Consider the following 72,089-nt stretch of genomic DNA (forward strand, 5'->3'; position numbering starts at 1 on the left):
AGAATTAACAAAAAGGTTTGTTTTGTTGAACGATATCACTAGATTTATTAATCATCGGCTATTGGCTGTCAATAAAAAAAGAAAAGAATAAATGCACGAATGAAGGATAGATGGATGGATGGATGGATGGATTGATGGATGGACGGACGGACGGGCGGACGGACGGATGGATGGATGTATCGATGGATGGATGGATGGATGGATGGAAGGATTGATGGATGGATAGAAGGTATGCATGTATAAGGTCATCTGATTATTAACAAGCCCGTGTACATAAACTGTAATATAATGTAAAAATCAATTAAAAAGAATGATTAAATGAATGAATGAATGCATGAATGCATGAATGAATGTGTGAATGAATGATGGATGGATGGATGGATGTAAGACATGCATGCATGAGGTCCTCTCCTGATTATTAACAATTCAGTGTACATAAACTGTAATAGAATATAAACCAATTAAAAAGAATGAATCAATGAATGCACGAATGAAGGATATATGGATGGAAGGATGGATGTATGGAGAGATAGAGGGCATACATGTGTGAGGTCCTCTCTTGCTTATTAAGAAGTCAGTGCGCATACCACCATAATACAATATAAATATCAATTAGAATGAATGAATGAATGAAGGATAGATGATTGATAGAAGGCACCGACCAGTGATCCTCTCCCAATATCTGTGTGATCCTTAACCATATGGCCGACGACATATAACCGTATATAAAATGTGTTGAGTGCGTCGTTAAATAAATATTACCTCATGTATGTGTGTATGTATTAATGCATGTATATACGCACGCACAAACACAACACACACACACACGCACACACACACACACACACACACACTAATGCATGCATGTATTTATGCATGTATGTATAGCTATAAACATACATTTTTATATATGCCTAAGAAAGTACATAAGAGTACATAAATTGTAATATAATATAAACATTAATTAAAAAGAATTAATGAATTAATGAATGCAAGAATGCATGAATGAATCAATCAATAAATGCAAGAATGAAGGACAGATGGATGGATGGATGGATGGGTGGATGGGTGGGTGTAAGACATGCATGGGTCTTCTCCTGATTATTAACAAGTCAGAGTACATACATTATAATATAATATAACATTAATTGAAAATAATGAATGAATGAATGCAAGAATGATCATAGATGGATGGATGGATGGACGGATGGACCGTACGGATGGATGGATGGATGGATGTAAGACATGCATGTATGAGGTTTTCTCCTGATTATTAACAATTCAGTGTACATAAACTGTAATAGAATATAAACCAATTAAAAAGAATGAATCAATGAATGTACGAATGAAGGATATATGGATGGAAGGATGGATGGATGGAGAGATAGAAGGCATGCATGTATGAGGTCATCTCTTGCTTATTAAGAAGTCAGTGCCCATAAACCATAATAGAATATAAACATCAATTAGAATGAATGAATGGATGAATGAATGAAGGATAGATGATGGATAGAAGGCATCCATAGATGTATGTGTATGTATGCATGTATGTATGCATGTACGTACGCACGCACACACACGCGCACTTATGTATGCATGTATTTGTACATGGATGTATAGCTATAAACATACATTTATACATATATCTAAGAAAATCAGAAGTGTTAATGAAGAGGAGAAAAGTCGCCAATATGTCTACCAATGGATGTTATTGTAAAGACGGGTATGGTAATTTCAACTACAAAACGTTCAGCGCGAGCTACTATTCCCTTTGAGGTTTCATTAAATATTCTATAGATATAGTCACCTTCTGACCACCAATTACCCCCGATAGTACATGTACCTATCGTCTGCAGGTCGTAAATAAGGAATAAACTACGACCCGAGATTCACTGAATCCACAAACTGCACACACACTTTTCGAAATCTTACGAGCAATTAATGTGTATTTGCTTTTAAATTATTATCAAAATTTGAATAAGTTTCATCTATCCAATAAATGGTATTCGGATGGTTTAATAAAGCGCCGTATTCTAGTTGGACTCTGTATTAAATGCATGGGTTTAGGTACAGGACTTTAGTGTGTTCTAATATGGCATTTCATTGTGGAGGTGTAAAAAGTTTATGAGAGTCACTTTCCTTTATAAGGTGCTAATCACCCTCCGATAAGTATCGTCTGCCTCTGGGTATCTCAGCAGACACACACACATACTCTCGTCTGTCAGCATCGCAAAATGAAGGTGAGTTCTACTGTTTGAATTTTCGGAATAACAATTTACTGTATGAAACGAATTGTTTGTATATTTGGCCTAATACTTTCATTAAGACTGTTTTTTCAAAATCACATTATAATTTAAATTTGGTCTTGAATTTAAAAATACTAGTATAATATATATGAAATGTTAATATCAAGTAGTTTGTAAGTTTGTAAATATAAACTGTATGCCTCAAACAAAGAATTAAGCGGTACTGCCCATTATTTGAATTCTTACTCGAATTTTCTCATTACAAAAGAATATGCTTCTTCCTCGAAAATTATTATTTAATTTCTTACTTAAATTCTCTTAATAAAAGAAATACAAAGTAAAGTTTGTTTTATTTAACGACGCCGCTAGAGCACATAGATTTTTTATCTTATCATCGGCTATTGGACGTCAAACATATGGTCATTCTGACACTGTTTTTAGAGGAAACCCGCTGTCGCCACATAGGCTACTCTTTTTACGACAGGCAGCAAGGGATCTTTTATTTGCGCTTCCCACAGGCAGGATAGCACAAACCATGGCCTTTGTTGAACCAGTTATGGATCACTGGTCGGTGCAAGTGGTTTACACCTACCCATTGAGCCTTGCGGAGCACTCACTCAGGGTTTGAAGTCGGTATCTCGATTAAAAATCCCATGCCTCGACTGGGATCCGAACCCAGTACCTACCAGCCTGTAGACCGATGGCCTGCCACGACGCCACCGAGGCCGGTAAAAAAAGAAATACAAAGACATTACTTGATATCTAACTCGACTTATTTTATTAAATAAACAGACAGAACCATTATTACTTTATTTCCAATTATTTGATTAAAAGAAATAAATAGGACCATCATTTGATTTCTTACTCTAATTCTCTTAGTCAAATAGATAGACAGGATTGCCGCCAAAATAGTAAAGTAAAGTTTGTTTTATTTAACGACGCCACTAGAGCACATTGATTTTTGATTTTATCATCGGCTATTGGACGTCAAACATATGGTCATTCTGACACTGTTTTTAGAGGAAACCCGCTGTCGCCACATAGGCTACTCTTTTACGACAGGCAGCAAGGGATCTATTCTATTAAGATAATTATTACAACTGATAAAATCAAAGCCCGTGGTATATATCGTGGTTTAGTGGGAAATTGCTGTAAACTAGCCATTCCAGCTACCGGCCCAGTGGTAATGCGCTCGCTTGATGCGCGTCGGTTTAGGATCGATCCCCGTTGGTTGCCCCATTGGGATATTTCTCATTGCAGCCAGTGCTCCACAACTGGTGTAAGAAAGACCGTGGCATGTATTATCCTGTCTGTGGGATGGTGCATATAAGAGATCCCTTGCTGCTAATCGAAAAGAGTAGCCCATGAAGTGGCGACAGCGGGTTTCCTCTCTATATCTGTGTGGTTCTTAACCATATGTCTGACGCCATATAACTGTAAATAAACTGTATTGAGTGTGTCGTTAAAGAAAGCAGTTCCTTCCTTCCAACTACCGGTAATGTAAAGTAGTCTCAAACACTGCATAGACATTTTTTAATGCTACTATTATAATAGGTAACACACCAAATAGCCGATGACTGCGTAGTTTTATGAGCCATCGTTAAACGTACATTCCTTTCTCCATCCCGTCCGTTTCGCGGGGTACGGTTAGCAGAAGCTACTGAATCATTCACCCCATAATATAAATTTTAAGGGATTCCTCACACATAAAAGTTTTAACTGTTTACAAACAGCTGGTGGTATTATCGCTGTTCTGAAAATCATTCTTGCGGTGAAAGGAATTGGAAGGCATATTTATTTAACGACACCTCAGCACATTTTAAAGCGACATACACTGGTTTTTAAAATTGCACGTTCTTCTAACAAGTAATTGTTAATGAGACAAGCTCTAGTTATATTTGATGGTATTTCCCTTTTTAAACATCACAGACTTTAGATTCTCTCTATTATAACCATATTCAACTGTGTGTTGCAGGTTTGTAAATTAATTAAACTTAGTGCTCATTTTTACGGGCTAAAACTGGGGATTGCGCCTTTAAACTACCACTATGTGGTATCTAGCAATAACATACTGGACAATAAAAGAAACGCATATATTAATTTCGTGGGTTTTTTTTAGAATTATTCAGTTTGAATACCGATTTTTTGTTTTGTTGTGTTTTGGGGTTTTTTTTTGTTGTTTGTTGGGTTGTTGTTTTTTTGTTGTTGTTTTTTTTGGGGGGAGGGGGCTTTTAAACACTGTTTGATGTCTTGTGAATATTGTAGGCCAATTTTGTCAGTCTATTTACCCAATGATATTTCATCATGAACAATAATATATATTAAAACATTCGCGGTGGGGTTTTTTTCTTGTTTGGTATATTATGGTTATATCAAAATATGGTAGACTACTCCTACCGACAGTGCAGTAAGACATATTTTATATGTAGTGTCCCATGAACAGGACAGTACATACCTTGACCCTTGATGTTCCAATCCATTAGGGACGATCAATTTGCTACCGATCGCACATCAGACGAGCGCTCTACCACTAAACCACAACCGCTCCTTGCTGCGGGTGAAGTTAAAGTTTGTTACATTTAACAACATCACTAGATCACATTGATTTACTAATATCAGCTATTACATCTCAAACATGTTCAATATATTTTCACATATAGTCTTAGAGGGGAAAACCGCTACATTTTTCCATTAGCAGCAAGGGATTTTTTATATGCACTGATATGATAGCATATACCAGTCGTGGTGCACTTGTTAAAACGATAATTATCCCAATAGGTCGACTGGGCTACGCTCCTGTTGCGGGGGAATGCCATCACCCAGTATCCATATATTCTATTAAGCGAATATTTGTTTGAAAATAAAAAACAAACAAACAAACACACACACACACACACACACACACACACACACACACACACACACACACAAAGAAGGAAAAAGAAGAAGAAAGAATGAATGAACAGTGACACGAAACATCAAAATATGTATTTACAAATCATTTCGACTAAGCACTATTGTTGTTCATATATAAATTACATTTCTTCCCCATTCAAGTAGCTTTAATAATTTTAAGTTAATATTTTCATGAATGAATATAATATTATCTCACTAGCATTATGGTAAATATGATTCTTCAATACGTTTAACATTAAGTTTTCCGTTAAAATCGCATATGTCATGAAATTAAGTAGGATGATTAAATATGCATTTTGGTTTTAGGTGATGTAGAGAAAAATGGCTCAAAAGTAAAATCCATTTATCTTAAATAATTAAAGTTTTAAGATAGTTTGTTTTAAATAATTCATTATTTAGTTTGTAAAGCAAAAAAAATAAAATAATAATAATAAAAAATTAATAATAATAATAATATTATTATTACAGAAAACAACGAAAACAAATAAAAATTATTTTCGTATTTATTTACACTAATAATTTAAAATATTATTTTTTATTCCATTTCAACATATTTTCGTGCTTATATCCAATTAAGGTTCAAGCACGCTGTCATGGGCACACGCCTCAACTATCTGAGCTGTCTGTCGAGGACAGTGGGTTAGTTGTTAGTAGTTAGTGGTCAGTGAGAGAGAAGAGGGATCTTACACCGGTACTGGCCTGGTAACCCTGTACCTACCAGCCTTATGTCCGATGGCTTAACCACGACTCTACCGAGGCCGGTATAAAAGCAACATTGCATCGTCCTTTCAAGTCTATTTATTACAATTATTATTACTATTACAAGCTCACAGGCATTATGTGTTCCTTAAAATATAAACCTTTTTTCAGGGTCTTTTCGCCATTGTCGCATTCGGTTGTGTCGCCATTGCTGCCAGCAGCTATCTAGTCGGTCATGTAGGTGACGGATATGGAAATGCCGGGGCCGCCTATGGTCACCATGGATACGGACGTAACTTGTACGGACAAGACAACGGACGCCGCGTGTATGGAGACCACAGCGCCCACGGAAGCGGGTACAACACCGAGGGCGGCCACTACGCCGACAGAGAGGGTCAGTATGCATCTGCCGCACATGGTGATCACACCAAGAAGAACGGCGGCGCTGCCCACTACGGCCACAACGCCGCCGCCGGCAACAACCACGCCAACGCCGCCGCCGGACACGGCAACTACGCTCACTACGCCGACGGGGCCCAGGCTGCGTACGGCCGCAACGACGCTGCTGCGAAATCCGCCGCCAACTCCAAATACAACAAGAACAATTACTACAAGAAGGGTGACCTCTACAGCGACAACGTCAAGTATGGCTTCAACAAGAAATACAACAAGCACGCCACCGACAACGGCGACTACCTCATCAACGAGCACAACGATTACCGCAACCTGGACGACTACAGAGATCACCAGGACGCCGCCAACTTGAAATACGGCGACCACGCTCACCGCAGACACAACAACAACTACGCCCATGCCCGAAAGGGAAACAAATACGGAAATGCCGCTTCCCAGAGCCACGTCATTGGAGGTAAATACGGCGCCAACTCCGCCCACCAGGCTAAGTCGGGAGCAGCAAACCGCGCTTACGATTCCAAGTATGGCCACAACGCTGGAAGCACGAAGTACCACGACCAGGCCCATAATGCCCACGCCAACAAATACGATGATTTCGCTGTTCGTGACGCTGCCCTCAGCAGGAAATCGGCTGCCAAGGCTGCCGCCCAAAATGCCCATGATTACGCTCGCCTCCACGGTGGACAAGGATACGGCGCCGGAGGCTACAAGCCCTATGGAAAAGGGTACGGATACGGAGGTCACGGTGCTGCCTATGGCGGTTACGGAAAGGCTGCCTCGCAGTACGGATCTGCTGCCAACCACGACGCACACAAAGCCGGACGTTATGGACTGAAGACCAATGATTATCTCAACAACAAAGCCGGCGCTGCTTACCACGAGAACCAGTACAACAACGGACACGCCGACAACTACTACAAAACCAACCACGGTGCTGGCCACAGGAACGGTTATCATCACGGAGCCGCAGCAGGCGCTGTCAACGGCAAGGGATACGGACAGAAAGCATCCGACGCAGCTTCTGCTTATGCAGCTGCCGCCGCTAATCACGATCTCTACAAGGGCAAGCACAGTGCCAACAACCTGAAACGCGTTTACCACGACAAGGCCAGCAACCACAAACTCTACAAGACCTTCCACCACTCCAACAACGTCGGAGGCAACAACTACGAAAATCTCCACTACAACAGGAACAAGTACAATGACAAGTACGGAAGCAACGCACACCATCAGAATGGAGCTGCCAAGCAGTCCCATCACAATTTCTACCAGAACAAGCACCATGCCCAGGCCCACCACAACGCAGCTACTGCCCAGAACCTCGCCAAGAAAGCCTACAAGCACAACAACCACCATCAGAGCCAATATGGTGACGCTGCAAACATGCACTACTATCATGACAACAACAACGATGCCGCCAAACACTACAACCACGACAACGCCAACGCCAAACATCACAACTCTGCATACAAGAACGCTGCAGCAAACCACGGACTCAACGATTATGCTGTCCACCACTATGGCAAGAACGCCGGTGCCTTCAGTGATGCCGGATCCCATGCAGTCCATCACGCTAACGCTCACGGACCCGCTCTAGGACTTGGAGTTGGACATGGTTTTGGTCTCGCTGGTGTCGGACACGGTGTTGGATTTGCAGGCATTGGACATGGTATTGGACTCGTCGGTCATGGACTTGGACATGGTATTGGAGCTGGACGTGGTGTTGGATTTGCCGGTGTTGGTCATGGTGTCGGACTTCTTGGTGCTGGACGTGGTCTTGGATATGCTGGAGTTGGACACGGACTCATAGGTGCAGGACGTGGTCTTGGATATGCTGGGATTGGACACGGTGTTGCTGGACATGGTCTTGGATACGGTCGCCTTGGACACGGACTTGCTGGACACGGAGTTGGACTCGTTGGAGCTAGACACGGTTTTGGATTTGCTGGACTTGGTCATGGAGTCGTTGGTGCTGGACGTGGTCTTGGATTCGGCGGGGTCGGACATGGTGTTGGACTCGTAGGTGCTGGTCATGGTCTGGGACACGCTGGACTTGGATATGGATACAACGGGTATGCTGGAGGACGAGGATACAATGGATATGGAGGACGACCTGCTTATTATTAGAACATATTTTGCTTTGAAAATTAGGGTTTTTTTTGTCAAATGTTTCATAAAAAGTATTTTATCAAGCGTATGAAAACTAAGGATTCACAATAAATTCTAAAACATTATAAGCCAAGTTATAAATATATATTTGAACAAGAACCATACCAATCAAATTGTTTGATAAAATGTATTATCTCGCCTTCATGTAAAATTCTTTAATCTCATTGGTTGTTTGCCGTTGGACAAATCCCTTATCCCCCTGTGGGCGGAGCCAAATTCTCTTATACCCCGTCTGTAATTTCCCAACAGTTTCCAGCCGCCCCAGTTAATGCTAAAGCAATAATTAGATTATAAATAACATTGATAATCAATCAAGTATACATCATTAATTTAATTTTTACTATAAAATACACTATTTCAATACTTTTAAAAGCTGCAATGTTGAACTCGGCCACCTAATTACGGTCGTGGTGTTATTGTATTAATGCGCGATTAGCAACAGTTGTTTTTTATTTTTAATATTTAAAATTTTTTTACTACATACATTTCTGATAAAAAAAAGTTGTTTTTTTTTTTTTAAATTATTAATATCTGTTTCAGACAATTTCATATTACAAACATTTGAAGTTAAAAACTCGTTTATCGATGGAACTATTTTTCGTCACTTGCAAGTGATTTCGTTCGCGTCCGCGTGTTACGGCTCCGTTAATAAATTGTTAACAATTATTGTCTGGCGTTAATTTGATTATTTGGCTATATGGTTTAACATGTCGGCAAGATAAATTCGTTGTAGAAGCATCTCTCGGGGTATATGGCTTTTTATGTACCCTCTGTGTGCTCTTTTACCCCCTCGCCTTCGGCTCGGGGTAAAAGAACACACAGAGGGTACATAAAAAGCCATATACCCCTCGTGATGCTTCTACAACTTATATTAATTCATATTATTTTATTCACACCGAAATAATTACCTTTTGATTTACATAACTTTAAGTTTGCATTATGATTTTGGAAAAAAAAACGAACAGTATAAGTTGTGTTTTGAATGTTAAAGTTATTATTTTGAAATATATGTTATAGAACCTCATGAAGAACGCTTGCATATGTGAATATTCTTTGTATATAAAAATGGAATAAAAATGGAAATTTTATTTTTGTTTTTAGAGTGTTTGTTTACTTTTAAAAAATCTGTATATTTAGCATACTAATTTCAGGCACTAAGAAGTATTTCATTAGCAAATACGGTTTTAAATATACTTATATCAACACGGACATAGAGATGTAAAAGCAACCCAGTATAGCAGTGAATAAAATGGTTGCTTCATAAAACCTTATACCAAGAACTGGTCTCACACTGTTCATTCTCAAACTTTAGAACTTTGTTACCAGCAAAGTGATAGGAAACTGATTTCACCATCGGCTTCAACTGTTTGATTTCGCTGTTTATATCAGTCTAGCAAAACAGTTCAGATCTTACTTTTCCTCTGTAGTGTCTGCAACAGAAGCATACGGATCACTTTCCATTGATCAATTGACCAAACAGAAATAAACGAAACAGCTGATATATATATATATAATCTGTACAGAGAAAAACTGACACAAAGTTCAAGTTTGTTTTGCTTAAGGACACCACTAGAGCATTGACTGATTAAGCATCAGCTGCTGGGTGTCAACTATTCGACATTTCTGACACATAGTCATTAGAGGAAACAAGGGGTCTTTTGTTTTATGCACTTTCATACATACAGGACAGCACATATTACGACCTTTGATATGCCAGTCGTAGGATAGTCATTGGGACGGGCCCACCGGGGTGGTTCGACACAAACGCATCAGGCGAATGCTTTACCGACTGAGCTAGATCCCGCCCCAGAAAGCTACAGGAATCTTTGAATTGTCTAAAGCAATGTTACTCCTGTTTCAGTGTAACTGCTTGGGTACTGCTTTTTGTGGGGCCACGATTTTCATACTTAAATGTTGCAAACTTGAAAACTGATCATGTCGGACTCGGGCAAAATACATGTAACCATTTTGCATCATCGTTTACAATGTTTAAGTGCTGCCCATTGGTATATACAGTCAAACCTGTCCTAGCAGCCACCTGTATTCAGCGGTCACCTGCCTTCAGCGGCCATGTTTTCCCTCCCAAACGATTTATAACGTAAATGCACCTGTAATAAGCGGTCACCTGTCTAACGCGGCCAGCGGCCACCCAAATTGGATCCCAAATCGCTAAAATACCTGTATTAAGCGGCCACAGTAAATGTTTACTATTATATAAAAGGGATATTCAACAACAGCGATTAGGTGCAGCAAATAACCGATCTTCACACGTTCAGGAATACTAGCACCCATTCAGTCCCGACATCTCTATTGTGTATCAACTCAGAAAGTATGCCTATGGAAAGCATCTAAATGCCTCTGGGCAGGCTACGCTTGACATCTGTAGATTCACTTACTATGACAATACACCGCATGAAGTAGATATTAAATAATTAAATGGAAAGAGAAAATAAACTGGTTGAGAACGGTTAATTTAATACATTCCAGTTGCAGTTTTTGCTAAAGGAGGCGACATGTCAAAACTTTATTTATAGTAAACTGTGAAGCACACATCCATTAATTAGCAGTAATGACGATAAGACAAGAAACAATAACATATGTTTTAACGACTATATGTGGCAACCTGTAATCAGCGGCCACCTGTCTTAAGCGGCCACTTTTATCTACTCTCTTGTGTGGCCGCTTAAGACAGGTTTGACTGTAATGTGATTTTGATTTCAACACAGTGCCATCACCCTGCTGAAACAGTATTTGAAATAAACTTATCAAGAAGTTAGAAAGTGGTTTGAATCATTAAAATATACTCAAAAAAATTAATTAAGCGCCACTAGATTTCTTAAAAATTATTTACTGGTGTCATATTAGTTTAGGAAGCTTTGATCATAGATGACTTCTAAACAGTGTTTCAGTAAAATTCGACCTCTGATGCACGACACAGTCTTGCATGTTTGAAAAGAAAGAAAGAAATGTTTTATTTAACGACGAACTCAACACATTTTATTTACGGTTATATGGCGTCAGACATATGGTTAAGGACCACACAGATTTTGTGAGGAAACCCGCTGTCACCACTTCATGGGCTACTCTTTCCCATTAGCAGCAAGGGATCTTTTATTTTCTCTTCCCACAGGCAGGATAGCACAAACCATGGACTTTGTTGAACCAGTTATGGATCACTGGTCGGTGCAAGTGGTTTACACCTACCCATTGAGCCTTGCGGAGGACTCACTCAGGGTTTGGAGTCGGTATCTGGATTAAAAATTCCATGCCTCGACTGGGATCCGAACCCAGTACCTACCAGCCTGTTGACCGATGGCCTAACCACGACACCACCGAGGCCGGTTGCATGTTTGAAAAGTACCTTATTGCGCGGTCGGCTAGGGTCCATTGCACATTGTGTCGTAACGATACTTAACATCGTGTTCCTCTAAATTGTTGCTTAAATCATTAAGATTAAGAACATGCCACAACGTCAACACATTACAAAGGAAAAAAACTTTTCTTTTCTCGAGGTTTTTTTTTTTTTTTTTTTTTTTTCAGCATATTTAACCGAAAGTGCCATAGGTCACTAGGAAAGAATGAATGAATGTTTAACGACACCCCAGCACGAAAAATACATCGGCTATTGGGTGTCAAACTATGATAAAAGCAAAACAACACTAGGAAAGATACAGAATGCGTGTTTGACACACTGTAAGATTGTGTAATCACAGTAATGTGTCTGGCATATAGCCTTATTTGGTTTAAGTATGAGAAATGAAAGCAAAATAATATTTGTTTAGCGACACCTCGGCATATTTTTAACCTTCGGCTATTGTTGTGTCTAACATGGTTATTTCAGCACTGTCGAAAGAAAGGGAAGGAAATCAGTTGCCGCCGCCACATAGGTTACTCTGATTGTGAAAGAAGCATGGAATATTTTATAGGAACGTTCTATACACAGGACAGTACATACCACGGCTTTTGATGTATACCAGTCATGTGACAGTAAAACAATCCAACAAAAATCCGAAATACAAATACAAAAAACCCAACAACATTCCATTGAAAGTGATCGATCCTGCGACTCGACGCACCACGATCTAACACAGTGATAAAGTTCGTTTTGTTTAACGACACCACTAGATCACATTGATTAATTAATCATCGCCTATTGTATGTAAAACATTTGGTAATTTTAAACAGTATGTGAAACATCCCATAGACAGGATAGCACATACTACGGCATTTGGTATACTTGTCGTTGAACAAGAAATAGCCCAATGGGCCCACCAACGGGAAACGATCCCGGACCGGCCAAGCATCAGGCGAGCGCTAAAACCACTGGGATTCGTTTTGCCCAACCGGATCTACGAATGCGAAACACAGAAGATGAGAACCTGCAGGTGCTTCCACACAGTTCATACTTTACAAACGACATTACAAAGACGCACAGACATTCAAATTCGAATACATTTTCTGTCAGAAATGAAACATTATAAAACTACCAAAATAATTTGATTGACCTTTCGCAGCAAAACCGAAAGCATCATATTATTTCACCACCTGTATATCAATCAATCAATCAGTTGTTTTATTCAAAGTAGTTTAGGTCTCCGGTCCATATTACAATCAATGCATTACATTTCAGTATATAGTGCATATATATAAAATATAAAACAGAAACATAAATATTCTCATACAAAATTTCGTCATTTTAGTGTATTTAGCAAAGCTGCCAACGTATATCATTATTTTCTTATTTATTTTTAATTTTATTATTTGGAAAAAAACCCCACTAAACTCCACAACTTCCATATTGCAGTATAAGGTCAAAAATGGTTTCGTTGACAGTATAATCAAAATATTCTTTAAAAATTTCATCAAATTGTGATCCAATTTAAAATAGATATAATTTTGGTTGGCAACAATGCATTTATTTCACATATCAAATTTAGTCCCCATTCGAATTCCGTCCCAAATCACTTCCGCACTCTTTATAATCACACTGCACAAGCACACACTTTAATACTACTGCATATGTATCAACTAACCTAGCTTCGATCGATCAAAATAGAAAATGAGGGTGGAAAAAGGTATTTAAAAATCTCCCTTGTACAGTGCCGGTAATTCTATTATTGCATACAGGAACCATATCCAAAGGTTATAATATAATATATTAAAACCTTTATAAACGAAGAGACCAGATTTGACATATGGATAATGACTGTTTCTGCATGAATTTTGTCTATATTTGGTTACAAGTCACATGACTGTCACTCTTAAAGTGGGGGGTGATGTATGGACGGATGTTTGTGTCAGATCCACAATTGTTATTGAATTTCAACATTAGTAGATTTTTAATGTTTGTAGAAGAAAGCTTTTTTTTAATCTTTTTTTAGCCACTTATAAAAGTTGTTAGCACAAGAAAATACTTTTCCTATATTTATGAATATTTATTGTCTACTGGAAAAGCTGTTAAGCGTGGCATTACTGTTTACAAAGCATGTAAAAAAAAAATCAAATTCAAAACCAAACTCTAGAGAATACAAAAGCAAGGGGAACTTTCCAATCTCGAACACAATGGTGCTAGTCGACAACCAATGTTCACCAAAACCATGTAGGGCTATATATGCTCATAATTCATTTACATTTGCTTCGTTGACAATCTGCTATGTTGTTGTTCCCTCAATTTTATGCTGGATGTGGTCTTCCATACATTCCACGTTTCTGACGTTCACATGGGACGGATTTCGATGATGTTAAAAAAAATTATACATGTATTAACTTCCTGGTGGGAATTTTACATTTGTTGACAAAAAAGGTAAGTAATTATTTTTTTAATTATCATTTAACTTTGTATTGGACCAGGTAAAACAATGATGCCGTTAAATTTATCGGGTTGTTGGACTGAACATGCGAAGTAGCGTTTTCCTGTTAATGGGAAGGAATTTGATAGGTCCAGGATACATGTATTTAAAAAAAAAAAAATCGTTACCCATTAGTTACACCGTTCTTTTTTTTTAAAGCTAGAAATGAAAAGTTGCATATATTTTGCAGCTTCACCACATACTAGTCCAAACAAATAACACAGTTACAATTTTAAGAAACAATTCAAATAATTTATTAACGCCAATTCATCATCATTTTCACAAAGACACATGTATATTAACTGCATATGAAAAAACTGCTGATAACATATTATATAATTTTATATTAACATCATATGTATCTGCATATGTTTAAGCTAGAAATGTTTAATTTCATCCAATACTTTACAAGATCATTTCCAGAGGCCGAACCAAATGAAACCAAACACGACTGGAAGTTTTATTCAACATATTTCAATGTTAACAAATTACTCCATCAACAGCTTGTTATATTCAAAATTGAATAAACGAGACTCAGGTTTTTTGTGGGTTTTTTAATCTGTAAATATTAAACAATTTGACAACGCCTTTAAGGCTATTTTATGTCACCTTGTGACAAGTTGTCAACGGGCATTATTTTACAAAATCGCAAAACTTTCCAAACCAGGCGTTGTGTTTCGCATCTAACATTAGGACAGTTATTGCCGTGTGCATAAATGCATTTAACTGCAACAAATCTGCAAAAAATGTTATATATGTAAAGCCACACTTCAATCATTTTGCAATTGGTTTTATATTGTCACAACAAGCAGCAGCCGATGCGGGGGTTTTGTCAGGGAGGGCACGCAACGCTTAAAAGTTGCACTTACAGTATTCAAAAGTACACTAACAATTATTATAGATCTATAACGGTTATATTACACAGAAATATCAAGAAGACCATTGTAAAAATCAAACCCAAACAATGACTGCCTAACATTCTATTTTTCGGGGCATTTCGAATTTTTGGGAACGGGGGCAGGCCGCACTTCTAACACCCTTTCCTTCGATCCACAGTTGCCGTCACTCGACGGCAGTTGTTATGGTCAAATTGATATACTAAACTGAATTAAACTGAACTGAATGTAACTGACTGAATTATTAAGACTTATTGTATGGACTTATTAATATGCATTGGCGTAATCGAGGTTGGAGGCACAGGTGATCATGGCCCTCTTCAATCACCCCATTACCATAGTTTGACACCCAATAGCAAATGTATTTTTCGTGCTGGGGTGTCGTTAAATATTCATTCATTCATTCATTCATTCATTCATTCATTCTTCAATCACATATTATTTTCCAACTACCTTATATCAGGTGATTAAAATAGTTCATCTGAATAGCTGGAAAAGTATGCAAAAAGTTTGTTTAAAGTGTGTTTTGTTTAACGACACCATTAGAGCTCATTGATTACTTAATCATCGGCTATTGGATGTCAAACATTTGGTAATTCTGACACGTACATGTTTCCAAATGCAGCAAGGGATCTTTTCTATGCACCATCCCGCAGACAGGATAGCACATACCACGGCCTTTGACCGACCGCATATCAAGCGAGCGGTTTACCACTGGGTTACGTCCCGCTCCCGAAAAGCACGCAATGCAGAACAGTTCATTGTGTATTGATAGTAACATTTAATTTTTTTAATATATGTCTAACATTTAAAATGACATGGGATACAAAACGTCGTGTAAACTCCTGGCTGTGACAAAGCTTACGCACCTCCGCCTCCAATTTCAATGTCTCCGATAAGCAAACAATCCAGCAAACAATTAGGACTAATCACTTACCTCTACGGATATGTCCACTCAACATTTGTAGAAGATAATATTAGATTCATGCACCGCTACCTTGCATTTAAAAATAAATCTGTTTATAAATGTCATACAGCGATTCTTCTCGGACATAACTTAAGTTAAACTATATTCAAAAGATTGTACGTAACATCGCTTTGGCATCAATAACCATATTAAATAACGTCAACGCATTGTTGACGTCATGACAAATAAAAGGAATGTTTTCATGATAACGTGTCCGGCAATTTTCGTTACTTAACGGAAGGAAACACAATTGAAATGCGCGCCTCAAGATCTCAGCACCTCAGCAACCCCACCCCTGGAAACACGCCTGATAGGTTATAAAGGTGGCGCGGGAGTCAATACTCTAATTCGTTTGTGTGAAAAGGGAGCCGATGAATTAGCATATACATTTATAATAAATAATGTTAAATCTTATATTAAAAGTTGTTTTATTCCCATACCAACTAAAAACACAAACATATTTTACTGAAATCAGAAAATGTATGTGTAAATAAAAACGGTTCTCAAAAAATGTCCATCAAATTATATAGATTAATTTGAGTTGGGTTTTAATCTTAATGTTTTAATATGAATTTCAACTATTCATTATAGAGTTGCATGGCAATTAATAGGTTCCCTGTTCACGCAAACGGACTATATATATATATACAGCAATAATCCGTTGTCTGTCGTCACGAGCGTAGAGGGGGCGGGTGGGGGGTAACTGCCCCCTGCTCCCTGTGCTGGAGAAAATCGTCAAATTCGGGCAAAAACGATAGAGATATTCGGGCAAAATTAGCTAACCTGAAACATTTTTACAATGTATTTCCACGATTCTAACCATAGTTTTAGTTGTAATCCATGTAAAAATGTGTAGTGATTCGTATACAATCCTATATAACTGTTTGGCAGTAAAGCTGAGATTCCTTTTGTCCGGTTGCGTTTGCGGCTCCGTTTGCGGTGCGGTGCGGTTTAATTAAGCCAGCTTGTGATTCCATTAGTGCGGTCCGTTTGCGTTTAGTTATCCGAAACCGCATGCGCTTATTTCAATCGCTCCGTGGGGCGATTCATCCGTTTGGCCGTGCGGTAATTTTAGGGGAATCCCATGTGTAATTTTCCCACACGTGTAGATTAGCACCAAAAGGCTGTATAAACGCTGTATAAACTTTGTCGTCAAACGGATTCACTCAAAACGTATTGTAAACGCAACCGCGATTGAAATAAGCGCATGCGGTTTCGGATAACTAAACGCAAACGGACCGCACTAATGGAATCACTCTCACCTGGAACAAGCTGGCTTGATAAACCGCACCGCACCGCACCGCAAACGGAGCCGCAAACGCAACCGGACAAAAGGAATCTCAGCTATACCAATATGAATAAATGTAGTTATCCAGATTCCTGGCATTTTTGTTTAAATCGGAGAAAGCCAGTCTCCCTCCCCCCCCCCCCCCCCCCCCCCCCCACACACACACACTCAAACCCCCCTACAATAATGAGAGCCCGTACGCCTGTCTGTCGTCGGCAGGATTGGAGATACAAACACTTTAAAATAAAATGCGGGTGCGACGTTATTATGCACATATAGCTGGTTGACCAGTAGTTTTGAAGACAATCCAAATTTATATATTATCTGGTCAAACATTATTAGGTTACTTTGTAGGTCAGTCGACCATGTAGGACATTTAAGTGCCAATCGATTTGATCCGAAGTGGCAATAAAATGTAAATAAATAAATATTAATTTTTAAGGTGTATCATATTTCTTTGACATGGAAAAGCAACAAAAAACAACAAACAAACAAACAACATCAAACAGACAAAACAGTTTAAAAATAAATAAATATGTCTAAAATGAATCCAAATTAGTACACGTCATGTTTCCCATGTAATAAAATTTTACAAAATAAAAGTAATTTTCTCCAACTCAAGACTAATTCATTTCATAAACCACATATCTCCCTTTACACAACAAAGAAGTTTGTTTTGTTCAACGACACCACTAGAGTACATTGTGTTATTAATTATCGGCTTTTGGATATCAAACATCTGGTAATTTTGACATTTATTGTCTTAGAGAAGAAACCTGCTACATTTTTTTTCATTAGTAGCAAGGGATTTTTATATGCACCATCTCACATATAGGATAGCACATACCACGGCTTTTGATATACTAGTCGTGGTGCACTGGCTGGAACGAAAAATAGCCCAATGGACCCACCGAAGGGGATCGATCCCAAACCGACCGTGCATAAAGCGAGCTCTTTACCACTGGGCTACGTCCCTAATCCCTTCAAACAACGTATTAATGATATACCATAATATACAACATCATATATAATACGCGGTTTCCTTGAAAATTCTGTGAGTACCAGTGACTTAAAATATTTACATCATATAAGAATGGACTTTAATTTAGTGACATGGAATATACTATTACACTTAACCATCGAGTCGTTAAAACTCGCTCTGGGTAAGACCCGGTGCCAAGATGCGAACCATGTACCTATCAACCTTAAGTTCGATGGCTTAACCGCTACTTCAATGAATGAAATGTTTTAGTTTACGACGCACTCAACACATTTTATTTACGGTTATATGGCGTCAGACATATGGTTAAAGACCACATAGATATTGAGAGAGGAAACCCGCTGTCGCCACTTTATGGGCTACTCTTTTCGATTAGCAGCAAGGGATCTTTTATATGCACCACCCCCCCCCCCCACATACACACACACACACACAGACAGGGAGTACATACCATGGCCTTAGATATACCAGTCATGGTGCACTGGCTGGAACGAGAGCTACTCCAATGACGTCGGATAATGGTTTTGTTGTTCAGATATATGCTGAAATGTCAAGTCAAGACACAACAAATCATATTATGTATGTAGCAACGGAGAAGGTGCACGTGCATAAAATGATGTAGGTGTTGTCTAGACAGGAGTGAGTGACATTCATTCGGGTCATAATCTCAAGGGGGGAAAACTCGTTTTGAGTTGGGGGTGGTGGCGGTTCGACCCCCGAAACACCCTGTCTGCACACGCGACTGACGTTTTCATCAGCTGCATATGGTCTAAACATATTTTGTTTAACGACACCACTAGAGAACATTGATTTATTGGTCATCGGCTATTGGATATCAAACATTTGGTAATTTTGACATATAGTCTTATACACGAAACCAGCTACATTTGTTTTAATTAGTAGCAAGATATTTTTTATATCCACCAACACACATACAACACAGTACATACCATGACCTTTAATATACCAGTCATGATCATGATGCTCTGGGTGGAACGATATATAGCTTAATGGGCCCACCGACGAGGATCGATCCCAGACCCAATGCTCATCACGCGAATGCTTTAATACCGATCTAAGAAACTAGAGAAGAGCATCAATTGAGGCCTATAGCCACATATATTAAATGACATATGACATATGAGATATGACATTCACTTAGGTTGGGGGCGGGACGTAGCCCAGCGGTAAAGCGTTCGCCTGATGCGCTGTCAGTCTATGATCGATCCACGTCTGTTGGCCCAATTAAGATATTTCTCGTTCCAGTCGATGCACCTCGACTGGTGTTACAGACGCCGTGGTATCTACTATTATGTCTGTGGGATGTTGCATATAATAGACATCAGTTGCTGCTAATCTGGAAGAGAAACTTAATTATAGTGTGCTGAGGGTGTCGTTAAATAAAACATCCCTTTATTCCTTAAATCCGAAACTATGACACCACATATACAGTCCATCAGGGGAAGGGTCTAGCACAGTCGGTAGAGCGCTCGACTGGGGTGCTTGGGTCGAAATATCGAATCCTCTCGGTGAACCAATTCTCAGATTGTATATTTTTTCTTGTCCCTACCAGTGCCCCAAAAGTGGTATATCAAAGGTCGTGGTATATGCTGTCCTGTCTGTATGAAAGTGAACACAAAAGAATGAATGAATGAATGTTTAACGACACCCCAGCACGAAAAATACATTGGCTATTGGGTGTCAAACTATGGTAATGCAAATAAATAAAGTGATGATCAACATCAATATACAAATTCAAGACAAACAAAAACAGTGTAAAGAACTGTGCAAAAACACAAATATCACAGAATGTTACGGATACTGAATTCTACTCAAAACGTCAATTTTGTGCTGTATTGGCCATTCTCAACGAGAATATTACACCCCTGCACCACGATGAGGTTACAGCACACGCAGGGGAAACACAAAAGATCCCTTGCTGCTAATGAAAACATGTAGCAGCTTTCCTCTGATGACATTGTGTCACAATGACCAAATGTTTGACATCCAGTAGACTATGATTAATTAATCAATGTTCTCTAGTGGTATCGTTAAACAAAACACTAACTTTTACAGGGTAGAATTTCACGCCATATGATTACTATAAATACTAATATGCACCACCAAAAAATAAAATAAATTAATTTAATTTAAAATAAAATAAATAAATAAATAAATTAAAAAAAGACTCCCGCTCCAAACCAACAGCACACCACCCAAACAAATACAAAAATAATAATAACGAAGACAAAATACATATAAAGTTGGTTATAATATTCCAGTACATTATTTATGATCATGAATGGGATAAACATTAATGACAAACATACAATACAGGACTTTGTCATCGAGACCATGAGTGATAAAAAGCAATGAAAAAAACATTGGCGCCTGGTTTTTCAGGTTAGCCTAAAATGATTGGTAATTTTATTACACCTTTGATATGATATCAAAAGGAGACGGTTTTTAATGTGCAAGTCCTGTATCAATGACTGGAATTTCATTCTGAAGATGGAAGTTAATTTTGAGAGAGAGAGAGAGAGAGAGAGAGAGAGAGAGAGAGAGAGAGAGAGAGAGAGAGAGAGAGAGAGAGAGAGAGAGAGAGAGAGAGAGAGAGAGAGAGAGAGAGAGAGAGAGAGAGAGAGAGAGAGAGAGAGAGAAAACGAGAAAGTAGGAGGGAAGAAATCCGTATTGTCACAAATGATAATCCTTCCAAACATATCACGATTGACAGGACAGTACATTCCACGGACTTTGATGAACCAGTTGTGGGCTTCTGAATCAAACGGGGAAAAATAGCCAACGAGGGCGATTGATCCTAGCATCCACCACACAACAATAAGCGCCCTACCATATAGTACACCATCCAGACTGGCACAGTGTTGGCGATTCTTCCAATTTGCTTCCAACTACTAAGACAACTACTAAGACAACTGACAAGTGACATAATGTAACGAACACCAGTGGCGGATCCGGAAAATCCATTATGGTTGAGGGGGGGGGGGGCAATGATATGAGGCGGAATGCCATTGGAATTTTGGGGGAGGTTTGGAGGGGATCGTAAAAAAAAAAAATTTATTAATATATAATAAAATTATAACTGTCATAAAATTTAGGGGGGGCGGGCCCCTGCCCCCCACCCCAGATCCGCCTCTGAACACCGACAAACACATGAAACTCTGAGGTCGCATTTTTAAATGTGGTTCGTTTTGGATTTATGGCAAAATAATATTAGACTGGAAATAAATGTTTGGTCATGACGGTAACCTAGTTATAAATCACAAATATCAGATGTGAAAAAATCAACGTAGCTGCCAAATTCACCATACATTTTATTGAAAATTTGACAGCCATGTTGGGCTTCCACTTACTGGGTTTCAAGAGCAGTAAGAACGATTCAGTATAACATTGTACTCATAGGCGTACGGGCTCTCATTTTTGTAGGTGTCAGGCTGGTTTTTGCCTGAATTAAACGAAAATGTCCAAATCTGGATAACAACATTTACTCATATTAGCATTACCACAAAACAGCTATATAGAGTTGCAAACGAATCATTACGTATTTTTACTTGAATTACAACTAATTTTGATGGTAGAATAATGGAAATACATAGTAAAAAGGTCTAAGGTCAGCAATTTTTTTTCCGAATATGAGGTTTTGCTCCAGAAAGGGGGGGGGGGGGGGTAGGGGGGCAGTTGCCCCGCTCCCTGTCTCGTTTGTTCATGATTGTATTGTAACCAGGCAAAACTGTCTTCGTAAAAAGCACCAACAAACCCCGAATCCTTTAAACTGATCCTAGTCTGTAACGTAAATGCAATATTTGTACACAAATATGCTAACATAGCAAACTTTAAATCTGATGTACAGATGAGTCAACATTACAGCGTGTTCAAAATAAAATGAAAAAACCCCAACAATAAGGTAGTTTATAAAACCATAACCCGGAAAGAGCCCATAAAAAGAATCATGTTCCATTGGTTTGTTGGATGAATAGCATGTAGAAATGAAAGGACAGTGCTACATCATCATCAGCAGCAGCAGCAGCAGCAGCGTAATAATAATAATCCTCATCATCACCATCCTCATCATCGCCATCATCATCATCATCCTCATCATCAACGTAATCATCATCATCATAAAAAAAAAAAAATCCCCCGACATCTGCTTTCTGAAGTAGTACAAATTGGTGTTCTTACGTTTAATGTTTTTTTTTTTCTACAAATATAACATATCTAAATATTCATTTCCAAAATTTATTCCAAACATTATATTTCTTTTAACTTTTCCACTTGACTCACGGATTAAAGTTATGACGCTTTTTTAGCATAATGAGATATAAAAATTCCGTCGGATTCGTATTCAGGTGCTGTATATTAGTTTTATTCGTGTAGGTCGCTATAGGGCTTCGTTTTATAGTGAAGATATTGAAATAAGAAAATTTAAAGCTTCATTATTGAAACTGCTGTAAACTTTATTGGCTTGACCGCGAAGTCTTTAAAAGACGGTGTGACCACGATGTTTTAAAAGACGCCGTGATCGACCAATTTGTGCCATCGCCTCCTCAACTGTCGTTGTTGAGGTTGTAGAAATTTGATCGGTCTGCAAATATGAGGGTAAGTGTTTAAGGAAAAAAAGATATTCATTTCATATATCTTTACAAGTATACATGTGAAAACAATCGAGAAATGGAAGTGTTAACGTTATGTATATTAATATAATTCCACAAACGATTTTAGTTCCTACAAAGGTGTTAAAGTGGACCTGAACACCTTCATTGGAACTGAAAACGTTAGTGGAATTATATTAATATACATTTTAACATGTTCCATTTCTTGAGGGTTTTTTTTTGTTTTGTATATTTACTTACCTGGTGTACCGAAATATATATATATATATATATCTGAATACTTAAATCATAATTCGCGTAACAAGTATATTTATGTTGATTACTGGTATTCTTTTTACTTCAAACTTGATTTTATATTTATAATAACTATGCATATTCTTCTGAATTACGAATGATTGGCCATGGCATTTTAACTTCTACATTTTATTTTATGCAGTTAAACTTATCTACAACTGTAATTGTTTTATGTGTTATGTATTCATTGTTTGATGTAAGGTAGTAAAACAATAATTCTCAAATGTTATATCATTTCACGGAACCATTTCTGCAAACACACGCGCAAAACAGCAAGCAACATGCTACATGATAACGCTGGAAACACGTCCGTCATATTTGTAGGTGTAAAAACGATATAAGAAAGAAATGTTTTATTCAACGACGCACTCAACACATTTTATTTACGGTTATATGGCGTCAAAAATATGGTTAAGGACCACACAGATAATGAGAGAGGAAACCCGCTGTCGCCACTTCGTGGGCTACTCTTTTCGATTAGCAGCAAGGGATCTTTTATATGCACCATCCCACAGACAGGGTAGTACATACCACGGTCTTTGATATACCAGTCGGCGGTGCACTGGCTAGAACGAGAAATAGCCCAATGGGTCCACCGACGGGGATCGATCCCAGACCGACTGCGCATCGAGCGAGCACTGTTCCACTCGGCTACGTCGCACCCTCAAACGATATGAGCGTACAATATTATATATTAATCGAAATACATGAGTGTATTCTGGTAGGTAACAATTAACCCCAGCATTGTATATAAGTGATAGACTTGTTGTATGTTTTTATAGCAATATCACACATGCGATAGCGATAACAACTGAAAATTATGCGGTGCGTTTTCAATGGAGTTCAGTATATTTAATTATTGATACGCAGCTGGTTTCTAACAATAAACACGGGAGCACCATCCCGAACCTCTGTTCAACACGGCACAACGAGCATGTCGCTGATTGGCTGCATGACTCTTTGACCTCAGCTGACCCGTATTGTTTAAACAAGTTATTTACAAATATTTTAAATAATATTGACTGTGTACATTGAACAAAACAATATCCTTACTGAGGCTCAAGCAGGATTTAGGAAAGGATACTCTACCATTGATCATATATGTTCCATTAATGGTATTATAGAACTACTAAAAAGAAGAAAGAATAAGCTCTACTGTGTGTTTATTGACTTAAAAAAAGCTTTCGACAAAATCTGGAGAGTGGGATTGTGGTCCAAATTGTTAAATAATAATATAGATGGAAACCTTTTTAGAATAATTCACAATATGTATAATAACATAAAATCCTGTGTTAAAAAAGATGGTTACTTATCAAAAAATGTTCAATGCAAGATTGGCGTTAGACAAGGCGAAAATTTGTCTCCACATTTATTTTCTTTATATTTAAATGACTTGGAGGACTTTTTGAAAGCAGCTAAGTGTGACGGTGTGTCAGTTACTGCGTATGACATAGATATATACTCTGATCTTGGTCTTAACTTACTAATTATGATGTACAGGCCCGTACGCAGAAATTTATATGGGGTGGGGGGTGCGTAATCGACGGCCCAAAGGGCCGGAGTTGCTAGGGGGTTGCGGGGGCATGCACCCCCGGGGTTTTTTTTAATCTAGAATGCAGGAGATGCATTTACCTGCATTCTGGGAAGTAAATTTGAAATGTTTCTTTGCCTCAGTTCACATCGTCGGACTATTTTTATTTTTTTTACACATCCACGGACGGACCTCGGCAGACTATTGGGGGGGGGGGGGGGGTACGTACGCACCCCTCGCACCACCCTGCGTACGGGCCTAATGTATGCTGATGATACCGCCCTACTAGCAACAGAATCTGCAGATCTTCAACAACTATTAAACGCATACAAGGACTATTGCAAAACTCGGAAACTTGAAATCAACATAACAAAAACTAAATGTGGTGATATTCGGTGGAAACAAAAAGGACTATAGAAGTAAATGGTTTATAAACGACGTTCAGCTTGAAAATGTTGACGTATATAAATATCTTGGCATTTGGCTTCATAAAACAAATAAATTTAACTTATGTCAGAAAACCTTATTTGAACAGGCTCAGAAAACTATGTTTTATATTTTAAGAAAATGTAATGAATATTATTTGTCTACAGAATACCGAATCCAATTGTTCGACTCAGTTGTTGTACCAATTCTGTCGTATGGGTGCGAGATGCGGGGTTTTGCCAATCTCGACAACGTAGAAAAACTTCATATTCAATTTTTAAAGTATCTAGCTCCAGTTCGAAAGAATACTCCTATAAATATGTTATATGGTGAATTTGGAAGAAAACCCCTTTACCTGATTGTATTTTTCAGAATGGTTTGTTTTTGGGCTAGACTTTTAACAGGTAGAAGTACAAAATTATCCTTGTGCGTTTACAAACTAATGTTTTATGACTTTATTCAATATGGCACAGAATATAAATGGATTGTACATATACAAGATATATTTTACAGACTCGGTTATAATAATGTATGGGACGCACAGCATTTTATATCTGTTCCATATCTAAAACGAACCATTAAGCTACGACTAGAAGACCAATATACTCAGAACTGGCACAACAGTATTACTGAATCAGGGAAGTGTTCTACATACCTGCTTTTTAAAGAGAAAATTGAATTTAAAAGTTACTTTAATATACTTAACAGGAAAAATTATACTACTTTTCTCCGATTCCGTATATCTAATCATGTCTTACCAATTGAAAAGGGCAGGTGGTCCAATGTTCCAAAAGAAGATAGAACATGTACATTATGTAATATAGGTGATATCGGGAGTTTCATTATATTTTTATTTGTGATAAATTTAACAAGGAACGAAAAAGTCATACTATGTTATTAGACCAAATGTAATTAAATTTAGAGAACTGTTTAACTGTAAACGTGTCAGCATCCTTAAAAAGTTTTGTGAACTTATTAATATTATAAATAACCACTTTACCTCCTGAAAACCCATTTTATATAGTTTAATCTTACTTATTTGTTTGTTATAAACACTTGTCACTTAACGTATGCGTGTATATGTATATATAATGTATATAATGTACTCCTCTGATGCCACCTAATGATGGCTTTGAGTGAAATAAAGTTCTGTTCTGTACTGTTCTGTCAGAATCATGTGGTTGGTTCTCAGATAAAATTTGTTTTAATAAATTTGGTTTTAATCTTGTTACTCCCGATACTTTAAGGGGAAAATTAAACATTTGGTGTACAATCAAATATGCCTTATATCAGTGATAAGGGGTGGGACGTTGCGCAGTGGTAAAATATTCGCCTGATGCGCGGTCGGTCTAGGATCGATTCACATTATTGGTGGGGCCTATTCGGGCTATTTCTCATTTCAGCCAGTATTCATCATCTGGTGTAACAAATCCGTGGTATATACTATTATGTCTGTGAGATGATGAATAGAAGAGATCCCTTGCTGATAATCGAAACAAGTAGCCAACGCCGTTGACTGGTGGCACCAGGCTTCCTGTCGCATTGTATCTGATATATTTAGCTATATGTCCAACGCCATATAGCTAAAATGCGTCATTAAATAAAACACTTTTTGCTTTCTTTCTTTTTTCCGATAATGATGTAATACAAATGTGTAGTAATACATACCCGCTGTAATTATTTTTCCTATGAACCAAATAAAATGGTCTCAAACCAACTGTAATGTTTGTAAATGGTTGAAATTTGAAAAATAGTGACAATCGTATCATAATGTTTACAAATGACCCAAACTAATTTCTTATAAATGATTTGATCCCCTCACACACACACACACCCCTTGGTTATCGCTAAACATATAACTTGTGCAATACATGCATTGGAACCCTTTTCTGTGAGTATATAGTACAGGTACTATAGGGTTGGGTTCCTTGTTTTTTTAGCCTTATTATAACGTGTGTTTTAATTAATCAGAAATTTGGGCTAGTGCTTTATTTTGGTGGGCTAGTGGAATTTACAAACCCATTACCCCTGTGGCTAGTGACGTTTTAAAACATTTGTCATACCCTGCAGGATGGTGTGACTTGCACGACATTTAATAGTCTGGATTATTCAAACTAGATTGATACAGTTGTCAAAATGTGTTTAACATATTTCATAAAAAATACATGAGGTGGAAATAAAACATTTATACATGAATTCGGATGCGAAATTTAAAAAAATGAAAATAATATATTTGTAAAATAATGACCTTGGACACGTTTATATATCTCCGGGTATATCATTTCCATTTAAAGTGTCATAACCACATTCATTTTTAAAAATTTTACTACATCTAAGTTATGTTAAATATGGCAAAAACCATCAATATTATGTGCATTATATAATTTAATTGTTGTTCTTTATCTTTTTCTCTTTTTAAAAACCAACTAAACAAAACAAATATCGTTATTTTTGTAATTAAAGTCTTGAGCGGTTTAATTATGATATTGTATTGGACTAATGATAATTTCTACATTTGCGGTCACGATGTCCACATTTACATATTTCAATTAGTTCCGCAGACTAGATAGACCCAATTTCCCCCGGACATATTTCATTGTTTATCGTCCCAAGAAACCAAACCAAAACAACAACAACAAGAAAAACCCCACAACAACAACAACAACAAAAACCCACAAAAGCAATAAACAAAGAAACGAAAACACAAAACAAAACAACAATATACAATAAAACAAAAAAGAACTAAATAAAACTAACAAACAACCAAAAACCACAACAAAAACAAAAAGACAACCCAACAGATAAAAACAAACAAGCCAAAATAAACAGAAAGCCACAAAAAAAAAAATAATAATAATAATTCACAAACACCCTCCCCCCTCAAAACCAATTCAAAAGCAAAAGCAAACAACATACCCACCTCAAAACAATTAAAAAATAAAAGTATACTTAAAAAAAATTAAAAAAAATTGACAAGCGTACTGTGGGAAAGCCAAAATACCAAAAGGTTTTGTAAATTTTGATTTACTACTTGTTTGGGAAATGTGTCCGATTTCTTGTAGCACTTATTTATTTATTTATTTATTATAGATTTGAAAAGTAAATTTAAAAAGTGACAATAAATGCTTTCAAATCCAAATAAAACTTCAAGCCATGGAAATTTCAATGAAGGTAAAAAAAGAAGACATTTTGTTTAATATTTGTCTTTTCTGTTATTGCTTTTACAACTTACTTTACTACTTTCCAGGGTCTTTTCGCTGCTGTTGTATGCCTTTATGTAGCCGTTGTAATTGGAGGCTACGTCAAAAAGCAAGGGTACGGCCAAGGAGCTGTAGGACAACGTTACACCAACCACGGCAAGGCCGTCTTCGGAACACACGCTGGTAAACGTGTTTTCGGACGCTACGCCGGCGCTGCAAGTGGCTACCGCGCCGACGGTGCCCGTTACGCCGATCGATCGGGGCAATACGCTCAGAGGACACACCACCACAACAACAACGCTAACGGTGCCGCCAGTCACTATGCTCAAAAAGCTGCCCGGGTCGGCGACCACGCCCACAATGCCGCAGCCCACAACAACTTCGCTGGTTACCACGGTAAAGATCGGGCGGCGTTCAACCACAAGGACAACGGTGCCAAATCCGCCGCCAGCTCCAAATACAACAGGCAAGATTATTACAAGAAGGGGGACGTCTACGGCGACAACGTTCACTACGGCTTCGACAAGAAGTACAACAAGCACGCCAACGATGACGGCGTATACGTTATCAACGACCACAGCGACCAGCACAGCCTGGACGACTACAGGGATCACCACGACAAAGCCAACCGTCTCCTTGGCGACCACGCTCACAGCAACTACAAGTCCAACAACGCCTACGCTAATAGGAACAGCAAATATGGACATGGCGCTGCCAACAAACACTACAACGACGCGAAGTATGGCGCCGACGCCGCTCACCATTCCAAATACGACGGGGCCAAAGCCGCCCACGACTCTAAGTATGGCCGCAACGCCGGCAGCAGCAAATACTACGACCAGGCCCACGATTCTCACGCCAACAAATACGACGATTTTGCAGCACACAACGCTGCTTTCGGGAGAAAATCCGCTGCCAAGAGTGCCGCACCAAACGGCGTTCAATATGGACACCGTCAGAATGGCGGTTTCGGGCAACGACAGGGCTATAATGGCGGAGTCAGAAATGGCGTTGCCGGACACGGCGGTGCCGCTTCCAGGTTCGACACCGCAGCCAAGCACGCCAACCACAGAGCAGGCAGGTACGGCCACAAACAGGCCGACCATCTCAGAAACAAAGGGGCTGGAGCCTACAATGAGCTGAGGTACCACAACGACCACGGCAAGAGACAACACGAGACCGGCGCCGGTGCCGCCCACAACAAAGGCTACCACCATGCCGGCGCCGCCAGTGCGGCCGCACGGAATGGTTTCAACTACAAGAACGCAGCTGCCAGATCTCATCACGGAAACACGGGTGCCAACCACAACCTGTACCAGGACCAACACGTCGCCAATAACCTGAAGAGGGTGTACCACGACAAGGCCAGTAACCACAAGCTGTATAAGAAGTTCCATCACTCCAGCAACACCGGCGGCAACAATTACGAGCGACTGCTGTACAACAGGAACAAGTACAACGATCGCTTCGGCGGTCAGGCGCACGGGCAGAATGCCGCGGCCAAGAGCGCTCACCGAAGCTTCAACCACGGTAGTCACGCGGCCAGCGCCCATCAGAACGATAAGGTTGCCCAGAACCACGCCAGGAACGCCTACAGGCACACCAACTACAGACAGGCCCAGGCTGGAAAGGCGGGCAGGAACGGCTACTACCACGCCAACCACAACTCGGCGGCGCGCCGCTTCAACCACAACAACGCCAGGGATAACCACCATGCGTCTGTGCACAAGCACGCGGCCAGTAAGCACGGTCTGGCGGACCTCGCTCAGCACCACTACAGTGGCAGGCACAATGGCTACAACAACGGCATTGCCGGCTCCCAGATTCACGCTCACAGAGTAGCTCATGGTGGTGCTTCCCGAGGAGTTGCTCCCAATGGATTTGCTTCCAGAGGATTTGCTCCCAGTGGATTTGTTTCCAGAGGATTTGCTCCCAATGGATTTGCTTCCAGAGGAATTGCTTCCAGAGGAGTTGCTCCCAATGTATTTGCTTCCAGAGGAGTTGCTCCCAGTGGATTTGTTTCCAGAGGAGTTGCTCCCAATGGATTTGCTTCCAGAGGAATTGCTCACAATGGATTTGCTTCCAGAGGAATTGCTTCCAGAGGATTTGCTCCCAATGGATTTGGCCCGAGAGGATTTGCTTCTAGAGTTGTTGGTCATGGATTCAACAACCGTGGTGGATTCCAAGGAAATTCTGGTTACAGATCTGGTTCATATTAACATTATTATGAAATATAATGCAAAAAGTGTACTAATATGCAGTGTAAAGACGAAATAAAAAACAAATCTCTTTAGAAAATGCATATTATATATCAGATATAAATTATCTAGCATACGTACTTCTATAAGTTTGTTTTCTTTCTAAAACTTTATATTAAGAAGTACCAACTAGAATCCTAGGTCAACGAAGAGCAGTATACAGTGGTATTAATTTTGTTTTGTTTTTAAAAAATCTATCAAACATATTCTTTTCGGAAATTCATCGTATAGATTTTTCGCTAGCAGTGGAATACGCCAACAAAGTCGAGTATACAACAGCAACAAATATTAAATCAAAGTACTTTATTGTTCTTTTTTTTTCAAATCTCTATTAAACATATTATTTTCTAAAAGGCCGTCACATATATTTGTCAATAGCTTTAGCATTAAGTATTAATTACACAGTAGAAAATCATACACTGAAATGCTGGTTTTCATAAACTATGTGACAGGTCGTCGACCAATACAGATATACGCAAATTGAAAACCTGTCCAGCTTTGTAAATCTGTCGTAGTATTTGCGTCGGTTTGAGTTCATTACATATTTTATGGAAACCAGGCTTTAATGTTCTGTAGATCCTGCACGATTACAACATTCTACATATTCTATGTTGTTTTCCACTAGATATAATAATTAAAATTATGCACATGACTTAGACTATTTCACACTATAGCTCGGTATCATTAGGTCAGTAAAAAACCACACAAAAACTTGAAAATTGTCATTTAGGTACATAACCAGTTGGGGTAGTTATTACTGGCTCTTTATTTTATTTGCTTATTTATTTTAATTTAATTTAATTTTGGATGTCTGTATTCTTTCGTTTCTGGTATTTTCTAAAGCAATTAGATACATCTAAATTTTCTACCGTTAATATCTAGCTTCTGAATGTTCAATAGCAGCGACTTGGGGCACTTTATATAAAAACTAACTAAAGAAAGAAAGAAAGAATTCGACAACATGACCAGAGTAGTAATGAACAGTTATCTTCCTGTTCTCCGTTTTAGGATCGTACAAGTAACGAAATGATATTCATCGAACGTTTTGCGAAATAATGTGCTTTCAAAATATTTTATTAGTAGATAAATACCTTAAAAAAGAAAACATTAACTTCTCACTTCAATCTTCTTCAGTGGCTTACATTGAATCAGCTGGAGTCCTGTTGTATATATTGTATTATAACCTAAGATAAGTGTGTAAGCCAGTACAACACCCAGAAGAGATTGGTGATATTACCGGGGTTTTTTACACAGTAGAACGAATCCTAAGCAATATAGTGTTATATTTACTAATCGTGTTGATAAATTATTAACGCAAATTTCTGACATTGTTTTCGGCTTGATGGAGACATATTTTTATAATTAACGACTGCATCAACACAGAATTTTATTAATTGCATAAATTACATTTTCTAATCGGATATTTAACGGATGTCGGGAATTGGTACAGTTTTGATTTATTTGTGTTAAACTATGACACATGTTAGATTTAAATTCATATTGGGATTAGTACGTTTTCTTTTTCTCATTTCTTTCAATTTTAACTTTGGACTAACAACATCTACATTTTATGAGCAGTACCTTATTAGTAATGACCATTTATCTGCATCATTTGTTTTTATCTCTTCTTTGTAGTTGATGAATTTCCACTTTTAATTTTTGGTTCAGGGTAAAGTGTGGAAATTCTGCCCTGAAAACATGAATTGCATAGCGCTGTTTGAAACAATGAAGAAATATGAATGTAGATTTGTGCATGAAACGTCGATATACATTCGTATTTAGTACATTCTATGCATTGTATTTTGTATTTTTGTATGTTATTCTGTCGATATTAAACAATGAAAAGGAGCTATTGTTATTGTTGTTGTTGTTGTTGTTATTTATTATTATTATAATTATTATTATTATTAAACTAGTGGTGTTCATTCGTTTTAATGTATTGTCGTGCTTATTAAGGCCCAAGCACTTTTTTCATAAGCACACACCGCAGCAATCTGGTCACCTTGTCAACGACTTGGTCATTGGTTACTCATAGTGATTGGTAAGAGAGAGAATAGTGTGCTGGCATTTCATTAATCTTATCCAATAGTCTATGAATGTTTTGTGCTGGCGTGTAGTAAAAACATCCATTCAGTAATTCATTTGGCTGTTACAATTCAACCCGGGTTTTTAGCCCTCTTTTTGTTTTTGGATGCGAACCCTGTACCTCCGGTCCCAGCCTTACAACCCAGGTTTTTAGCCCTCCTTTTGTTTTTGGATGCGAACCCTGTACTTCCTGTCCCAGCCGTATAACCCGGGGATTTGAGCCCTCCTTTTGTTTTCGGATGCGAACCCTGTACCTCCGGTCCCAGCCTTACAACCCGGGTTTTTAACCCTCCTTTTGTTTTTGGATGCGAACCCTGTACCTCCAGTCGCAGCCTTACAACCCGGGTTTTTAACCCTCCTTTTGTTTTTGGATGCGAACCCAGTACCTCCGGTCCCAGCCTTACAACCCGGGTTTTTAGCCCTCCTTTTGTTTTTGGATGCGAACCCAGTACCTCCGGTCCCAGCCTTACAACCCGGGTTTTTAGCCCTCCTTTTGTTTTTGGATGCGAACCCAGTACCTCCGGTCGCAGCCTTACAACCCGGGTTTTTAACCCTCCTTTTGTTTTTGGATGCGAACCCAGTACCTCCGGTCCCAGCCTTACAACCCGGGTTTTTAGCCCTCCTTTTGTTTTTGGATGCGAACCCAGTACCTCCGGTCCCAGCCTTACAACCCGGGTTTTTAGCCCTCCTTTTGTTTTTGGGATGCGAACCCTGTACTTCCGGTCCCAGCCGTATAACCCGGGGATTTGAGCCCTCCTTTTGTTTTTGGATGCGAACCCTGTACCTCCGGTCCCAGCCTTACAACCCGGGTTTTTAGCCCTCCTTTTGTTTTTGGATGCGAACCCAGTACCTCCGGTCCCAGCCTTACAACCCGGGTTTTTAGCCCTCCTTTTGTTTTTGGGATGCGAACCCTGTACTTCCGGTCCCAGCCGTATAACCCGGGGATTTGAGCCCTCCTTTTGTTTTTGGATGCGAACCCTGTACCTCCGGTCCCAGCCTTACAACCCGGGTTTTTAACCCTTCTTTTGTTTTTGGGATGCGAACCCAGTACCTCCGGTCGCAGCCTTCAACCACCGTGCAACGGAGGCAGTTTATACTGGGTTTGATGTGCCCGTATTTAGTTAAAATTATTTCTGATGAACCAACTATTATGTGAGAAACATAATTTAAAAAACGAATTCGATGGGACAATATAACAATCCATTAACTAATAATAGGTAGCCATGTTCTCTACACTGAGTTTGACTCACCTCAAGGGTGCGATTATCTGTGTGTCTCCCGAGTGTATGAGCCTAAATGGGAGATGGTTACACAGCAGGCACTGCACGTTCAGTCTACCCTCAGCTCGGGTGATGTCGAGATAGCTTAATAATTATTGACAGCAAGCGCGGAGAACGGCCCTGTCAAGTAATCTCATACTGAAGGAAAATACTGCGGCTTATCCATTTATCACATTATGACTATCTATCTGTCTGTGATGTCATAAAAATGGCTTTGTCTCTGTGTTAAATGTTTGTGCCGTCTGTAAAATATATATATACCTTTTTTTATCTTTTGTTAACTGTTAAAGGGACAGACCCTAGTTTTTAAACACTAAGGCATATTTGTTTTCACTATTATGATCACTAGAATCAAACATTACTTATATTTTATAGTTTAGATTATCCATTTCCGTAAAACCGAAGTGTTTCTGGTCATCCTGATATTTCTAATACCACAAAATGCATTTTTAATATTAAAAAAAACCCGCACGTGCGTCTGAGAAGTAGTAGATGTAGTCGCGTTTCAGTCTATTTTTAAGGGTATTTCAACGTCACAGACTCTTGTTTCACTCTGTTGTTTCCAAATTTGTTACAGGTTTGTAAATTAACCAAACTTAGTGTCCATTTTTACGGGTTGTAACTAGGGTTTAGGTGAAAAATATATCGTAGTGTTTATAATCTAGTTTATATCCCTTTAAATGAAATGAATGAATGAATGGATGAATGAACAAATGAATGAATGAATGAATGAATGGGTGAATGAATAAATGAATTAATGATGAATGTTTATTTATAACCCAGCACGAAAATTATTATCGATTATTGGGTGTTAAACCATGGTAAATAATCGAATAAATCGATAATCAACATCAACATAAAAATCCAAAGGTTTGTCAAATAAAAAAAAGTATTTCTACTGTTGAAAACTTCTCCATCTCAAAGTTAGAGTCAGAAGTGTAGGAAAGAATACTGCTCTCATTTCCACTGAATATTATTTATCTTACACCTTATTGTTTAAAAAGTACTTTTGTTTGACACCCAATAGACAACAGTGGCGTGCCCCCCCCCCCCCCCCCACCCCCCCCCCACCCAATCCCGGGAAATGTTTACCTTTTCGCTTATTAATAACATTAAAAAGGTTCCTGTGTCATATCCCACTACACGGGTGCCCCCCCCCCCCCACCCCCGCAATACAAAATCCTGCCTACGCCACTGATAGACAATGTATTGTTCATGCTGAGGTGTCGTTAAATATTCATTCAGTCATTGTTTACCAAGGTTTCCAGCTCGCCTTTGCTTGCTAAATATATTTTGAAACAACTCATTGTAAGATAAATGGTATCTATCTAGCTTACATTCATGTAGTATTCCCTATTTCTGCGAGAGATACTCCCCCCCCTCCCTTCCCCGCCGTACCTCGATCTTAAAAAGTAATATCAGTGTAAGACGTTTCCGACCAATATATTTATATTTTAATGAATAAAGTTACATACTAAATAGAGTTTCGTGTTTGGAATATCAGTATCTGTATATTCGGTGTGTTTCTGCTCGTCCTATATGTTTGAAATTAGCCCACACTGGATTTGGTCTCCAATAATTTCGTAAATATAGTGAGACTTGACAACGTACACGCACCAGAACGATTGGAAACACATTTAATATACAATATTATTATATACATAGCAATGAAATATATAGATCTACGGAAACCATAACAGTGATATCCGGGGAAAAGTAAAATTTTCACTGTATTTTAGCTACAGTGAAAATATAGAAATCGTATTTACTTTTTCTGTAAACGTGCATGCTTAAATTCTCTCCCTTTGTCTCGTGTCTTCGTATTTAAGTTTTGATGATTACCAATGCATCCGATCGTATTTGAAAAATAAAAAATGTAATTTAAACAACTGTACCTATAAGAAAAGGATACAAAAGGCAATTACGATAAACTATCTAAAACGAATTGAATACGAAGCTAAATAATGATGACACAATGTAGTGTCATTGAGTGTAAGTGTAAGAATTTAACGGCGTTCGATTTGTTTGGAGGTGGGTTGTTTTTTGTTGTTTTTTTGGGGGGAGAGGGTTAGAGGATCGCTTTGTCAGGTATGTTTGCACAGCAGTATTATTAAATAAATGTTAATATAAAGATAATTTTTATTCAAATTCCTTTTTAAAAGGTTATAGTCAAGTCAATTTTTGCAATTCGTGAACATATAGTTTTCACTCATCACTCTTCGACATAAAAATCGTATTCGAAAACCCCCCATGAAATAGCTTCTGTTTATTACAGCCACTGATAATAATTTATGCAAATTAAAAAAAAAAAATGCATTTAATACGTGATTGTAATCATGATAATACCTTTGTTAGTCGGCAGCATCTTAACAATGGCAACAGACTCAGGACAGTCTCTTTAAAAAACAATTGTCTGTAGGAAATTTTAATATTTATGCGCTCAGCAACGAGAAACGCAAACGATCGTGAACGATGTTTTTGGTTCCCTACGTGGTCATTCGGTTTAATGCGAATTCGTCTTGCTGAAGTCAGCTCAGGGGTTTAATTCATTCATTTCAACTTATTTTCATGCTTATATCCAATTAAGGTTCAATCACGCTGCCCTGGGCACACACCTCAGCTGTCTGGGCTGTCTGTCCAGGACACTGGGTTAGTTGTTAATGGTTAGTGAGAGAATAGGGTGTAGTGGTCTTACACCTACCCACTGAGTCGTTAAAACTGGCTATGTGCGTGAGCCGGTACCGGGCTGCGAACCCTGTACCTACCAGCCTTATGTCCGATGACTTTAATCACGACACTACCGAGGCCGGTAAAACCCCCCAAAACAACAACATTGCATCGTCTATGCAAGTATTTTTGTTTGCATTGCACTGTGAGAGTTTAAAAGCGAATTAGGCCCAGTATTATTGGGGAATTCATAGACCTCTAACATGTTTCAAAATGAAGACTATATCATGTGTCAGCACATTTTGCAAACAGTGTCAGCGTTTAAAATAACAGTTAAACGTTACAAAAATAAATCCCCGAGAAGCGACGGGGAATGAAGTGAACATTAAAAAGTGACAAACTTATCACCGTCTGGACACACACGTGGTGAGTTTGCTATGAATGGGAATAATGAACCGAACGGTGGTTTTTGTAGCAATGTTTGCATTGCTGGGTGCCGCGGTCTCCTCTAAAATAAAGACGTCAAGAGTAGGCCGAGTCTCACGCCGGACACAAATGTGGTCAAACTAAATCAATCACATGTAGACATTGTTAGGTTGTCAGCACTAGTGTGCCCGTTGTTTGGATTAGAAGTGGCGGGACCTTGTATAGTCGGTAAAGTGCGCGCTTGAGGTACATGGATCGAAGGATCCAATCCCCTCGCTGGACCTATGTCTAACTGCTCTCCCCCCCCCCCTCCCATGTTTGCATTGATCGACAAATAAAACGAAAACATTGTTGTTGTTATTGTTATTAGTATTAATAATATCCCAGACAGTTCTACACGACTGATACATCAAAGGTCGAGATATGTAATGTTGTGACTACGTACGAGAAAGTGCAAGTAAATTGATTTTGTTTGTTGGGAGTATCCTATGTTGCGGTAGTAGATTTCCTATCTCTATAAGTTGACCAAATATAAAAAATAATCATATCTTACGATCATTTCGACATACGGTGAATATATAGAGATTCAAAAACCGCTGCTTAACAAAAAATCAATTTATTTCCATCCATAGTCAGGAAATTCCAAATCCACACTGCTTTGACATGGCCACCCTCTTCAAGTTGCAGGCACGTCCACCCTGGTCCCTGCCTCTGCTACGATCAATGACTTGGTCCGAGTTGGTGGTCATGAAAGCACAAACCTCGGCCTTTTATGCTAGACAGTTTAACATGTGCTGGGGACGTCGTTAAACAAATATGCATTTCCTTTGATTAGCAATTCAGTCGCACCTACTACAATAATTATTATACGACCATGACACCCGGACGTATGTTCAGTTAATATTCCCTCGAACACTACTCCACACCTTACATGATGCATTCTGTAAATATCTGCCAATGATATAACTTTATTGAATATAGCACCGAAAACGGAACAGCTTGTAATTTGTGTAAATAAAACGGCAATAAACTTTTAACTGCTACAGCCATGAAAAGCGCTTTTCAAATTAACGCCCAACGGAAGAACCCGCCTTGACATGTCCGTAAGCTGTGCGGGACTGACCAACCGGCGTTCCGGGACACAATGTCGCCAATTAATGCTGACAGATCGTTAAAATTCGGCAGACTTAATCGTTCTCGCATATCACACCCCCTACAATGTAAATCCTCGATTATTGGTTTTATATCTAAAAATGACAAGATCGATCTTGCTCTATTTTTGCAGCCTGTAGGGTTTATGGGAGTGGTTTTGGTTACTATAAAAGGTTGGTAGGACGTTGTCATCAGTCATATTCTAGAAGTTGTGAGGCCTCTGGGCGTGAAAGTACAACACAGATAGGAAAAGACTTGCCCAACGGAGCTGAACAAATGAAGGTAAAGGTAACTAAGTATTGATTTTGTTTTCTGTTTTGCTTTTTTTATCAAAAATTTCAAAAAAAAAAAAAAAAAAATAATAATAATAATATATATATATATATATATATATATATATATATATATATATATATATATATATATATATATATATTACAAAAAGAAACAAAAAATCAATTTGAAATTTTGGATTAACATTACATCTCAAAACATTTTGAAACATATATAAATTTTAAGGTAAATATAAATGCTTATATTAAGCATATATTAGATATTCATATTTACTGGAGGTATGGTTTGTCGAAACAATACTTCATATTTTTATTAACATTTTCGTCAAAATAATAGCAAACAAGAAAGAAAATTGTGATACTATCAATGGGTGGAGGTGAGAGGTTTCGGTTACAATTTGATATGTCGAATTTATTCAACATAAGCAATGCTGCTGCTGATGATGATGATGCAGATGTATGTTGTGATGAACATGACCATGATGCTAATGCTGATTGTGATGTTGATGATGATGATGATGATAATGATGATAATGATTATGATGATGTTATTCAAGCAGCCTGTCCCTGAATTTCTTTAAAACATGTATATTTCTACTGTTAAACAATACATTAGATAAAAATAGCTTCATATGTTTCCTATATTTCTAAATATGTTCCCCTTTCATTCAATAATACAGGATCATTACATATATATAATGAAATTGTATCCGACTTCGTTAAGATTACATATTTGTCTATACTGGGATTGTTTTTAATATATATATATATATATATATATATATATATATATATATATATATATAAGAATAGTACACCATTTCACAGTTTTGATCGGCAGGCGCACATTGTATGTTATAAATAATTAGAAAGTTATCTTACAAAATTGTCTCAAATGCATGTATTATTTTGAAACAACTTAATAAGATAACTTTCTAAAATGTTTACATTGACGACAATTCTGTTTCAAATCTCAAGTACTGACCGAGTCCATTATAACGTAAAGCTGCAAAGTAGTCCAACTAAATTATAACATCATTTACCAATGCAAAAATACGACCATAACTACAGTTCCTAACAGCTAAAATAGAACATAATACCTTTTAATTGACCTTAATTGACGTAGATTAGCGACTGTGGCCAAAGTACTTCGACGAATGACAAGCAACTGTAAGATAAATAATCTGCATGTTATTCCCTTTTTAAAAAAAAAATATTTCAGTACAAAATGTAAATTATGTATGATTGAACAAATGTTTAGCGTGGTATGGCTTTATCTTCTTATTCCCATTTTGGATATGTTATGATTTCATATTTTTAATCCAGGCCTTCGTATTGTTAGTAGAGATATCTTGTATCGGAATTGGCTCCTATCTTGTCTCTTGAATTTTCAACTATTGCGGTGTCCTATGAAACGATACTACATAACAATAAAATGGATGGAACACGGAAACAGTGGAACATGTTAACGTTTCATTCATTCATACGTGAATTCGTTCTTTCGTTAATTCAGCAATTCAGGCAATCATTAATTCATTCATTCATCTATCAAAGAGCACATTGATTAATAAATCGTTGGCTATTGGATGTCAAACATTTGGTAATTTTTACACGTAATCAACAGGAAAATACCGCTATATTTTCCTAATGCAGCAAGGGATCTTTGTATGCACTTTCCCACATACAGAAAGGCACACACCACGGCCCTTGACGAGTTGTGATGCACTGGATGGGACGAGACAAAACCTACTTGAATTGATCCACCTAGGTGGTTCGATCCTGCGACGCAATCACATCAATCGAGCACTCAACCAATTGAGCTAAATCTCGGCCCCTTCATCTATTAGTTTACATATTCATTGAGCAGCCAGTCGTATGTCTTTAAAATGTTGCAAAAAATAACGAATGATGTTCTCATCAAAATGTGTGTAAGAAAGTGTGATCTGTAAATATTGGAATTCAAGAAATGCATATTTAAACTGACATTCCCGAGTTTGCTGCAATATTTAAGATATTATTAACTAACAGAGACATGTTAACGATTGTAATTACATATCAAACATTTTTTTCTGCATACAATATTAGACGTGTTTCTGATCGTTCTAATATTTGTACTAGGTTAAATTTCATTTTATTTCCTAAATGTGGGTTTTTTTCGTACGTACGAAATTATTTGAAGACAAAATCCACTTTGGGCTTCTTACAAATATTAAGACGACCAGAAACATATTGAATATACAGGCATTGATATTCTAAACAAGAAAATATATTTAATATGTAAGTTTAATCGTAGAAATATTGTATTAGTCTGAAACATCTTACAATGCAGCAAACTCAGGAATGTCCCTTTAAAAAACAAATCCATTCACCCATTTAATAATTCATCCACCCATTCATGCTTGCCATTTTTTATTTATTATTTCATTAGGCTATCAGTTAACATGGAAATGTTGATTATGTCTTTATTCATCTAATGACGTGGCTAAAACAAAGTACGAAATATAGGAGGATTCTAATTGGCTAAACGTATTATTTTAATATATTTTACACAAGGTCGCTTGACGTGTTATTTCTTATATCAGACTCAAGTTCTGACATCTAACGTTTCGCTAACGTTCGCAAACTATTTGCTTTCTTCCCGGTGTGACCATTTGGTTTACCGTGAAGCGCATAACACTGTTACAGTCTAGCGTTTTTCTGCTCGGTCTGGCTGAAAACTAATTTTCTTTAATATAGTGAAGACATACCAATAATGTCATTGTGGGTTTTTTGTGAACTACACACAATAAACACTACTAAATTTATGTACATATATTGCAACTGTTCTGGCCAAGGAAAACAGACTTTTATCCACCTAAACAAGAATTTTATATACTAAATACGTAGCCCAGTGGTAAACCGTTCGCTTGATGCGCGGTCGGTGTGGGATCGATCCCCGTCGGTGGGCGTATTGGGCTATTTCTCTTTCCAGCCAATGCACCATGACTGGTATATCAAAAGCTGTGGTATATGTTATCATGTTTGCAGGATGGTGCATATATAATATCCACTGCTGCTGATGTACAAATGTACCGTTTCCTCTCTAAGACTATATGTCAAAATTACCCAGTATTTGATATCCAATAGCCGATGATTAATACATGAATGTGCATTAGTGGTGTCGTTAAACAAAACAAACTTTAAACTGTATATACAGGGCTTCTAGAATTTTTATAGAATCCACTAGCCATGGGATCAGTGATTTTTAAAATTTACAAGCCACGATTAAAAATTCACTAGCCCTACTGTACTTAAAGTTAGTACAATTTTACTAAAATACTAATAATAATCAAATATGTCACTTAAAGAGGGCCATAGAGCTTAAAAACACTAAAATTGGGGGTTGGGGTGTGGGCAGGATATTCATATTTACAAAATAGACGTAACTGCAACATTTGACCGAAAAACTACACTAGCCCTCTGGCATGGCAATAGTAGTTATTTACTAGCCCAACATTGAATACCACTAGCCATGGGAGTTGGGCTACCATAATCTAGAAGCCCTGGTATATACTACATTTAGATTAGTTTCAAAAAGTACGTTTTCAATTATTTTTGTTTTATTTGTTGTTGTTTTTTTTTTTTTTTTTTTTTTCTTAGTTGGAGTACAATTGTTTACTGCATTAAGCACCTACACATTCTACAGATCCCACCCACTCACAAGTGTTCTTATATTATGTATCTTTATTTTCAGGTCCCCCAATTTGTCGTGGCCGTTGTTCTCTGCATAGCCGGAGTTGTGGCAGAAGGATACGGTACGAACATCAATAAGTATGGAAACGCTGGAAGAATCACCGGACGTGAGGCTTTCAAACACAACAACTTCTTGCAAGGGAAGCAAGGCGCAACGAACGCTTTGAGAGATTTTGGTCGCTTCGACGGACAGGCCCTTAATGATTATCGAAGTGGAAACAAGAACGTCGCCCAGGCTAACGACTTCGGCAGCAAGCAAGGCAAGGCCAACCAGCAGGCCAACACTGCTGCCCAGGCCTTCCAGCAACAGGAGGGAAGGTTTTCACAAATCGCCAATCAGATTGCATCTGCCGCAAAACGTAGAGGTTACCATTCCGATTCAGTTGGACGCTACGACAAAAAGGATGACAACCGCGCCCAAGGCTACAATGCCGCAGCTGCAAACAAAAAGGCCTACAACAGAGGCAAGGTCTTCAACGACAAGATCGATTACGCATTCAACAAGAAATTCGACCAAAATCTGAGCGAGAGAGGTGGATTCGAGGAAGAGAATGGCCACAACGCTCACAAGCTCGACGAATACCGCGACAAGCAGAAAGCTAGGAAGGTCCTCAGAGGAGACCACACTGCGGCTAACTCCCGAAATGATGCCCAGAGAGCTCTCAAAGAAAGCAACTACCGACAGAACGCAGCCCAGAAACACGTACAAGCCGGCTCCTACGGTAAATCAGACAAAAACCTTGACAAAGCTGGTGCTACTCAGGACGCTCAGTCTGTCCAGTTCGATAGGAAAGATAGCAAATACGCCTCTGAAGACAAGGGTAAACAGCAGGCCATCTCAAAAAAGAATCACTTCGCAAACAAGGACGCTGTTGCCGCACGTCAAGCTGCTGCCAGCCACGCTGGAGACCAGCTCCACGCTGATAAGAAATACTACGGCGGACACGGGGATCCCAATAGCCAAAACAGCGGAACTGTCGGTTATGGAAACAACGGCGGTCATGGCGGTGCTGGAACCGGAGGAGGAGCAGGAGCAGGAAGGCGAGGATCTGGAAGTCACGGTGAAGGAAGCGGTGGGCTCAGCAACCACAAGTACGGAGAAAACGCACAACAGCTCGATAACTCCAAAGTACATGCCGCAGAGAAGGCTGGAGCCGTCAATGCTCGTCTGCAAGACTACCTGAAATCCAGAAATAAGATAGATTTTGCTCAGATCAAGAGTCTTAGAGATCACAGAAATGGCAAGTTTGCACAGGGTGTCCACAGTGCAGAAAACAAAGGATTCAATTCGAAACAAGGACAGGCAGCCAAGACAGCTAGTGGTGGAGACAAAAAGCTCGCCGATGCGGCCGCTCATTCGCAAGCCAAGGCTGCAAAACATGACTTTGATGAAGCAGCATTCGACAAAGAAAACTTCAGGAAGAGACTGCAAGACTCCAACGAAAAACTTCAGAAAACGAAAACAATTCTACCACGACAAGAAATCTGGTGGCAACAACGTCGAAAAGCTGTTGTACAACAGAAAGCGTGTCGAAAATGAATTCGGACAGACTCAAGCTGCAGAGAAACAGCACCAGAACCAATTCCAGAAGGCTCATGCCTCTCTAAAGCACAACCAGGCATCAAGGAAAGATGGATTCGATGATGTGAAGAAAACATCCAATGGATACCAGGTAAACAATCAAAATAAACAAGCTGCAGGGAAGTCTCACAAAGCCGCAGCAAACGCAGCAAAGGCGCAGTCGTACGGCGCAGGACACAAGAAAGCCATTTCCCAACAGAACTTCGGCCAGGGCCAGCACCATGTGCAGAGGAAAGAACAGGACTTGCGAGACAAAGCTTTGGGCTCCAATTTCCAACGTGTTCTGGGCCAAAACCACGCTTTGGCAAGGCAGCAACAACACACCGGCAACGGAGGTGGAAGTCTTGGAGGCATTGGGGGCAACAATCTATTTAGCAGCCTCGGTGGTGGAAACGGAGGACTTCACAGTGGTGCGAGTCGTGGTGTAAATGGAGGAATCGGGGTCGGGGTCGGGGTCGGAATTGGAGGCGGAAGCGCCTTACACGGCAGTGGTGGAAACCATGGAGGAGGAAGACAAGGGGGCTATGGCAACAGAAACCGTGGTTCGTCCTTCCAACGAGGCAGAGGAAGCTATGGAACTGGACCTAACAGATTCGCTGGAAGAGGATCGGGCTTAGGTGGTCGTACTAGTGGTAGTAGTTACACGAATGGCATCAACAGCATTGGGCAACGGACCTACGGTAACAACGGCAACGGTAGATCCTCTTTCGGAGGACAGCGGCCATTTGGATTCGGCTCTTCTTTCGGTTTCCTAGGCAACGGTGGAAGCAACGGTGGAGGCAACGGTGGAGGTTACGGAAATCAACGAGGCGGAAATCACCGCTCTGGCGGCTACCCTACGTCTTTCGGTTCTTCGTCTCTTCTCAGTTCATTCAGGACGCCATCATTTCGGTTTGGAACACCTCAAAATGGCTTTAGAACAAATGCACAATTCGGACGCTTGTACTGACATTTGTTTTGAATGTTCTTTCCTTAACAAAATCATAAAAATAATATATTTAGGAATGGGTGTTTTAAATCTGTTTCCACGTGACCCAAAGATTGTTAGATTGTTCTAGATTTTGAAATAAAACTTTGTCATTGACATCCGGCTGATATTGTTGTGTTTTGTCCCCTTCTTTTTTCTCTCTCTTATGTGCACAAGTTAATATAAATGCAATGCATCTGAGACTGGACTCAAGATTTTATTTTAGAAAACATAATTAATATTTTAGCGGCCATTCATGATTATCAATATTTGTCATAGCGAACAAATAGGATGAGGGGAGGGAGGGCGAGGGGAGTTAATGTCAACAAAAAAATGCAGAAAAAATATTTCATTCAAAAGCAACATTCATTTTATGTACGCTTTTAAGAGGGGTGGCGGGAGTAAAATAAAATAGCGTAAGTATGGTTTGCGTATTTATCAAATGTCCATGTGTAAATGGCCTCGTATTAATCGTAAGAGAGGACCGACTCATGAACTATAACTCCGAATTGATTACATGTCTTACTACTACTACTCGCTCTGCCTAGTCTCTGTCTCTCCTCCACCCTCTCTCTCTCTATATACACCCTCGAGCGCTCTCTCTCTCTCTCACTCTCCTCTATCTCTCTCTCTCTCCTCTCTCTCCTGGATCTCTCTCTCTCTCTCTCTCTCCTCTAGTCTCTCTCTCTCCCTCTCTCTGTCTCTCTCTATCTCTCTCTCTCTATCTCTATATCTCTATCTCTATATCTCTCTCTCCCCTCTCTCCTCTCTCTCTATCTCTGTATTTCTCTCTCTCATGCTCTCTCTCTTCTCTCCTCTCTCTCTCTTGTCTACTCTCTCTCTCTCTCTCTCTCTCTCTCTCTCTCTCTCTGCCTCTCTCTCTCTCTCTCTGCTCTCTCTCTATCTCTGTTGCTCCTGTCTCTCTCTTCCTCTCCTCTGTGTCCTCTCTCATCTCTCTCTCTCTCTCTCTCTCTATCTCTCTCTCTCTCTCTAGCTGTCTGATAAATATGATCTGTCTCTCTTCCTCTCTCTCTCTCTACTCTCGCTCTATCTCTCTCTCTCTCTCTCTCTCTCTTGCTCTGCTCTCAGCTCGTCTCTCTCTCTCTCTCTCTCTCTCTCTCTCTTCTCTCTCTCTCTCCTCTCTCTCTCTCTCTAATATCTCTCTCTCCTCCTCTCTCCTCTATCTCCCTCTCCTTTCCCTCCCTCTCTCTCCTCTCCCCTCCTCTCTCTCTCTCTCTCTCTCTCTCTCTCTCTCTCTCTCGCTCTCTCTCTCTCTCTCTCTCGCGCTCTGTCTGTCTGTATATATATATATATATATATATATATATATATATATATATAATATATATATATATATATATATATATATCTTTCTCCCTCTTTTTCTCTTTTTCTCTCTATCTCTTTCTCTCTCAACGAAGTTGACTTATTTCTATTTTACAAACGTCTCTGTATGTTTTGAATACAGGTTCGTTCTCCTGTAAATAACTATGGTTATTTGCATAACAAAATCATCACTCTATAGTGTGTTTGAAACTAATGTTCTTTTCCACCTTCCTAGCGGAATATTTGCAAAACAAACTTGGGGTCTAAACAATTGAACAGGACTATAATATCTACATATTTTGTTTACAGAGAGAGAGAGAGAGAGAGAGAGAGAGAGAGAGAGAGAGAGAGAGAGAGAGAGAGAGAGAGAGAGAGAGAGAGAGAGAGAGAGAGAGAGAGGGGGGGGGGGGGGTAAAGGAGGGGGGGGGGGGTTAAAGAACTGTTTTGTTAAACTTCTATAGCACGTATTTTGTGTATGTGATGTAGTTTGTGTGAAGAAATCCGCTGCTGTCACTATGAATAATTATAAATTATATCAGTCAATACATTATTTCGGCTCTGCGCTGGACCATGCAAATATACCATTTTAAATGTTAATGTTCTTGTTGATCTGATTTGATTAACACTTTCTCCCTTTATTTTCGTGCTTATATCCAATTAAGATTCACGCACGCTATCCTGGGCACACACACCTCAGCAATATGGGCTGTCTGTCCAAGACAGTAGGTTAGTTGTTAATGGTTAGTTAACGAGAAGAGGGTGTAGTGGTCTTACACCTACCCATTAAGTCGATAAAACTCGCTCTGGGTGCGAGCCGGTACCAGGCTGCGAACCCAGTACCTACCAGCCTTATGTCCGATGGCTTAACCGCGACACCACAAGGCCGGTTTGATCAACACTATCGTACATCTTGCATACATTTTCCCAAAAGTCAATGCAGTACAAACCCTTGATTGTCCAATTATGCCATCGACCTTAACATGAAGACTAGTAGTTAATGGGTTCGCATCCCGGTACTAGCTACGACCCAGAGCGAGGTGTAACGGCACAAGAAACAATATATATTTAAGGCCACTACATATGCGGAGAAACGTCAGTTCACAAGACAAGATAATATTTTAATAAATATAGCTAGGTTTTTTTAATAGTGGTGCATTACATAATGACAGCATACCTTTCATTTTAAAAACGCTAGGATTAATTCTATAATATTGTTTTATATATTTTCTTCTAATATTTTCAATATTATCATTTTTACAATTAAATAAATAATGGTATTCATCTCCAATATCGGTATTACAAAGTTTGCATATTCTATTTTCTCTAAGAACGTTAAACCATCTGCCTGTTTCGATTGGTAATCTTAAATTTGACGTACGCAATTTAGTTATCCAACATCTATTTTGGTATGATAATCTCAACAAATAGGTTTCGAAATAAAATTCTGTTTTAAATAATGTATAAAATTGCCCCTAGAAGAGTTTGTAATTTCCGAGAACCACTGTTGTATAAATTGATCACAGAGGTTTTGTTTTAATTCTTGTTTATACGATTTGAAATCATTATTTTGATTGGTATAGATGTACCCCATTCCCGAGTTATCGAAAATACTTTTTATGAATTTCAACCATTTAAATTGATTTCTTTCACCACTGTTTAAAGAGAACATTAATTTATATAAAATACTACTAAGTTTATTTTCGTCTTTAACCAGTTTACTCCAAAATGACACCATTCGTAACTTTACTTGTATTTCTAAAGGGACCTTCCTAATTCTCCATATACCATAAAATTTGGGGTACTTTTTTTTACCTTCAAAATCCGTTTGCAAAATTGGAGATGAATTTTTTCTATTATTTGTAAATTTTCATAACCCCAAATTTCTGATCCATATAATAAAATCGGTTCAACCATTGAATCAAAAAGTTTTAATTGTATATGAACTGGTATGCTATTGTTCCGTATTTTTTTGTATATGGCAAAAAGTTCTTTTTGAGCTTGGTCTACAAGATGTTGCTTTGCATTAGAAAAATTCCCATTATATTTAAAACAAATTCCTAAATAACAGTAATAATCAACAGTTTCCAATCGTTCATCTTGCAGCATAAATTCAACATTAGACCTCGACTTCCTCTTACTAAAAATAACAACTTTTGTTTTACTCACATTAATGCTAAGATTCCAAGATATCTAAAGCATGTTGCATACCTTCAGGTGTTTCGGAGAAAACTACAGTATCATCTGCATATAATAGTACGAAAATTTCAATAAATATATGTAATTTGTTTTGGCAATTTTCTTTAATTATTTCCAGAGGAGATCCTTGAAGCATTTTTAAAAAATCTTCAAGATCATTTAGAAATATTGAAAATAAAAATGGTGATAAATGTTCCCCCTGCCTCACCAGGTGGACTCATTGGACTATTTTTCGTTTCAGCCAGTGCTCCACAACTGGTGTAAGAAAGGCTGTGGTATGTACTATCGTGTCTGTGGGATGGTGCATATAAAAGATCCCTTTCTGCTAATCGAAAAGAGTAGCCCATGAAGTGGCGACAGCAGGTTTCCTCTCTCTATATCTATGTGGTCCTTAACCATATGTCTGACGCCATATAACCGTAACTAAAATGTGTTGAGTGCGTCGTTAAATAAAACATTTCCTTTCCTTCATAGCAGAGCTATGTGCCCAAGACTGCAAGCTTGAACCCTAGATCGATAATGAAGAGAAAACTTTAAAGTGTGTTTTATTTAACGCCCCTGCGCGTGCTGTAACCTCACTGTGATGCAGGGGTGTAACATTCTCTTTGAGAATGGCCAATACAGCACAAATCACCTTGTTTTCTTCGGGATACAATTAAAATTTTGAATAAAAGTCAGTATCTATCTGTGATATTTGTGTTTTTGCGCGGTTCTTTACACTGTGTTTTTGTTTAAATCTTGAATTTTTATATTGATGTTGATCATCGCTTTATTTGTTTGCATTACCGTGGTTTGACACCCAATAGCCGATGTATTTTCCGTGCTGGGGTGTCGTTAAACATTCATTCATTCATTCATTCAATCATTCATTCATTTATTTAACGACACCTGTTAAGCACATTGATTTATTAATCATCAGCCATTGAATTTAATTCTGATACGTAGACCTTAAGGGAAACCCGTTCATTTATCAATTAGCAGCAAAGGATCTTTTGTACTGACTTTCCCACCGACAGGAAGCCTTTGATATACCAGTTGTGGTACATTGGTTGGGACAGAAAATCCCCCTCCCAGCCCCTCCCAGAGAACGAGTCGACCAAAGCGTCTCGTACGAACGCTCTACCGACTTAGCTAACCCTGTGTTCCCCGCCCCTGAAGTTGACACTACAAACCTACATATTTAGATGTATGCAGGGGCGTCCATCACCCCTACTCCACCCCTCCCCCCCCCCCTCCCCCCACACTTTATGGATGCCAGTATGGAAAGCACTATACGTTAAAAGTAATGAAGTCCACAAACATATGGAAAGATATAAAAGCATGTTTATTAATATTCAGGATACATAGCATTGACGGATTGATGGGATGGTTCGATCCTGTGACACCACTAGAGCACACTGATTTACTAAACATCGGCTGTTGGATGTCAAACATTTCCTAGAGGAAACACGCTAAATTTTTCCATTAGTAGCAAGGGATCTTTTATATGCACCATCCCACAGACAGTATAACACACACCACGGTCTTTGTGCCCTGGCTGGGATGAAAATTAAATGTTTGTTTTGTTTAATGACACCACTGGAACACATTGATTAATTAATCATCGGCTATTGGATGTCAAAACATATTGTAATTCTAAAACCCGCTACATTTTCCCTAATGCAGCAAGGGATCTTTTATATGCACCATCCCACAGACAGGAAAGCACACACCATGGTCTGTGAACAGTTGTGGTGCACTGGTTGTAGCGAGAGAAAACAAAATCAGTTGAACGGATCCACTTAGAAATCCCAATCTTCAGACGAATAGGCATTTGTCTTGATCGTCTCTCGAATCCATTTTACGTAAGAACTGACACGAGTAAAGAAACTCAGAGCCTGACCACATTCTTTCGGACCAAACGAAATCACTCCTGTCACTTCCTGTTTACCTGAAAAATAAGTACATGAATTTGAATTTTACTTTACATATATATTTATCAACTACAGCATTCAGTGTCAATTAAGTTTAAAAAGTTAGTTTTGTTTAACGACACCACTAGGGCACATAATGCACCTTGATGTATCGTCGGCTGTTGGATGTGAAACACATTGATGTATCGTCGGCTGTTGGATGTGAAACACATTGATGTATCGTCGGCTGTTGGATGTGAAACACATTGATGTATCGTCGGCTGTTGGATGTGAAACACATTGATGTATCGTCGGCTGTTGGATGTGAAACACATTGATGTATCGTCGGCTGTTGGATGTGAAACACATTGATGTATCGTCGGCTGTTGGATGTGAAACACATTGATGTATCGTCGGCTGTTGGATGTGAAACACATTGATGTATCGTCGGCTGTTGGATGTGAAACACATTGATTTATTTTCGGCTGTTGGATGTGAAACACATTGATGTATCGTCGGCTGTTGGATGTGAAACACATTGATGTATCGTCGGCTGTTGGATGTGAAACACATTGATGTATCGTCGGCTGTTGGATGTGAAACACACTGATGTATCGTCGGCTGTTGGATGTGAAACACACTGATGTATCGTCGGCTGTTGGATGTGAAACACATTGATGTATCGTCGGCTGTTGGATGTGAAACACATTGATTTATCGCCGGCTGTTGGGTGTGAGACACTAAATAAATCTGACACGTTGTCTACGCTACATTACTCCATTAGCAGCAAAGTATCTTCAGTTAAAGTGTGTTTTGTTTGACGACACCACTAGAGCACACTGATTTAATAGTCATCGGTTATTGGATGTCAAATATTTGGTAATTTTGACGTATAGTCTTAGAGAGGAACCCTGCTACATTTTTTCATCAGTAGCAAGGTATCTTTTATATGCACCATCCCACAGACATAGCACATGCCACAGACGTTGATATACCAGTCGTGGTATACTGTCTGGAACGAGAAATAGCCCAAATGGGCACACCGACGGGAATCGATCTCAAACCAACCGAGAGTATTTTCAGATGCACTAGCCCACAGATACGATAACGCATACAAAGATAATTGATGTGCCAGTCATGCGTGTGTGTGTGTGGGGGGGGGGGGGGGGGGATTCGATCTTATGACCTGGGGCAAAAGTTCTACCGACTGAACTAAATTGTCACCTGGGGGGGGGGGGGGGATTCGATCTTATGACCTGGGGCAAAAGTTCTACCGACTGAACTAAATTGTCACCTGCCCAGTTTAAAACAAAAACAATACTGCAATATAAATGACCAGGTTTTAACTGTAGGTAAAACAATATTAAAGGCATATTGTCACAGATCACTGACCTATTTAACGACCTAACAAAGTATTACCTGAACAAAAGTAATAAGATTTCTCCCTAAATGTACTTTATTTAACCATGTTCATAAGCACCATACTCCATTTATTAATGACATTTTGTAAAAATAATTGAATTATGGCAATGGTCCATAATTCAAAAACAAACATTGCCGAGAGGGTTGGCATGGATTTCACTCCATCATTGTTCAAGTTAAGGTGATGCAATAGCTAGATTTAGTTTCCAACAATTAATGTAATGTTTAGTTATTATCCATTTTTAGAGAAATAAGGTCCTTGAATCCGTGACAGTATGCCTTTCAGTGTTGAACTACCTACAAAACTCAAAACAAGGTAAATAAAAGACAAAATAAAAATAAAAATCCACTGCTATTTACCATTTGATCTACATATAAGTCCGCCGCCACTGTCACCCGAGCACGTATCCGTGTTGTTCTTTCCAGCACACAGAAGGTTAATGTTCCTCTTGCATGGGGATGTGTCCTGGAATCGTCCACACGTATTATCGTCTGCAATGTTCACTGTTGCCCATCTGAGTGTCTTCGCATATTCTGAAAAATAAAAACTGTCGTGTGTATGTATGTATGTGTGCGTGCGTAATAAATACAGAGGATTTGAGACGAGTGTTTGTTGGGTTTTTTTTAATATGAAAAATATTAACCGAGTCTATGCTAATCGGTAGTTGTTGAGGCTGTGTGCGTGCGAGTGTGTGTGAAGAGTTAGGTCAAGAGATGGAGGAACTGGTGGATCAAATGAAATACTTATTTACAATAAACAACTGTACGATTGTTACAGTTAAAATGAATTTCTGTGTAGGAGTTTGTATAAATGAACTCAAGTTTAACTCCCTTTTAGCGGCGGAGGAGGGTGCGGGGGGGGGGGGGGGGGGGTGCGAGAGGTAGCCCAATAGTAAAGCACCCGCATGATATGCGGTCGGTTTGGGATGGATCCCCGTCATTGGGCCCATTGGGCTATTTATCGCTTCAGTCAGTGCACCACGACTGGTACATGAATGGGCCGTGTTATGTGCTATACTGTCTATGGGATGGTGCACATAAAATATCCCTTGCTGCTAATCGAAAAGAAAGAGTAGCACATGAAGTAGCGACAGTTTGTTTCCTCCCTCAGTATCTGTGTGGTCCTTAACCATATGTCCGACGTCATTAATAAATAGGTATGTAAATAAAATGTGTTGAGTGCGCGTCGTTAAATAAACCATTTCCCTGCCTTCCCTTGGTAGCGCGTTTACGTCAATTCTGGATGGATTCGGCGGCATGCTATCTTGGACAATTCAGAAAACTTATGTATAAAATGCCAATGCCTGCCGTCTATAAATAAAATTCATGATGATATGGTGGCAAATGCCGATATATTAATAAATATACATATGTATATATAAAGCCAACATATACTTTTAACTGGCGAAGATACGTAAAAAAAATGTCAGGTCTAGATTCCCTTTTTCCCCACACCACTCCGATACTGCGGATGCCCATGACACGGGAGGGTGCGCATGTATAAGGGTAACATACCATGTTGGATGTCAAATCATACAGGAAAAGAGGCAATGCGGAATAAAACGAATTAACTTTGGGAGGTAGGCTTGGTCAATAGGAACAGTGCTGTGCTGTTTGTGATGTGGGAAGAACAGGACAAACAAGTGTTCAAGAACACTATTCTATATACAAATAAAACAACGAGTTTCAGTTTACTCCAACAATCATTACTTGAACACACACACACACACACACACACACACACACACACACACACGTGCACTCACAAACACTCTGACTCTGTCTCTCTGTCTGCCTCTCTCTCTCTCTCTCTCTCTCTCTCTCTCTCTCTCTCTCTCTCTCTCTCTCTGTCTGTCTGTCTGTCTGCCTGCCTGCCTGCCTATCTCTCTCTCTCTCTCTCTCTCTCTCTCTCTCTCTCTCTCTCTCTCTCTCTCTCTGTCTGTCTGCCTGCCTGCCTGCCTCTCTCTCTCTCTCTCTCTCTCTCTCTCTCTCTCTCTCTCTCTCTCTCTCTCTTTCTCTCTCTCTCTCTCTCTATATATATATATATATATGTATGTATGTATATGTGTGTGTGTGTGTGTATATCTCTGTGTCCCCCCCCCCACATACACAAACAGTCAGACAGACACACATACATACACACGCTACTTATTATATTTTATCTATCTATCTATCTATCTATCTATCTATCTATATCTATCTGTCTGCCTGTCTGTCTGTCTATCTGTCTATCTATCTATCTATCCCTGCTTAAACTAGATCCCCCCCCCCTCTCTCTCCCTGCCTCCTTCCCTCCCTCCCTCCCTCTCTCTCTCTCTCTCCTCTCTCTCTCTCTCTCTCTCTCTCTCTCTCTCTCTCTCTCTCTCTCTCTCTCTCTCTCTCTCTCTTTTACGCTATCTCACTGTCTCTCTCTCGCTCACTACCTCTTCCCAATTCATGTGAATACATATGTATATATCAAAATGTGTTTATATGCGATTTTACTTTCAGATTTTGATTCTGTCTTTCCCCACCCAGAAATGATGCATTCACTTCCGGGATACTCAGCATTGCCAGAAGGTAAGCAAATGGGTTGAATGAACTTGTTGAACTTGATCCCTTTGTTTTCTTGTAAATGTATAAGGGCCAAATCTTGTACTCCACAATTATCTACAAATATACAGGTTATAAACTTGTGTCAGTTGTATACGTAAACACGAATAAAATGCAACATGGTATATTAATTTTATATAAAGATTTGTTTTTAACTTAGGGGTGGGTTGGGTTTTTTTTCATACAGATAAAAAAAAAGAACATTTTAACTCACAGTTTGAAATTGCAGTTGTGAATTGGTAATATCGGCGATTATAAGTTAATGCCCCCCCCCCCCCCCCCCTGCAACACACAAATCTGTCTCATGACGCAGCGAACACAGACGCACGTGCATGGGGAGGGTTTCTGGGATCAAAACCCCTCCATGCTCAAGCCCAATTTCTTCTCTTTTTTCAAGATATTTTCTGTATTAGCATAACAACTCGACCCCCCCCCCCCCATAAACATTGCTCTCCACAGTCTAGACCCCCCACCCCCCACCCCCACGCCTGCCAAAATTCATGGAACACTGACTAGCTGCTGACTGTTATATTTCAGACATCAAAACAACCAGGGAATTATGTTGTATATTATTAGAAATAATTATTTACCAAGCAGAGGACTGCTCTGTTGTGACTTCAGTTTTTTTCCCCGTGACCAACCAAAACAAGGTTCTATCTACGTCATAGCGGTTGGCATAATGCGCGGACGTTTGGTCTATATGACTTAATTCCATTAATTATTGAAAACAACCACCAGCACATCAAATACACAATATTATTATGCTTATGTGTGTTAAAATCCTTTCATGGAATGCTCAGTAATCATCGATTTAAAATTTTGGAATAGCTGTATTCGGATGTGGTACAGGGCACACTAGCTCAAAATATAAAAAAGTTTGTTTTGTTTAACGAAACCACTAGAGGACATTGATCAGTTTATCATTGGCTATTGGATGTCAAACATTTGGTAATTTTGATAAGTGTCTTAGAAATGAAACCCCCTACATTTTTCCATTAGTAGCAATGTGTCTTTATTATATACACCATCCTATAGACAGGATAGCACATACCACGGCATTTAATACACCAGTCATAGCCCAGTGGTCATGCCCACCGATCGATCCCAGACCGACCGCGAGCACTTTACCGCAGGGCTGTGTCCCGTCCCTTCAGGATACATAGTCCTGCCCCAGTACATCGAAGGTCTTCGTTATTGTTGTGATTAAAAATTACACCGATATTCCATATATTGTTACTTATATAGTAGTCGGATCGACGAAGAATAATCAACAAATCCTACTGGTATTGTGCCGTAAAGTGTACAAGTTGGAAGTAAATTAACTGATGTATATGTGTGTGTGTGTGTGTATATGTATATGTATATGTGTATATATATATATATATATATATATATATATATATATATATGTATGTATATACTGAAACACAATGACGTCCTAACTCATCCCACATGTGTTCAATTGGGTTCAAATCTGGTGAAACGGCGGGCCAGTATGTGGACGGGCACTGTCTTGTTGAAACAGAAGGGGACCTCCTGGTCTTCGGTGACGGCGCAAAAGTGGCTGGAGAACTGGTCTTAGAATAATGTCTGTAAGGGCTTCGTTCGATCACGTTCCCTCACACATCCGTCAACGTACCGTTCATGGAGTCTCCTGTACACACGTGCTCTTCCATCGACAAAGGAGACAGAGAAACGGGACTCATCTGGGAAATCAATGCTCCGGTAAAAGGCTGGTGGATGATTACCATTCTGGAGAGCAAACTGTAGTATCGCAGCACGATGTCGCGGTGTCATGATGTTACCGTTGTACGGGCGTCTGCATCTGAGTTGACGGATGGCCGTCATCGGATGGATAGGCCTTCCATGACGACCTATCGTGTTGCTTGCTGTCATCGTCGCAGTTCTGAACTGGTCACGGAGGTGGTGTCGTCGAATCTGCCGATCTTGGCGTGGGGTTGTAACGGGACGTTGATCAGGTCGAGGTCGATCACGGACACTCCCGGTATGTTGATGACGTTCAATAAGTCGTCCAATAGTTGATGGATGGACTCTGAAGGTCCTTACAACTTGGCTTTGCGAAGTCCCCCCTTGAACCATGTCCAACGCTCGCTCACTTTCTTCTTCTCCGAGTCGTGGCAGTCTTAATGTGGCGAGGAATATGACATCGTTATGTGACTTTTATGTGTCCACATACTGGCATTTCACGTGCATTGCATGCAGCATGACTGAGCATGTAGTGAACGCATTTCACACCATTTTGTGTGTTTCTGCTATTGTATGTGTAACGAGAACAAAACCAGGTTAAAACCGAGACAAAAGTACCAATCAATGGCTTCCTCTTATAAATTGTTATTTTAAGTCCAATAAATATTTTTTTCATTAATCACAACAAAATATTGAAAAATATTTGTTTTGCGTTTTCATATATATATATATATATATATTGGAGCGGGATGTAGCTCAAGCCTGTGAAGCGGTCGGTCATCGGATCGATCCTTCTCAGTAGACCTATTTGCAGTTTGGGCTATTTTCCGTTCCAACCAGTGGTCCCCAACTGGTTCATCAAAGGCAATGGTATGTGCTCTCGTTTCTGTGGGAAAGTGCATATAAAAGACTCCTTGCCGATGATAAGATAAAAATCAATGATCAATGTGCTCTAGAGGCGTCGTTAAATAAAACAATCTTTTATATATATATATATATATATAATATATATATATATATATATATATATATATATATATATATATATATACACACACACATATCGGGTGATTAAACACCCCCATTCCGCCCACACCCCAACACAACAAATAACAAAACAAAATGAAACATGTATGCATTTATATATGTATGCAAACACATTACCAAATGTTTGACATCCAACAGCCGATGATCAATACATCCATGTGCTCTAGCTGTTTCGATTAACAAAGCAAACTTTAGTATGAACTGAATGACATTATAATATCAGTATCACATACATACTTGTAAAATTCGGTAGCAAAAAGAATTTCTTCTTTTGGATTCGATATTTTTGGGAGTGGTCTGTTCTTGTCTTGGAAGAGTCATCAATTGTTCCTACAGCAACTATAATACTTTTTTTTGTGTTTCTAGTTTTCTGCGATCTGTAGAAGAAAACATGATTTATATAATACAAATTCTAACGAATGACGAAATAAAATTAGAATGCAGTATTAAAAATCTGGAAACAGAAGGGAATGATATAAAATGAAAACCATCAACTGGAAATTAAGGAATAAGTAGCTTTGAACATTCCAAAAGTAGTTTCGTCCCAAAAAGCTGTATTTTGGTCAGTGGCTAAACAATTTGAAATTTTTCTCATCATTGTATCTTGATACTATATATAGTGCTTACAGAATAAATAAACATGTACACAGAATAGCTGATTACTGTCTTAAGATATCGGTTTTATCCTTCGAAGGTCCAATGGCGAATGCCGCGAAACTCCGTCGAGCGGCTTTGGCATTCGACATGAACAAGATATTTTAGTAACCGTCTTTTTTATCCTTCAGTCAACTGACTTATTTTGGGGTGGTAACCTTAACTTAAGCCGTGGCTAATTCATCCAATAAACAAATAAATACATACAATTTTGTATTGCTATTTTTGATTTCTTCCCCCACCCCCCAAAAAAAATAAAAATAAAAATAATAATTTGAAAAAAAGAAAAAGAAAAAAAAAAAAAAGCAATTATATTATATATATATATATATATATATATATATATATATATATATATATATATATATATATATATATATATATATATATAGTGTGAGCCGGCACTGGGCCTGCAAGCCTTATGTCCGATGGCTTAACCACGACACAACCGAGGTCGGTCTTAAGCGACTAAACTGCTCACTGAAGATGGAACCTATCCATATAGTAAGCTCGCTCGATGCGCGGTCGATGTGGGATCGATCCCCGTCGGTGGGCCCATTGGGCTATTTCTCGTTCCAGCCAGGGCACCACGATTGGTATATCAAAGGCCGTGGTATGTACTACCCTGTCTGTGGGATGGTGCAGATAAAAGATCCCTTTCTGCTAATCGAAAAAGTAGCCCATGAAGTGGCGACAGCGGATTTCCTCTCTTTATATCTGTGTGGTCCTTAACCATATGTCTGACGCCATATAACCGTAAATAAAATGTGTTGAGTGCGTTGTAAAATAAAACATTTCCTTCTTCTTCTTCCATATAGTAGTGGGTGTCAAATATCAAAGTTACACTCCACATACATGTTTTAAAATACAATTTCATATTCAGTAGGATTGTCGTTTTTGGTGGGCCAACCGATGTATTACCGCATGTGTGTGCGTATGTGTGTATATGATTGTATTTTGTTTTCATGTCTATGTCTGTATGTATGTGTATCTATGTGGGTTTTTTTTATATGTATGTATGTATGTATGTGTGTATGTGCGTGAGTGTATGTATGTCTGTATGTATGTCTGTATGTATATATTGATGTATTGATGTATGAATATATATATATATGTTGTATGTATATCCAGGTTGACTGTTACATACATAGATATTAACGCACTGGCGCAGGGGATAATTAACTCTTTTCTGGCCTCACAAATCGTTGCTGTCGTTGCTGAGACTCGAACCTATGGCACCGAATCGTCCGCAAATTGCTGACTAACCGCGATGCGTTCTGAGCTATCCAGGCATCCGCATGTATGTATGTATGTATGTATGTATGTATGTATGTATGTATGTGTATGTATGTATGTATGTATATGTATGTATGCATATATGTATGTACATGTATAGCCGATTTACAAGGCACACAAATGCATAGGTCATTCTAGTGGCTATGCTTGTATTAGGCACTCATATTGTGGTGTAGCGCCGCCTTTAGACAATAACATCCGATTTTATTTGAATGTATTATTTCTTACACTAGGCAGTGGGCTGCAGTCATCACCCAGTATTCTCCCAATATGACGCCGGCACAATCAAAATTCGAATTACGTGCAGCCGGATCTTCCAGTCCAGCCACCCACGGAAGCAAGCCGAGATGAGTTTCCTTTCCGCCGATAATTCTGAAATTGTCAGATGGTTCTTTGTCTGCTTTCTGACCGCAGTCTGAAAATAAGCAGAAAAAAAGCGACAAACATGTATATTTTTTATGATGATGATGATGATGGCAATGATGATAATAACACTTGCAACAAAATTAACAACACTCAATAACAATAACAGAACAAAAGTTTGTTTTGTTTAACGACACCACTAGATCACATTGATTAATTAATCATCGGCCATGGGATGTCAAACGTTTGGTAATTATGACTCGTAGTCACCGAAGGAAACCCGTTACTTTTTCTCATTAGCAGCAAGGGATCTTTTATATGCAGTTTCTCACAGATATAAAAGCATATACCACGTCTTTGATCAGTTGTGGTGCACTGGTTGGAACTGGGGCGCCAGACATGGTAAGAGGTGTTTGAACATACTTTTATTTATTATTTTCTTTGACGACGTCGACGACGAAAAAGAGATGGGCGCGTCCCTCGGCGCCCACCCCTGGATCCGCGCCCGATATAATAATTCCAAACACGTACTGCCAGGTCTAAGCTTCCTACTCACATATTACGATTTACTTTACAAAACAAAAGACTGTATAACGTGTAGTAAAGTATGTCGTCTGCTATTAGCAAAAAAACAATAATAATAATTTAAAAAAAAAAAAAAAAAAAAAAAAAAAAAAAAATATATATAATATATATATATATATATATATATATATATATATATATATATATATGCCTACCTACGACAGATTTGATCCAGTAGTAATAGTTACTGACGTTTGTGTAGAAACCATATTTGCCATGTTTGTCGCAGTCTTCGCCGTAGGACACAATTCCAATCAAGTACCAGCGGGTTTTTTCCCGAGCGACCAGCCCCCCTCCACTGTCTCCTTTACACGCGTCTCCTAGACCCTGTTCCTCGTACCCGGCGCAGAAAGCTGTCCCAGGAGATGTCTTAACAATAGAGTTAGACTTCGCACACGTTGTGGCATCTTGTATCGGCACCTTGACGTAGTTCAATATCTCTGATTGGGTGTAGTTTTCGGTGAGGCCACAACCGGAAGTGACGCTTTTAATGCCTGGTTTCATTAACAATACTGCTTTGCCTGGAGCTGGCAAGCAAATGGGAAGAACAGATTTCGTAAACTTAAACGATTCCTGCAGGTGGATCAAGGCGATGTCATGGTCGTAACTGTTACTGTTTCTTCCGTAACCTGGATAGGTCCTGAAGGATTTAATTTTCATCAAGCTCACGTCGCTCGCTCTGCAATCAATTGTTCCAGCAAACACATAAACTTCGTTTGTGTCGAAATGTTCATGTCTGGTGATGCAGTGGGCAGCTGTGACGATCCATCGCTTAGACAGTATCACTCCACCACAGAAAGTGTGATTCTGAAATATTTGAAATGTTGGTACTGCTTCTTTTCGGGTCGAGGTCACATACGGGTTACTTAAAAGCTACCGTCTCGCGTGACCATAATTGTAACATTAGTTAATAATAAACACAAGTGCAGTTATAATGAACTCATCTTATCGTCAACATGGATTATCATTACCTTATAAACGTCGGTCGACATCTGGGCATATTTCAAAAGTAGTCCCAGACCCATGAATTGAAATTGGCAGCTCAAACTAGGTTTTGCCTTTAATAATTTCGAACATGTAAATCAAAGTCCTCTTTACGCTACTATAAACATCAGGAATACTAGAAACACGTGTAATTAATATACAGTGTTATTCATTAAAGCCTTGTTAGCAGTTGGCATGTTTAAATGTCTGTAAAGTCAGGAATGCCCCTTTAAGAGTCATGGTGAAATGTATGAAATGTAGAAGACAAAGGGTTAATAAGAGTAGTAAGTTAAGATGTGTCTAGATTTCAAACATATTTCTTGATTATGAAAAAAACATAATGGTTAATCAAAGTTCCCTCATTTACTTTTCATAGAATGTTGCATTGATTTTGTTAAGTTGGCATCTTTGATTTCTACCAATGTCCAATACCAAAACTATTTAAATTTCAATAAGTTAAAATGGGTTAATTCAGGAATTACTTCATAATATGAATGACTTAAAAGGAAAACAAGGGGAACATTTTAAATTCCACCAACACCAAAACCAAGTATTTTGAAATATGTCCATCTGTGTTGTTGTTTTTTCTAATACATCGCAATGCAAACCAGGGGAAAAAACCCGCGTTTGAGGACTAGAATGGAACATAAAACATTTTATTCGACTTAATGTGTTTGTGTGCAATTTCACTTAAACTGAAGATTAACATTCTGTGATTTCAACTAAAGTAAAACATTAATAACAGCGGTGAAAAAAAGTAATGATTATTTGGACACAGTCCTATACAAAGCATGGATTTTATTGATACTGCATTTGAAAGCATTGGTTATAGCTTATCTAAGAGAGAAAGAAGTCGCAAAGGCTTACGTGGCGGCTGCTCCAAAGAAATGCATGCCAAGGAATCTTTGTGATATTGGCTGGGTCTGAATACAATCCAAGAATTTTGTGATACGAGGCAATCCTTTTCCTTCTACGACGTCGCTTCTTTGACAAAACTGATCCTCCACACTCTATTGATAAAGAAAATATTTTGTTCGATATTGTATTACAGTGCTTAATTAACTCTGTTTTTAGTCAGCAAAAGTCTGTAATTGGCCATAGGCAAACAACACAAAGTATATTTGGAAACAACAACATACAATAGCAACATGTCATTCATTTTTAACCAAAGAACCATTTTTGGGGGACTATAGTATTTATCTTTTTTGCAGCAGTAGCATACACCAGAAGCCATTGGTTGTTGTCCAAATGACGACTGGACGTTCTAAAGATATATTTATCCTACCTAAACTTCGACATTCTGTTGTTTTCTCTATGAAAATGTTATATGTAAAACAGGTGTGCAGCGGGGGACATTAAACATAAATGATTTCTGTAAGGTGGTTTCAATGAAAGAACTGTAAGATTACATTGTGATTAAAAGAAGTAAAGAAGTAAAGGAAAAAGCGAAAAAGAGGAATAAGAAAAATAGGAAGCAGACAAATAGGAAGAAAGAAAGAAAGAAAGAAAAAAAAAAAAAAAAAAAAAAAAAGAAGAAAAAAAGAAGATGATGATAATGATGATGATGACGACTATGATGCTATATTCAGGAGGTCGAGCTTTTTCAAGAAAATTGTTCGCTAATTCTTGTCCTTCTTAAGATCGGGAGGGGAGGGGGCTGCGTATCACCAGAATGCTCATTTGCAACTAAACATTCTGTGTAATTTTGTTACCTTCCGTTTGAAGAACTGTTAGCCATATTGAGTGTTGTATGACTGTTCCACTTGCTAACACTTCACATGTGTACTTTCCGGTATTCCTGGACTGCGCATTGCGCACCGTAAGATCACCATTTGTGTCTATCTTATAAACTGACGAGGACGTGTAAACTTCAAAATCATTGAAAGACCTGTAATAAATATATAACTGAATCAGTGTTGGAAAGGCAGCCAAAAGGTGCATACAGCTATCTACTGCTTGGTTTTTTTAGATAAACAAATACTAAATAAGTAATTGATGAGTTTAACAAAGATATTAATTCTATATGAAATAATAACTACAAAATAGCCGAAATTTTTCCAAAACCTTCTATTCCATAAAACACTTTAGACACATATACAGAACTCCACATACGTTGTTTTCACTTCCTATCTATTGCATGAGTTTATTTTGCGCAAGAATATATACCACGAGACCGCTGAGCGATCTCGTGTTATGTTCTTTAGCAAAATAAACGAGTGCAATAAATAGAAAGCGAAAACGTATCTGAAGTTTTGTATTTATTACATGCCTTATTTTATGCTTTACAAAAAGTGTTTTAATTTAACGTCATAACAACTCTTTCTTAAATCTATAATTAATACTCCTTTCATATATTTACTTAACGTTAAGAATCTCTGCGACAGAAATGTGTAGTGTTTCAAATAGGATGTGACGTAATTTCCAAATCATACATTACGTCAGTAACAAGTCAGTAACAATAAAGATTAAAATGGAATTCCCCATTTATTAAACGTTCCGGTCCAGATCGCAAATATGTGTGAAGCAAGATAAATTTATCACACGGTTTGAAAATGTCATCGTCTGTCGGAGGGTTGTATCAGGACACAATATGGGCAAACATGTCGCCTATCACCCATTTTTGTAAAGTGCCAGTAAAACAAACCCTGATGTGTTTAATTTTTACGCAAAACTCTTCAGTAAACGTGAAAAAAAGTAAAGTTTGTTTTATTTAACGACGCCACTAGAGCACATTATTTTTTTAATCTTATCATCGGCTATTGGACGTCAAACATATGGTCATTCTGACACTGGTTTTTTTAGAGGAAACCCGCTGTCGCCACATAGGCTACTCTTTTACGACAGACAGCAAGGGATCTTTTATTTGCGCTTCCCACAGGCAGGATAGCACAAACCTTGGCATTTGTTGAACCAGTTATGGATGACTGGTCGGTGCGAGTGGTTTACACCTACCCATTGAGCCTTGCGGAGCACTCACTCAGGGTTTGGAGTCAGTATCTGGATTAAAAATCTCATGCCTTGACTGGGATCTGAACTCAGTACCTACCAGCCTGTAGACCGATGGCCTAACCACGACGTCACCGAGGCCGGTTACAGTAAACGTGAAAGAGCTGAACCAAGCAGATAGAAGAAGGAAATGTTTTATTTAACGACACACTCAACACATTTTATTTACGGTTATATGGCGTCAGACATATGGTTAAGGGCCATACAGATATTGACAGAGGAAACCCGCTACTTTTTTTCGATCACCGGCAAGGGATATTTTATATGCACCATCAGGGTAGTACATATCACGGCCTTTGATATACTAGTCGTGGTGCCAAGCAGATGGAAACCAAGCACTAAACCAGCTTAAAATGAGCATCCATCACGAATAGGAAGAACTCCAGACATAGTCTAACAGCCACAATATACAAACACAAAGTACAATATACAAACACAGAATTACAAGGTCTTGTATCATACACCATGTATATTACCATGCCCACCATACAGTCACCCTACATATCATGCTTACCATACTATCATCCTATGGCGGTGGTTCACTCGACACTTCAAAATGATATCACTTGATTGATCAACTGTAGAGTTTTCTGTTCGTATCGTGAAGTCCAGCTGATAACGAGGAAAAAAAAAGCCCCGGAAAAACATTGTACATGTATGTCTCCCACACATGGTATTACAAAAATGAACTAATTGAACTTCTGGGTCAGTGTATTACACGTGTAATAATCAATGGTGGTCTCGTGTCACACTAAGCTTGTATTGTTTTTACAATGTGTGTCTAGAAAGAAACTTAATTGTAGATATATTTTAAAATACATAATACCCAATGTTGTGTGTTGTATGGATTTTAAGGCACTTTTAACGGCACTGTACAGTAGCTCTAGCTTAAAATGACAGACACTAATTTTTCACTAATAAAGCTGTCTTCTTCTTTTCTTTTCTTTGTTTTTATAAAGTTTATTAAAGGGACATTCCTGAGTTTGTTACAATTTTTAAGAGGTTATCGACTAACAGAGACTTTTAACAAGTGTAATTACATATCAAATATATTTTTCTGCATAAAATATTAGTGGCTGTATATTAAACGTGTTTCTGATCGTTCTAATATTTGTAGTAGGTTAAATTTCATTTTATTTCCTAAAATATTATTTTTTCGTACGTACGAAATTATTTGAACACAAAATCCAGTTTGGGCTTCTTACAAATATTAAGACGACCAGAAACAAACTGAATATGCAGACATTGATATTCTAAACAAGAAAATATATTTAATATGTAAGTTTAATCGTAGAAATAGTTTATTAGTCGGAAACATCTTACAATGCAGCAAACTCAGGAATGTTCCTTTAACCCCAGAAACAAGTTTGGAAGTGTCAGGGTTTGGGTTGGGGTGGGGTGGGGTGGAGGGGGTGGTCTGATATCACTACTTTACATAGGTTATAGGTTAGAAATTGTATATACTATATAAACTAAAAACATATGTACAGTACATTACACTAGTAAAGTAGTAATAATGAATATTCGTACATGAAGAAATACAGATTTTTGGTTTAAAGCCGTCTTTGATAATTGACATCAGACATTACTTAGATTTTATATTTCTACATCCAAATCGGCCTCGGTGGCGTCGTGGCAGGCCATCGGTCTACAGGCTGGTAGGTACTGGGTTCGGATCCCAGTCGAGGCATGGAATTTTTAATCCAGATACCAACTCCAAACCCTAAGTGAGTGCTCCGCAAGGCTCAATGGGTAGGTGTAAACCACTTGCACTGACCAGTGATCCATAACTGGTTCAACAAAGGCCATGGTTTGTGCTATCCTGCCTGTGGGAAGCTCAAATAAAAGATCCTTTGCTGTTAATCGGAAGAGTAGCCCATGTAGTGGCGACAGCGGGTTTCCTCTCAAAATCTGTGTGGTCCTTAACCATATGTCTGACGCCATATAACCGTAAATAAAAAATGTGTTGAGTGCGTCGTTAAATAAAACATTTCTTTCTTTTGGTACATCCAAAGTATGTCTAGTGTTTCATTGTTACAGGTTAAAACGGGTCTGCGTCTTCAAAATCCTCCTTACCCTCTGTGAGCACTGTGGTGGGACAAAACCAGTCGGACAGGCGCATTTGTTTCCATCACCATCGTTGTAACATGTTCCATTCGAATGGCAAGGGTGTTCTAGGCAATTCGGTTCATGTTCATTTCCCCGATGTGTAGCTATAAAACAACTTGAAACTAAATAAAATGGCAAAGTAGAATAGACGTCACGCGTTTACAAATATATATTTTGGTCATACATCTTACTGTTTTATTCATTAGCCGTTTTTGCAGCTCGGCGGCAGTTATATTTGGCACCTAACAGACACCGACAAATTAAACAATGTGCGAGGGTGTTGTTAAAGGGACATTCCCGAGTTTGCTGCATTGTAAGATGTTTCTGACTAATAAAATACTTCTACGATTAAACTTACAAAACAAATATATGTCTGTATATTCAATGTGTTCCTGGTTGTCTTAATATTTGTAATAAGCCCAAACTGGATTTTGTCTTCAAATAATTTCGTACGTACGAAAAAATAATATTTTAGGAAATAAAATGAAATTTAACCTAGTACAAATATTAGAACGATCCGAAACACGTTTAATATACAGCCACTAATATTGTATGTAGACAAATATATTTGATATGTAAATACAGTCGTTAAAAAGTCTGTTAGTCGATAACATCTTAAAAATTGCAGCAAACTCAGGAATGTCCCTTTAACCACAAATTCGTTTCTTTTATGTAAATCTGTGCTCATAAATTAAAAGCAGAATCTAGGAGGTATTGAAACATCGAAAGATCAGAAAAGAATACTTACACGTCTAGATATAACTTACATCACTTTATTTTCCTCTAATTATGTATGTAAACCACACTCACCATTGTTTGCACGTGTGCATATTATAGGGTGTATACTACCAAATCAAATCCCATAGACGACAATAGTAACATATGTGGCTAAAACTCCTACCTGCAACGTATCAACCAACATAAACGCCACGGATATAAATACTACCACCCCTCACACTTAAAGTGAATCAGAAAAAAATGGGGGTCAAGCTGCTCGTTTCTGAGATAACGGGTAGCGTCTACGACTACCCTAGTTCAGCACAAAATTCGAGTACTTTTTTTTACAGGTACCCCATACATGTTTCAAGCACAAGGCTACTTGACACATTGGTACTAGATGAAATAAAATTGCATATTTTTTTTACCCAGATGAAACTATTATTTTTTACAACCAACACACTCACATTTATAACCAATCACAGGACTTGTGGTGTTCACTTCTCTATCAAAAGTTTGACCCAACCGGAAGTTATTTGGTTTAGTACTACCTATATAACTCTCTCTCTCTCTCTCTCTTGTATTATGTTATGTAATGCATTTAGCTAAAACCCAAAGCAAAGAAACACATAGAGACACTTTTGTTCACCAGGACAGACACATGCTCGTTATAATGTTGTTTGAGATTCATATTAAATCGAATGAGCCCGTCGGGAAACTAAGAATTTTATTTGCGAATGTAATGATTTTGCTTTTGTCCTTGGAGTAACATGCACTCCATTGTTGCAATGCAGCTATATAAACAACTTTGGGTGCAAGACGCTAAGAGGAGTTATAGAATCTAAACGACCTCCTGTGATATATAATTTCTCATATAAAATACGTTACCTGCAATTAAAGGAAAACTAAAGTGCATGTATGCAGGTTTAATACTATTACAAACTTCATACTTGTCTCTTCTGTACTTCCAGTTAAAAACTCGTATGTTGCAGAATATCCTCTAGCTTCAATACTGCAGTCACTTTCGAATTCGAGCTGTAGTTGCCTCCCTTTAGATGTGATATTAAAGCCTTTGTCATGGTGACCACACATTCTGATGGAACTTGGGCCTGCAAATTAAGTATTTGCACGTTTCATTGATTACCGTACTTAAAACAATTACATTTCAAATGTGTACGACTCAACAAAATTATATTAATGCATGTGTTGCATACTTTGAAATGTGTATCCATTATTGTATTGATTCATCTAAATTATGTTTACATAGTTGGTCAACAAAGATGGCAGACCACTGTTATCTTTCCAAATATTATTACATTGAGATCTAAAAATAATACATCAGTAAATGATGTCATGTGACGTTGTATAATTGTACTTGCTTTTTACAGTTCCATGTACTATTGTCACGTGGTCAAATCGACATTCGTTGCTCTTTTCAATATCAATGACATCAAAATGAAGCTGGACTCTATGATTGATTGGCGCAGTTAAGGTTGTGATGCAATGTTTTCGTTTCAAGTATCCATTGGTGGCAGAATTAGGACTAGTTAGATTATGACCGAGTGTTCTTATAACATGAATGCAGTCTAAAAGTAAATAATAAAATTCAATATCATGATATTCAAACATAATACATACTAGAACAAATTCTCTCTCTCTCTCTCTCTCTCTCTCTCTCTCTCTCTCTCTCTCTCTCTCTCTCTCTCTCTCTCTCTCTCTCTCTCTCTCTCTCTCTCTCTGTCTCTCTCTCTATCCGTGTCTATCTCCCTTTATCTGTCTTTCTGTATGTCTATCTGTGTGTCTGCCTGTATGTATGTATTTCTCTATCTCTGTCTCTATCTCCCTTTATTTGTCTTTCTGTATGTCTATATGTGTGTCTGCATGTATGTATGCATCTCTCTCTCTCTCTCTCTCTCTCTCTCTCTCTCTCTCTCTCTCTCTCTCTCTCTCTCTCTCTCTCTCTCTCTCTCTCTCTCTCTCTCTCTCTCTCTTCCATTTATCTAACCTTTATACAAGACAAGACATTATTTTGCAGATAATATTTAACGAATCTTGTTTGGACAACAATGAGTTGTCAAAAGTTGAGTATAAGTTCTTTTCAATAAATGTTTTGTATGCATATTGTTTTGATAGGATACCTTTATACCTGATTCAAAATTATTTTAGTTTGGTTTTCTTTGCAGTTGCCTAATTAGAAGCTTAGTTTCAAACATTAGTTTCAAACACACTATCGAGTGATGCTTTTGCAAATAGCCTTAGTTATTTATAGGAGAACGAAACTGCATTCACAACATACATAGATTTTTGTAAAATAGAAAAAAGTCAATTTCGTGCGCTTTAGATGATGAATTGTATATAAAACCTGTCGGAGTTTGGGTTTGTTTTCATGCAAATGTAAAGAAAACAAGGATTGCATAGGAATTAAACGTAACATTTGCAAAAAACATAGGGTCGAAACAATTGAACAGAACTATAGTACTTTTCCGTGTCTTGTGTGTACTATATTTACTAGCGGGGTGAGATCTAAGATCACTCCTAGTTTGTGGACACATTGGGCTATACCTCGTCCCAGCCAGTGCACCACGACTGCTATATTAAAGGCCGTGGGATGTGCTATCCTGTCTGTGGGATGATGCATATAAAGGATCCCTTGCTACTAATGGAAAATGTAGAGGTTTCATCTCTGAGAATATGTGTCAGAATTGCCAAATGTTTGACTTTCAATAGCCGATGATTAATAGATCAGTGTGTTCTAGTGGTGTCGTTAAACAAAACAAACTACTGGCCATCACATACCTGGATCATACGATTCCGGGGTTGGATTATCAACAAGCGTAAACCCCGTGTCCTGGCCCTCTGTCACAAAATCAATCTGTAGGTTAAACCCTTTGTCTTCCACGCGACCATCGGAATTGAACTGCAGGAACAGGTCATGTGACGACGAAATGATCGTCTGAGGGTTGCTACGCCAACAGTATCTCCCAATCTTTGGGCTGGCTGAAAGAAATCAAATTAAAATATTTGTAAAAGTATTCAAATCTTAAATCTGAACGACAAAACCGTATTCCCATATCAAAACCGTATCTATGCACAAGGCTAAGTCGTGATTGTTTACACGACCATCTTTCAGGTGCTAGTCCTTGTGAGGACCGCCACTCTCAAAGAAGATCCGTAACAGCATGTTTCAACCCTCATGCACCGCCCGTAGGAGGACTGACACTCCCAAGACTAGCTTAGAAAACCCAACCTTGCACTCGGTAGAGAACAATGGACTATATACAGCTGTGGCGGCAAGAACTCATGAATTAATTATAAAATCAGTGACACCAGGTGTTCGTGAATAATGGGCATACCCTGCCCCATCAGTGGCATCCGTCATGAGCACAGCCTACAACCATCAAGTACATAGTTTAAAGGGACATTCCCGAGTTTGCTGCATTGTAAGATATTTCCGACTAATAAAATTTTTCTACGATTAAACTTACATATTAAATATATTTTCTTGTTTAGAATATCAGTGTCTGTATTATCAATGTGTTTCTGGTCGTCTTAATATTTGTAATAAGCCCAAACTGGATTTTCTCTTCAAATAATTTCGTACGTACGAAATAAAAAATATTTTAGGAAATAAAATGAAATTTAACCTAGTACAAATATTAGAACGATCCGAAACACATTTAATATACAGCCACTAATATTTTATGCAGAAAAGTATATTTGATATGTAATTACAATCGGTAAAAAGTCTCTGTTAGTCGATAACATCTTAAAAATTGAGGTAACTCAGGAATGACCCTTTAAATACACAGAATGTTTACCATAAAGATGAAAAGGCATGTACAAGATAAAACCAGAGTATTACATCAGACATCATTTCAATCAGTGATGCGTCAGATCGTGAAATGGCTTCTGCGTGTCTACTATAATTTTGTAAGGCTTCCCGGAGCCCTTGGATGTTATAACCCTGATCAAGCAACTTTTTTTTTTACCAGATCAATATGTCGGTTTTAAAAATTGGGATATGATGACGATGTCATAATGTGTCTCTGAAGTTGCGAAACATAGCCAGCAAAAAGCTGGAGCAGCAGGAATATTGCTCGACACGAAGGGAAAATTGACTATTGGATAACTGAATTGATCCCTTTTACCACACAACTGTATATGAAGGCCAACGTCGTTCTGAATCTCTATGTATAGATGAAGGTATGAAACAGGTTTTATACCTTCTGTAGTTTCCTTTATTTGTAATTCTGGTTGGTAAATCAATGAGAGGTAATCTGTGATGTTGGTTGTTTTTGTTTTGTCTCAATAATTATTGTTTTAAGGTCTGTATTTAAAATATTCAGTTTATTTCTCAAACATGTATACTAGTAGTAGCATTTAGAAAATGTAACTACATGAACAATAATTAAATGTTCCCCACTTTATAAAACACATAATGAACTAGTTACACAAAATAAAATTGCAACAGAAGATACGACAAAATGTAGTAATGTTCAAAATACCAGAACTTGGTCCATCATACACGTTCAGATAGTCAGATGTGCAGGGTTCCTTTTCAAGGTTGAAATCAAGAAAGGTTAAATTAACTTGGTTCCCCTCAGGTGCCTGTAAAGAAATTATGTGACTTACCAATCAATCTAATACGGGATAATGTTTTATGTTATGGAACCAGTTAGCACGAACTGAATAGCTCTTAGTTATAAAAGCTTCCTTAGATATATCCAATTTGTTCATTTATAAATTGAACGTGGTGATTTTTTTTACGTTCATGGAAGTATGAACCAAGAACCACTTTACACACAGAATGTTTTTTATATATATATATATTTTCAATAAACCTTTACTGATTTAACATTTAAAGTTATTTTATTAATTTTAAAAAAGTAAAGAAAACAGCTGAAACGATCTGTTTAGTTGTTTAAGCATTGCCATACGAAGTGTAAAATTGATGTTCCAATCTGATTAAAATTAGCTCTACTGGTCTACCAGTAGATCTAACAGCATTGCGTGGATTCCCATGTCCAGGTGACATTTCATCTATAAATAACAATTTAAATATCGACCAATTACACTTCGCCTTTTATAGACTATTTATGCAATAGGCGAACTTGTTGGTCTATTTCAACATTAAAAACAGGGGGAAAAGTGCAGTAATAAACTCTGGATTGTATACTAGTATAAACAGATTCACGGGGGGGGTTCGTCTTGAAACGAATTTTATATAA

The 72,089-nt window shown here is 38.4% G+C and overlaps 5 protein-coding genes across 5 annotated transcripts in view; 3 read left to right on the plus strand and 2 right to left on the minus strand.

Annotated features, from left to right (window-relative positions):
* Positions 1-8,402, plus strand: part of LOC121374608 (fibroin heavy chain-like) — a 20,895-nt gene extending 12,493 nt beyond the window's left edge. Inside the window, exon 2 of the mRNA XM_041501713.1 lies at positions 6,033-8,402. Coding sequence (XP_041357647.1) covers positions 6,033-8,402 — 2,370 coding nt within the window. The remainder of the gene's footprint in view (positions 1-6,032) is intronic.
* Positions 8,403-23,052: 14,650 nt separating this feature from the next.
* On the plus strand, positions 23,053-30,742 carry LOC121374609 (filaggrin-2-like). Its single transcript, XM_041501714.1, has 2 exons — positions 23,053-23,058; positions 28,571-30,742. The coding sequence occupies exons 1-2, from the start codon at positions 23,053-23,055 to the stop codon at positions 30,740-30,742; spliced, it is 2,178 nt and encodes a 725-aa protein (XP_041357648.1).
* An 8,345-nt stretch (positions 30,743-39,087) lies between these two features.
* On the plus strand, positions 39,088-45,082 carry LOC121374610 (keratin, type I cytoskeletal 9-like). Its single transcript, XM_041501715.1, is given in 3 exon segments — positions 39,088-39,141; positions 42,418-43,860; positions 43,862-45,082. Coding segments are annotated over 3 exon segments (2,583 nt in total). The 3' UTR covers positions 44,948-45,082.
* A 5,060-nt stretch (positions 45,083-50,142) lies between these two features.
* LOC121375440 (transmembrane protease serine 9-like) lies at positions 50,143-67,964 on the minus strand. Its single transcript, XM_041502897.1, has 11 exons — positions 67,812-67,964; positions 66,112-66,248; positions 64,550-64,647; positions 62,742-62,917; positions 61,897-62,039; positions 60,201-60,852; positions 59,326-59,512; positions 57,385-57,524; positions 54,286-54,450; positions 52,162-52,335; positions 50,143-50,417 (listed from the first exon to the last, which is right to left on the minus strand). The coding sequence occupies exons 1-11, from the start codon at positions 67,951-67,953 to the stop codon at positions 50,269-50,271; spliced, it is 2,163 nt and encodes a 720-aa protein (XP_041358831.1). The 5' UTR covers positions 67,954-67,964; the 3' UTR covers positions 50,143-50,268.
* Positions 67,965-68,199: 235 nt separating this feature from the next.
* Positions 68,200-72,089, minus strand: part of LOC121374611 (tolloid-like protein 1) — an 8,083-nt gene continuing 4,193 nt past the window's right edge. The window contains exons 5-7 of the mRNA XM_041501716.1: positions 71,367-71,469; positions 69,658-69,858; positions 68,200-68,447 (exon numbers count right to left, since the gene is read on the minus strand). Coding sequence (XP_041357650.1) covers positions 68,200-68,447; positions 69,658-69,858; positions 71,367-71,469 — 552 coding nt within the window. The remainder of the gene's footprint in view (positions 68,448-69,657; positions 69,859-71,366; positions 71,470-72,089) is intronic.

Source organism: Gigantopelta aegis, chromosome 6, assembly GCF_016097555.1.
Source record: "Gigantopelta aegis isolate Gae_Host chromosome 6, Gae_host_genome, whole genome shotgun sequence".
NCBI classification, from domain to species: domain Eukaryota; kingdom Metazoa; phylum Mollusca; class Gastropoda; order Neomphalida; family Peltospiridae; genus Gigantopelta; species Gigantopelta aegis.

What these genes read in the sequence shown, in the direction of transcription:
- LOC121375440 (XM_041502897.1), bottom strand. Translation starts at nt 67,953, where the DNA reads ATGTGTGGTCACCATGACAAAGGCTTTAATATCACATCTAAAGGGAGG. An exon ending in TTCTTTGGAGCAGCCGCCAC is followed by an intron (nt 60,853 to 61,896) that starts GTAAGCCTTTGC and finishes CAAATATTTCAG; the next exon opens with AATCACACTTTCTGTGGTGG. An exon ending in ACTGCAGCCCACTGCCTAGT is followed by an intron (nt 57,525 to 59,325) that starts GTAAGAAATAAT and finishes TTTCTTCTACAG; the next exon opens with ATCGCAGAAAACTAGAAACA.